This window comes from Humulus lupulus, chromosome 4 (genome assembly GCF_963169125.1).
Source record: "Humulus lupulus chromosome 4, drHumLupu1.1, whole genome shotgun sequence".
NCBI classification, from domain to species: domain Eukaryota; kingdom Viridiplantae; phylum Streptophyta; class Magnoliopsida; order Rosales; family Cannabaceae; genus Humulus; species Humulus lupulus.
In genome coordinates this window covers 2,196,771-2,268,061 of record NC_084796.1, presented here as the reverse complement: position 1 = coordinate 2,268,061, position 71,291 = coordinate 2,196,771, and the positions used below count along the sequence as shown (strand labels likewise).

The 71,291-nt window shown below is 35.9% G+C and overlaps 5 protein-coding genes and 1 long non-coding RNA gene across 10 annotated transcripts in view; 5 read left to right on the top strand and 1 right to left on the bottom strand.

Annotated features, from left to right (window-relative positions):
* Positions 1-2,943, top strand: part of LOC133830337 (carotenoid 9,10(9',10')-cleavage dioxygenase 1-like) — an 8,573-nt gene extending 5,630 nt beyond the window's left edge. The window contains exons 10-14 of the mRNA XM_062260310.1: positions 1-53; positions 161-262; positions 1,793-2,047; positions 2,145-2,256; positions 2,635-2,943. The exon at positions 1-53 is cut by the window's left edge and continues 65 nt beyond it. Coding sequence (XP_062116294.1) covers positions 1-53; positions 161-262; positions 1,793-2,047; positions 2,145-2,256; positions 2,635-2,664 — 552 coding nt within the window. The 3' untranslated portion in view covers positions 2,665-2,943. The remainder of the gene's footprint in view (positions 54-160; positions 263-1,792; positions 2,048-2,144; positions 2,257-2,634) is intronic.
* Positions 2,944-22,797: 19,854 nt separating this feature from the next.
* Positions 22,798-24,410, top strand: LOC133828771 (uncharacterized). The gene is made up of 3 exons (XR_009891314.1): positions 22,798-22,906; positions 23,523-23,559; positions 24,015-24,410. It is a non-coding gene; the product is annotated as an uncharacterized LOC133828771 (long non-coding RNA).
* A 393-nt stretch (positions 24,411-24,803) lies between these two features.
* On the top strand, positions 24,804-37,781 carry LOC133829637 (carotenoid 9,10(9',10')-cleavage dioxygenase 1-like). Its single transcript, XM_062259372.1, has 14 exons — positions 24,804-25,082; positions 29,207-29,277; positions 29,437-29,451; positions 29,535-29,646; positions 30,718-30,817; positions 30,952-31,014; positions 31,414-31,524; positions 31,630-31,814; positions 34,791-34,929; positions 35,040-35,157; positions 35,265-35,366; positions 36,858-37,112; positions 37,210-37,321; positions 37,752-37,781. The coding sequence occupies exons 1-14, from the start codon at positions 24,837-24,839 to the stop codon at positions 37,779-37,781; spliced, it is 1,659 nt and encodes a 552-aa protein (XP_062115356.1). The 5' UTR covers positions 24,804-24,836.
* Positions 37,782-39,492: 1,711 nt separating this feature from the next.
* Positions 39,493-51,101, top strand: LOC133829634 (carotenoid 9,10(9',10')-cleavage dioxygenase 1-like). Of its 3 annotated transcripts, XM_062259365.1 has the most exons (17): positions 39,493-39,768; positions 40,641-40,730; positions 42,615-42,694; positions 42,929-43,221; positions 44,293-44,363; positions 44,494-44,508; positions 44,594-44,705; positions 45,749-45,848; positions 45,978-46,040; positions 46,482-46,592; positions 46,713-46,897; positions 47,777-47,915; positions 48,028-48,145; positions 48,253-48,354; positions 49,899-50,153; positions 50,250-50,361; positions 50,726-51,101. In XM_062259365.1, the coding sequence occupies exons 4-17, from the start codon at positions 42,958-42,960 to the stop codon at positions 50,753-50,755; spliced, it is 1,677 nt and encodes a 558-aa protein (XP_062115349.1). In that variant the 5' UTR covers positions 39,493-39,768; positions 40,641-40,730; positions 42,615-42,694; positions 42,929-42,957; the 3' UTR covers positions 50,756-51,101. The 3 variants fall into 3 exon arrangements, with proteins under 3 accessions (XP_062115349.1, XP_062115351.1, XP_062115350.1); XM_062259367.1 differs by lacking the exons at positions 40,641-40,730; positions 42,615-42,694 and having other exon boundaries at positions 39,493-39,679; positions 43,136-43,221; XM_062259366.1 differs by lacking the exons at positions 40,641-40,730; positions 42,615-42,694; positions 42,929-43,221.
* A 1,329-nt stretch (positions 51,102-52,430) lies between these two features.
* Positions 52,431-59,382, top strand: LOC133829635 (carotenoid 9,10(9',10')-cleavage dioxygenase 1-like). Its single transcript, XM_062259368.1, has 14 exons — positions 52,431-52,713; positions 53,605-53,675; positions 53,858-53,872; positions 54,978-55,089; positions 55,722-55,821; positions 56,000-56,062; positions 56,149-56,259; positions 56,339-56,523; positions 56,986-57,124; positions 57,208-57,325; positions 57,404-57,505; positions 58,626-58,877; positions 58,960-59,071; positions 59,232-59,382. The coding sequence occupies exons 1-14, from the start codon at positions 52,468-52,470 to the stop codon at positions 59,259-59,261; spliced, it is 1,656 nt and encodes a 551-aa protein (XP_062115352.1). The 5' UTR covers positions 52,431-52,467; the 3' UTR covers positions 59,262-59,382.
* A 979-nt stretch (positions 59,383-60,361) lies between these two features.
* LOC133829636 (nuclear transcription factor Y subunit A-1-like) lies at positions 60,362-64,342 on the bottom strand. 3 transcript variants are annotated; one of them, XM_062259371.1, is made up of 7 exons: positions 64,183-64,342; positions 63,332-63,609; positions 62,390-62,484; positions 62,224-62,295; positions 61,756-61,920; positions 60,765-61,201; positions 60,362-60,682 (listed from the first exon to the last, which is right to left on the bottom strand). In XM_062259371.1, exons 2-6 carry the CDS (start codon positions 63,570-63,572, stop codon positions 60,809-60,811), a joined length of 966 nt encoding a protein of 321 aa, XP_062115355.1. In that variant the 5' UTR covers positions 63,573-63,609; positions 64,183-64,342; the 3' UTR covers positions 60,362-60,682; positions 60,765-60,808. The 3 variants fall into 3 exon arrangements, with proteins under 3 accessions (XP_062115355.1, XP_062115353.1, XP_062115354.1); XM_062259369.1 differs by having other exon boundaries at positions 60,362-61,201; XM_062259370.1 differs by having other exon boundaries at positions 60,362-61,201; positions 63,332-63,606; positions 64,183-64,341.
* Positions 64,343-71,291: the final 6,949 nt, after the last annotated feature.

The following is a 71,291-nucleotide window of genomic DNA, read 5'->3' as shown; positions in this document are numbered from 1 at the left end:
TTGGACATGTACAGTGGGGGTATCAAAGAAAAGCTTAACATAAATGCTTCTCTGTAAGAGGATTTTTTTACCCTTTTATTGATATAAAAATACTTCTTCTGTATGAGGTTTGTGTATCTGATAAAATATAGCGATGCTATTGTGTTTTCTAATGCCTTAGATATGAGATGAGATTCAACATGAAAACTGGTCTAGCTTCCCAAAGACAACTTTCAGCATCAGCTGTAGATTTTCCTAGGGTGAATGAGAGCTACATTGGCAGGTACAAATATATAGGTCAATTCATTTATAGGGGCTTCACTTTAAGCCCGACCGGTGGGGCTCTTAGTGTTTCTCGACCTGTGAATAGTTTTCGGCGTGATTTTTTTTATGACCGTGTATATTGTAACTATTTAGAGCATCCTGTAAATTTTCAGAAAATTCCGAATAGTTTACAGTATCGAAAACTAGGTTCAAACATGTTGCTTTCCACGCGCATAAAAAAAATTAGTCACGCGTGCAACAACATGTTTGAACTTAGTTTTTGGTACTGTAAACTATTCAGAATTTTTTGAAAATTTGCAGGATGTTTTAATTATCTACAATATACACGCGGTCATAAAAAAAATCGCGCCAAAAACTGTTCACGGGTCAAGAACACTGAGAGCCTCATCGGTAGGGTTTAAAATAAAGCCCCTATATGAGAAATTCCCCAAATATATAAATATATATAGTATAGATATGCTTGCATTTGACATAGCACTCTTTGTTATAGCATAAATTTATTAGTTTTGTTTAGACAAAATTATATAAATATATTTCATTTTTAGTGTTTAGTTCATTCCTTTATCATTTGTAATCCTAAACCCAATATTTTCATAATACAGGGAAAGAATACAGATAGTGTTTTGTCAATATCGGTGTTGATAAAAGTTGGTTTCGTTATGTGCATAGTTATAAACTCTAATCTTTCATCATGACGGTGTATATTGTAGTCATTTAAAACATCCCACAAATTTTCAATAAATTCCAAATAATTACAATACCGAAAACAATGTTCAAACAATCAAATTTTCCACGCGTATTTGTTTTTGAGTGCATGCGTGCAACAAGCTATTTAAACCTTGTTTTCAGCGCCGTAAATTATTCATAATTTCTTGAAACTCTGTGAGATGTTCTAAATAACTACAATATGCTCTATAATAATGAAAAATCAGAATTTATAATTATCTACATTCCGAAACCAACTTTTATAGTGTTTCCTATGTATATATTTAGGGGAATTCTCCTATAGGGGCTTCACTTTAAGCCCTACCGGTGGCGCTCTCAGTGTTCTCGACCTTTGAACAGTTTTCGGCGCGAATTTCTTTTACGACCGTGTATATTGTAGCTATTTAGAGCATCAGCACGATTTTCAAAAAATTCTGAATAGTTTACAGTACCAAAAACTTGGTTCAAACATGTTGTTGCACGCGTGACTAATTTTTTTTATGCGCGTGCAAAGCAACATGTTTGAACCTAGTTTTCGATACTGTAAACTATTCGGAATTTTCTGAAAATTTGCAAGATGCTCTAAATAGTTACAATATACACGGTCATAAAAAAAAATTGCGCCGAAAACTGTTCACGGGTCGAGAAACACTGAGAGACCTACCGGTAGGGTTTAGAGTGAAGCCCCTATAGAAGAATTGTCCTATATATTTATATTGAATATGGTGGCAAGTTAGTCAAAATGCTTCTCCACTAGCTTGATGGGAAGTACTTATCTCTTACTTAACTTAATTATCTGTCTTGATTGTGTGAGTGAAAACAGGAAACAACGATATGTGTATGGAACCAGATTTGACAACCTTGCAAAAGTGACAGGAATTGTGAAGTTTGATCTACATGCTGAGCCAGAGAGTTCTGGTAAAACATGCTTAGAGGTTGGTGGAAATATTCAAGGCATGTATGATCTTGGACCTGGTAGATTTGGCTCAGAAGCTATATTTGTTCCCAAGGTTCCTGGAGTCAATTCTGAAGAAGATGATGGCTACCTAATATTCTTTGTTCATGATGAGAATTCTGGGTACCTACTATTTCATCTCTTTCACAGTGACACTTAACAATCTTATAATATGTTTGTGAAAATAGAATTCATTATTTTCTTTCTGCAACCTTTGCAGAAAATCAAAGGTTCATGTGATTGATGCAAAGACAATGTCGGAAGATCCCATTGCTGTAATTGATTTGCCTTGTAGAGTTCCCTATGGATTTCATGCCTTCTTTGTCAGTGAGGTCAGTAATATATATACAACTCCTAATTTAGATATTTAGTCGAAAATTTTAGACAATTCGTTGAAAAATTTAGACAGTTGGTCGACCATTTTGCAAAAAATTATCAAAAGTAGACCAGAGTGTAAAATCACTTAAAAAAATCATTTTCACCGATTTCTCGTGTGTGTGTATATATATAAGTTGAGTTTGTTTGCTGTAATAGTCATTTAGATAGCATTAGTTATAATAACAGTTTGTGTTCTCTTGTTTCTTTAATCTACTTTCCAAACCCTCATATATATTAATTATATAGCTAGAAAAGATTAACTTAACATTCCATATGCATAGATATGAATCTATAAAATGAATCTCACTTGAGCTTTTCTTCTTCTTGATCAGGAACAACTACAAGAACAAGCAAAACCCTGAGCTGTAAATCTTCATCTACTCGAAGTTTCGACCAAAGAATCTATTATTTTCACATTAAGCTTGCAAAAATAGTATATAATATTTGTAAGAGTAATTGGTGAAAATAACCTCTTTTTTGAAGTCATTTTGCACTTTGGTCTAGTTTTGATAAATTTTTGCAAAATGGTCTCTGTCTAAAATTTCGACTAGCTGTCTAGAGTGTCAGAGATCATTTTGCAATTTTTGCAAAATAACTTCAAAAAATAGGCAATTTTTCTAGGAGACTCTATTTGAAATGGAATTAATTATCTTCTCCCTTGAGTTACAACTTTATCTTTCATATTTTGATGTTTTTTTAACTATAAGAATACCTATGTATAGAGGATATGTCCCAAACAAATTTAGCTAGTAACAATTTATTCCATTTGGCCCCTTCCTTAAAACCAATACCACCCAGGCTCATAGGCAGGCAGACTTGCTCCCAAGCAGTAAGATGCATTTTACTTCTGTTCCTATTACTGTCATTAGTCCCCCAGAGAAAGATTCTGCATAAGTGATCTATCTCCTTAATAACACTCTTGGGAAGGAGGAATATACTCATCCAAAATGATCTAATACCCAATAGAACAGAATTAATAAGTTGAGCCCGCCCAGCAAAAGAGAGATGACGACTAAACCAAGTGTGTAGCTTCTGCTGATTCTTTTTTATAATAATAGCACAGTCGCCAGCCTTCCATTTTGTAGTCCAAAGAGGAACTCCAAGGTACTTTAGAGGAAAAGACCCTTCAACAAATTGGAGCTTATTCAATAATTGTTTAGTCTCTATTTCAGCCAAACCCCCAAAAAACACTTGAGATTTATCCAAGTTGGCTGAAAGACCAAAAGCCAAACTAAAGGCAGTAAAACAATCTTTAATAATCTGAACCGAGTTGTTTACTCCCTTGCAAAATATCACCAGATCATCAGCAAAGCAGAGGTTAACTAATTTCAGATTCTTACACTTTAGATGAAATCTGAAATTCTTGTTTAGGGAAGCTTGAAGGAGAAGCCGAGTAAAATACTCCATGACTAGTACAAATAACAAAGGAGATATAGGGTCCCCTTGTCTAAGCCCTTTTTTACCTCTAAAGCCCCCTTGAATCCTACCATTCATCAAAATAGAATAAGAGGTACCCTTCAAACAAGTCATCACCCATCTAATAAATCTGTTGGGAAAACAAAAAGCAGTGAGAATATCCTCCAAAAATTGCCAATCTATCGTGTCATAGGCTTTGCTCAGGTCTATCTTCATCACACATCTAGGAGAGATGTTTTTCCTTTTGTAACCTTTGATAATATCTTGAAGAATAAGAATATTATGCGCCAACAATATGTCCTTAACAAAAGCACCTTGATTTTGATTAACTAGAATAGGAAGAACCTTAGTCAATCTACCACATAGCATTTTAGAAATACATTTATAAAGAGTATTACAACACGCTATGGGTCTATAACGCACTGCCTTAGTGGGGGTATCGATCTTAGGAATCAGAGAAATTGTTGCCCTATTAATCTCCTCAGGCAGCAGATTATGAACAAAAAAATCCAATATGGCTTCAGAAATTTCATCTCCCACATCCTTCCACATAGCTTTGAAAAAACCCGATCCATAACCATCAGGACCCGGGCTTTTAATTGGAGTAATACTAAACAAAGCATCTTCCGCTTCCTTCTTGGTAAAAGGTTTTATCAAACACATCTGTTGATCCAAAGACAAGATGTTACCATGACTAAAACACAACCTCTGAATAGGGATCGAAGCTGTGCTCTTACTCCCCATAATGCTACGAAAATGATTCACAAAGTGAGCCACGACATCTTCAAACCTCTCATTTAACTAACCTGCCTCATTAATAAAAGAAGTGATATGATTAGTAGCCCTCCTCTGTTTTAAACAAGCGTGAAAGTAGGCCATATTATCATCACCATATCGAAGCCAATTAACTTTACTTTTCTGCCGAAGAAAGCTATCATAGAATCTAGACTGACTATAGAAATTCTCACACGCTAGCCTTTCCTCTCTTTGAAGATCAACTGAATGAGGATCATGTTGAAGATGATTTTGAGCAGCTTGGTAATTCTCCTTAGCTACTGTACAGTTCTGCACAACATCACCTATAGTCTTCCTGTTAAACTTGCGAAGGGCATGCTTGAGTCTTATCAATTTCCTCATTGTTCTCTCTAAGCCATAACCCTTAATTGGTTTGCCCCAGCTCTGCAACACTACCTCTCTAAAATCTTACAAGTATCACCAATTATTATTTAAATAAATTTATTTTAAAAAAAACAAAAAGTATAGGTTGTGTTTGTTAAAATTTTTGTTTTTGAATTTTTTAAACACAAAAATAGAAATATTATTTTTATTATTGTTTCTTTATTTTTAAAAAATAATAATTTGAAGAAGAGAATAAAAAAAATCTCGAAAACGGTTTAAAAAAATTTTGAAAGTGAAAAATTTTTATTTTCAAAATTTAATGAATTTTAATTAAATTTTTTTAAAATAATAAATAAAAATAAAGTTACTAAATATTATTTTATGTTTAATTTTTAAATTTTAATTAATTAAATAAAAAATTATTTTTTTAAGTGTTACCAAACAACTCCGTAGCTACCCCAAAAGAAATTATTAATAAAATAAACTCAAGTCCAAACAAGATTTTTTTTAAAAGAATTTCCAGGTTATGTCAAATGTTAAATATTTTCTTATTTTACTAAATATTTAACTTTTTTTTTTTTTAAAATACTATAATTTAGAATGAAAAATGCAAGTAAAATAAAGTGTCATAACGATCTTAGAAAAAAAAATGTTATTGTTTATAAAAAATCAAACTTATAACTGTCGAAATTACTAGTTTTGCATGCATTTTACATAGCACTCTTTGTTATAGCATAAAATTACTAGTTTTGTTTAGAAAAAATTATATAAATATATTTCATTTTTAGTGTTTGGTTCATTCGTTTATCATTTGTAATCCTAAACCCTATATTTTCATAATACTGGTAAAGAATACAGATAGTGTTTTGTCAATATCGGTATTGACAAAAGTTGGTTTCGTCATGTGCATAGTTATAAACTCTAATATTTCATCATGGCAGTGTATATTGTAGTCATTTAAAGCATCCCACAAATTTTCAAATAATTCTAAATAATTATGGTACCGAAAACAAAGTTCAAACAATCGAATTTTCCACGCGTATCTGTTTTTGAGTGCATGCGTGCAACAAGTTGTTTAAACCTTGTTTTCAGCACCGTAAATTATTCAGAATTTCTTGAAACTCTGTGGGATGTTCTAAATGACTACAATATTGTTATCCCCATTTCCTGCATGGGCTCTGGGCCTTCGTCTTGGCCCGCTGTCAGAGGGCCAGCTCAGCACGTGGGCCCGGCCCAAGGTCTCTTGGTATGGAGAGTGCCCAAGGGGACGGGTACGGACCGGGGACTCAAGACTGGGCCCATTGGAGGGGTCCAGGACGTCTCTCCGGGTCCGTCCTCAGCGAGGATAGTCCGGGCGATGCCCAGAGCACTCGAACCATCGCGGCCTACGCGTCCTTGTCCCGGACCCTGATACGGTCCGGGCCTGTGGTAAATGGAGTGGGACAACGGTAAACGGACCTGGATCACCCCACCCCCAGTCGAAGGGGCCAAGCATCCAGGACCCTGAAGCCGCCTCATTCCGCGTAGGCGTTGTCCCCACTTTTCGCCTGCAGAAAAGGTCACCTCGGGATTGCACGCTGATGTGTCAGGACTGCGCAGCCAAGTACTCTGGCTGGTCTTGTCTCCTGAATCTGCCTCGTGACTCGAAGTGATCAGACCCAAAGCGCCGTTTTGTCGGGCGAGACATAGTTCTGAGGTCAACCTATTGGGCCTTAGCTGGCTTGAACTTCGTATATTTTGTATCTTTTTGTATTGGGCCTCCACTAGAAGGGCCGCTTGTATCCGTTTCCCCGATGGGCCTGGGTCTGATCCGATCCAGACCCGGTATTCCCATCAGCTTATAAGTATAAGCTACAGAGCACTGTAGACCTCTCTCGGGAATTCAGGAAAAAAGACAGAAACTCTGTTAAGATATTGAGAGAAAACTTTATTGTAAAAGCTTCTTCAAGCTCTAATAATATAGACTCGTGGACTAAGGCTAGTTAACGCCCCAACCACGCAAAAACCCCGTGTCAATCTTCTATTTTCATTATTATTATCAGTAAATATTATTCATTAATAGAGTTGCCGAAAATCTCGGTTAACAAATATGTACTATAATAATGAAAAATCAGAATTTATAATTATTTACATTCCGAAACCAACTTTTATAGTGTTTCCTATATATATATATATTTAGGGGAATTCTCCTATAGAGGCTTCACTTTAAGCCCTACCGGTGGGGCTCTCAGTGTTCTCGACCTTTGAACAGTTTTTGGCGCGAATTTTTTTTATGATCGTGTATATTGTAGCTACTTAGAGTATCGGTGCGATTTAAAAAAAATTTCAAATAGTTTACAGTACCAAAAACTTGGTTCAAACATATTGTTGCACGCATGATTATTTTTTTTTTATGCGCGTGGAAAGCAACATATTTGAACCTAGTTTTCGATACTGTAAACTATTCGGAATTTTCTGAAAATTTGCAGGATGCTCTAAATAGTTACAATATACACGGTCATAAAAAAAATTGCGCCGAAAACTGTTCACGGGTCGAGAAACACTGAGAGACCTACCGGTAGGGTTTAAAGTGAAGCCCCTATAGAAGAATTGTCCTATATATTTATATTGAATATGGTGGCAAGTTAGTCAAAATGCTTCTCCACTAGCTTGATGGGAAGTACTTATCTCTTACTCAACTTAATTATCTCTCTTGATTGTGTGAGTAAAAACAGGAAACAACGATATGTGTATGGGACCAGATTTGACAACCTTGCAAAAGTGACAGGAATTGTGAAGTTTGATCTACATGCTGAGCCAGAGAGTTCTGGTAAAACATGGTTAGAGGTTGGTGGAAATATTCAAGGCCTCTATGATCTTGGACCTGGTAGATTTGGCTCAGAAGCTATATTTGTTCCCAAGGTTCCTAGAGTCAATTCTGAAGAAGATGATGGCTACTTAATATTCTTTATTCATGATGAGAATTCTGGGTACCTACTATTTCATCTCTTTCACAGTAACACTTAACAATCTTATAATATGTATGTGGCAATGGAATTCATTATTTTCTTTCTGCAACCTTTGCAGAAAATCAAAGGTTCATGTGATTGATGCAAAGACAATGTCAGAAGATCCGATTGTTGTAATTGATTTGCCTTGTAGAGTTCCCTATGGATTTCATGCCTTCTTTGTCACTGAGGTCAGTAATATATATAGTGCTTGTAATTTAGACAATTAGTCGAAAGTTTAGATAGATGGTCGAAAAATTCAAATAGCCGGTCGAAAATTTTAGACAAATCGTTGAAAAATTTAGATAATTGGTCGACTATTTTGCAAAAAATGATCAAAGTAGGCCAGAGTGCAAAATTACTTAAAAAAACCATTTTCACCAATAGTTGAATCTGTTTATGTTATTGTCAGTTAGATAGCATTAGTTATATTAACAGTTTGTGTTCTCTTGTTTCTTTAATCTACTTTCCAAACCCTAGAAAGACTAACTTAACATGAAATATACATAGATATGAATCTATAAAATGAATCTCACTTGAGCTTTTCTTCTTCTTGATCAGGAACAACTACAAGAACAAGCAAAACCCTGAACTGTAAATCTTCATCTACTCCAAGTTTCGACCAAAAAATCTATTATTTTCACATTAATCTTGCTAAAATAGTATTGTTGACCCTCGATTTAGCCAACTGACACGGAGTCAAAATATGAATGATATAGACGAATATGTATAGATAATAACGTAATGACAAAAGTAAAAAAACACAGTAATTTGTAGTGGTTCGGCCCCAGAATCTGGTAATGACCTACATCCACTTAGAATGATATTGATATGGGAACAAAAGTGTGATCAGAGAGCTTGGGCTCAATGAGTTTCAACACTCCTCATAAACAATACTAGTTTTCACAGATAATTTCTATATTTCTATGGTTTTTGGGGTGCCCCAAGGTCCCTTCCCATGAGCCATCTCTTGCTTTTTATAGGCTCATGGAGGGTTGCCCAATATTGTTACAGATATTATCCCCTGAATCATGGGATATTCAGAAGATTGCATGAAATAAATTCGGGATACATAAGATCTTTCCATAAATGTTGCTTTGCCAGCGGAACCACCGACCAGTCTGGTCGTGGTAAAAACAGGTCTGTCCTGCTTCTGGTGTGTCTCCTGGTCGATACTCTAGCAGACGCTCCAGGTGTCAGGCACGTGTCAAGAGATTATTCGCCACGTCACAAATGCTAATTTATTGGATAACATTTGCCCCCCAAAGTTTATTTACTACGAACAGTAAATAAACTTTGAGCGAACGACCCTTCGGTAACCCCTCCTGACGTGTCAGAGCCTTTCGTGCGTTCTTGAAAAAAGCGAACCACTCCTGTCTAATCAAGCCTTTTCAGTTTCCCAGAAACAATTTTGACGGCCATTACGCTTCCCCATACTTCGAAAATGGAAAACTAATGATCACGCCTTTTGAATACCAAAGACAAACTTATATAAGGTTACTTGAGCCATTTTCTTCCTTTTTACGCACGTCATCTCTTTGTCGAAAAACCCTAAAAACCAGAGCTTTACTCTCTCCGGCAAACCTTCCTTCGTGCTGTAGGATCAGACGGTGGGCTCATTGACTTCCGAAACTCTCATTTCCATCTTCACGACCACTTTCCTTGGTAAGTTACTCTGAAACTCCATGCTTCTAACCTTTCGTGGTGCATGCTTTTAAATGGTGTACTGTTTGAATCTCTTGGTTTCTGGTTTTTTGAACGCCTGTAGATAAGATGTTTTTTGTAGTCGAAGTATGCTTTTGAGTAGGTTTAAAACCCAGGATTAGCACTTTTTAGGACGTAGGATCGAAGTAGCATTTCGATTTTTTAATCCGGTTGGAAATAATTTCTTCCCGTTGCGAGGGGAGTCGAAAAAGCTTTTCAGGAAAACTTTTCACTTTCACCCTTTTGGTCCGCTTTTTAAACTGTTTGCGCAGAGAGACTTAGTTAGAATACTGTTATATAAAGGCTTAGCTTTTATACTTCGACCAGCGTTACTTTAAGAATCTCCTAGATCCCTCTGACCTCGCCTCCCCATTCTTCTGTTTGCAGATTTTAATGCCAGATTTGTGGGGAGGTGAGAGACCCATCGACGACGACCTCCTTGCCCAACTGCTCGAGGGAGAAGAACAAATATCCGATCGCATCCACCAGATACCCTTCTCACGAGCCTCTTCCAGACCGCACCCTTCTCCTTCTATGGCCCGTTCAAAATCCTCTGGCAAGAAAAGGCCCGAATCTGAAAGTAACCCTTCTCCTTCTGCCCAGCCTGATTCGCAGGCGGGGGCTCCCTCGACCAGTGGTCGAGAAAATCTTACTCCTGACCCCAATATCCAAACTAGGGCTCGTCCTCGTCATCGCAATCCGCCCGATGTCGAGTGGTACACTCCTCCAGCCAGTTCGATGACTCCTCGGATGGTCGCGAACTGCTTCAGAAAATACCCACTAACGGGGGTAACCATTACACGTCCTACTGCGGAGCAGAGGGCTAACCGTCCAGGAGGGGCAAACAGCGCCTGGTCCCGGTATCACATTGAAGCGGGGGCTTATCTCCCTCTTCATCCTTTCTTTGTGGGGGTGGCCAATTATTTCGGCGTCGCTCCCTTTCAAATAACCCCTAATGGATATAGGATGTTGGCTGCACTCTATGTCCTGTACAAACTTAACAAGTGGCCAGAACCTTCACCTCATGAGGTTAATTACCTCTTTGACCTTAAGTCCAATCCTCAACACAACGGGACGGGCTTTTTTCACTTTTGCCATCAGGAAACTGGCCGGACGTTTTTGAGTGGCACCACCCACATATCAAACGTGGGACATTACAACAAGGAGTACTTCTTTACTCCGGATATATCCAGCAACAACTTGGCTTTCGCGAGAGGAGGTACAATTTTGTCTTTGCCTTGGTCGATACTTTATCATAGAGTATTTCTCTTCGTCATTTCTCAAACTCGACTTGCTTTTCAGGCCCCTGGTTGCGCCCGACCCCAACACTAGATATGGTGTCGAGGTCTGACACTCTGGCCAAGATGTCTGCCGCTACCAAATGTGTCAAGACCTTGACACAGGAAAATAATTTGAGGTCGTCTGGCCTTCTGGCTCCTCGCCATGACAATAGAGGGTCCGAAACGGACGAACCCACTGCTGGTGGGGTTCCCGAGCAGCAATTTCCTGTGCCCTCTCCAAGGAGGAGGCCAACAGGAGTTACGATCAGGGAACCCACGGGCAGCCCTTCTGCAGAAAGGCCTTCTGCTCCCCAAGGCAAGGGGAAAGAAAAGGCCAAAGAACCAGTCGTTGACTTGGAAGAGTCTTCTGATGACAATGGTAACGTTATTTCGCTTTTAAATGGTCTGCCAATCCCCTGTCACATGTTTGACGGGGATGGAAACTTTACATATGCTCCAAATCTAGGGCCAAACTTCTTCATGCCAGAAAATGAGTATATGATTAATAGAGTCAATAGTATAGCGACCAGTAGTTGTAGCTCGGGTATTCACTTTATTATCTTCGTTCTGTTGTATTACTTTTTTCCACCTTTTTCTTCCCTTATTAACCTCTTGTGTTTATTTTCATGCAGATATGTCGACTCCCAATATCTTTGACATGTACCAGGCCGAAGAGGAAGAGGAAGTCCCTCAACTTCAACGGAGGTCAAAGAAGCGAACTGGTGAAACCAGTCGAGGCCCTTCAGCCAAGAAGAGTCGACCAGAAGACCCTCCTCAGGGTACTCCAACCGGGCAAAGTCCTGCGCCAACCGGGCGAACTCCTACCCCTTCTCCAGCTCCTTCTGAACAGCAAAACACCCCTGCTCGATCCAATCCTCCACCTGCGCCTGCTAGGGAGCATCTTTCTCGCGAAGAGGCTCATGAGGCCAGGCTCGTGAGCCATACCATTCGATCCGCTAAGGATCGAATTGAACGGATTGGCAGAGGTGAGCGTGTTGGGGCTGCCATGATCCAAGCTGTAGAGCTACCAGTCGATCAGATCCTGAACAGGACTCTGAACGAGATCTCCAGCGTAAGTATTTCTTTGTTTCTCGAGTCTTTGTTTTTTCAGTTCTCGTGATGAGTCTTGACTTCTTTTTCGCTTACAGGCCTTACTTTCTGCCATTACTGCTCGTACCCGAGCCCAGGCCTACTTTGAGCAGATTGAGGCTAAAGTTCTCGAGAAACATCAGGTGAAGGCGGCTGAGGAGCTTTCGGCTGCTGAAGCCAAACATGCTAAGGAGTTGGGGACGGTGGTCCAAGAGCGGGATGCAGCGGTGACCAAACTGTCTGCGGCTGAAGCTGCTAAAGATGCAGCGGTTAAGCTGAGGGAAGAGTACCGGTCGTACAATAAAACTCATCTCCGCGAGATCAAGCATCTGGAGGGGGTAGTCAAGTCTAAGGACGAGACTATTGCCACTCTCGAGGGCAAGCTGCAGCAGTCGGAGCTCGACAACTCCAAGAATCTGGAAAAGTATAAGAGGGCGACACTCCGATGTTTCTATAACTTTTGGAAACATAATCGGGGTGCTGACTTTAGCTACCTTTCAGAGGAGGTCAGAGTTGCGGAGTTGGCTCGGTGCGCTGCTCAACTGGCTGAAGAGGAGGCGAGAGCTGCGACTCCTGCGACCCCAAGCGTCGTTGGTTTGGACGAAGAAACCATCGAGGAAGAGACTGACCAGGTTGTTGCCCAGGATCCTCCTGCCCCCCATGCCTCTTAATTTATTTAGCTGTTCTTCTTTCTTTTTACACACGCGACCCACGGGTCGCAATGTAAAGACAATAATTTCTTTTTAAACTTTGCTGCACGGGCAGTAAGTCTTTTTGTTTGAACAATTACATCCAAGCAACAATGCTTGCGGTGTAAAAGCTAAACTCTTGGTGTTATAATATTTTTACTTATTATAACGTTTGTCCGTATGACCGAACTTAGCATAGTACTTTGGTATCATATATTTTGAAAAAATACTCTAAGTACTTGAAGCATGCTTTCACTCATTTTGTTCATGTGTTTACATACCTTGAGAGTATGCTTTGCTATCGATGTGCCTTATATGCCCCCCAAGTGATCGAGGAGCTCTTAGGTCCTTGGTCACTTGCCTTGACCATGGCCTGTTCGAACATTACTGTTCGAGCGGAAAAATGATACTTGTAATACAGCAAAACAACACACGTAATGAACAAATACTTGTAAATGTAAATTCACAAAGTTTGGCAAGAACGACTGGCTGAGCACAGTCCCTTATAATTTCGTATTAAAAATGGACTAATCATGTCTTTACGAATGATTCTGAAACAGAATCTTACATATACGAGCAGTTAGCCATACACCGTGGCTAACCCTCTTTGCAAAACTTGTAAAAATTAATGGGGAAAATTTGAACAAGCCAGTCCTTTAAGAAGGGCTGTTTATTGATAATACTTGCGCAGGTGTTCTCCATTCCAGTAACGTGGAACGAGATCTCCATTTAAGCGTGCAAGTTTGTAGGTGCCTGGGTGAAGGACTTCTTCAATCTGGTAAGGTCCTTCCCAGTTAGGTCCGAGCACGCCGGCAGTGGGGTCGCGGGTATTCAAGAAGACTCGTCGTAACACCAAGTCTCCGACGTTGAATCTTCTTTCTTTAACTTTGGAGTTAAAGTACCGGGCGACTTTTTGTTGATAAGCAGCAACTCGGAGTTGAGACTTTTCTCGTATCTCATCAATTGAGTCTAAAGACTCCAGTATTAGCTGGCTGTTTTTCTCTTGATCATATGTTAAACGCCGATGTGAGGGGGGATCTATCTCGACGGGTATCATGGCCTCATACCCATAGGCTAAGGAAAATGGGGTACGCCCTGTGGCTGTTCGATGAGATGTTCTATATGACCAGAGGACTTCCGGTAGTTGTTCTGGCCATGCTCCTTTCGCTTCTTCAAGTCTTTTCTTCAGGGTGTCTTTGAGGGTTTTGTTTACAGCTTCGACTTGCCCATTCGCTTGGGGGTGTGCGACTGAAGAAAAGCTCTTGATTACCCCATGCCTTTCGCAGAAATCGGTGAACAGGTCGCTGTCAAATTGGGTTCCGTTGTCTGAAACTATCTTTCTGGGCAAACCATACCGGCACACAATGTTCTTGATGACAAAGTCAAGAACTTTCTTGGTCGTTATGGTTGCGAGTGGTTCAGCTTCGACCCATTTTGTAAAGTAATCAACTGCCACAACTGCGTACTTTACTCCTCCTTTTCCTGTCGGTAGTGATCCAATTAAATCTATTCCCCATATTGCGAAAGGCCACGGGCTTTGCATCTGTTTTAGCTCGTTTGGAGCTGCTCGTGGGATTTTGGAGAACCTTTGACATTTATCACACCTTCGTACGTACTCCATTGAATCCTCGTTCATCGTTGGCCAAAAATAGCCCTGTCGAAGAATTTTTTTCGCCAAACTCTGCCCCCCAGCGTGATCTCCGCAGAAGCCCTCATGCACCTCTTTCATGAGTTCCTTAGCTTTTTCTGTTGTAATGCACCTGAGCAGTGGCATTGAATATCTTCTTCGGTACATAACACCGTCGAGCAGTATGTACCTAGCAGCTTGTCTTTGTAGAGTTCTGGCTTTGTTTCTATCTACTGGCAATGTCCCATTTGTCAGATACTCCAGGTAAGGTGCCATCCATGTATCTTCTACTCGAATTTCCATGCTGGCCTCGGCTGCATCAATGCTTGGTTCACTTAATCTCTCTACTGGGACTATGTTCAAGGTGTCAGCATCTTTGGCACTTGCAAGTTTGGCCAAGGCGTCTGCATTCGAATTTTGGTCTCGCGGAATTTGCTGGAGGGTGTATTTTGTAAACTGTGCTAGCAAATCTTTTGTTTTATTAAGGTAGGCCATCATTTTTAACCCTCGTGCTTGATATTCTCCCAGGACTTGATTCACGACCAGCTGAGAGTCGCTGAAAATATCGAGCGTTTTTATGTTCATCTCCCTGGCCATTTTCAGTCCAGCGAGGAGTGCTTCGTATTCCGCTTCATTGTTTGACGCTGTGAAATCAAACCTGATTGCGCAGTGAAATCGATGCCCTTCGGGCGTTATCAATATCACTCCTGCTCCAGCGTGAGATTCATTAGATGATCCATCTGCGAATAGTTTCCACGAAGGAGTCTTGTCTTGAGGCATGGGCGCCTCAGGTTTCTCGCACAACTCGTTGCTGGGGAGTTCGGTGAACTCCGCAATAAAATCGGCTAAGGCTTGCCCTTTTATTGCTGCTCGCGGTGAAAAAGTCACGTCGAACTGTCCCAATTCGACCGCCCATTTTAACAGTCGTCCAGCCGCCTCAGGTTTTTGGAGGACCTGCCGAAGGGGCTGGTCGGTCAAAACCGTGATAGGATGGGCTTGGAAGTACGGTCGCAACTTTCGGGAAGCTAGAATTAGGCAATACGCTAATCTTTCGATCGGTGGGTATTTTAATTCTGCACCGATCAGCCTTTTGCTGACGTAGTAAACAGCTTTCTGCACGCCTTCTTCTTCCCGTATTAGTACCGCACTAGCAGCAACTTCGGTAATTGCCAGATAAATATACAAAGTCTCTCCTTCCATTGGTTTTGATAGGACAGGAGGTTGCGACATATGAGCCTTTATTGTCTGGAATGCTTGCTCGCAGTTTTCCGTCCATTCAAACTTTTTATTTCCCCTAAGTAGATTGAAGAATGGAACGCATTTGTCAGTTGATTTTGAGATGAATCTACTAAGGGCAGCTATCCTTCCGGTCAGGCTTTGGACATCCTTGATCTTTTCTGGCGACTTCATATCGATCAGGGCTTTTATCTTGTCGGGGTTGGCCTCGATTCCCCTTGAATTCACTATAAATCCCAAAAACTTTCCTGACCCGACTCCGAAGGAACATTTGAGGGGATTCAACTTCATATGGTACTTATTTAACACATCAAAGCACCTTTGCAAATCCTTCACATGTCCTTCAGCCTTCTTGGACTTTACCAGCATGTCATCCACGTATACTTCCATGCTTACTCCGATCAGCTCCTTGAACATGTGGTTGACCAATCGTTGGTAAGTTGCACCTGCGTTCTTCAGTCCAAAGGGCATTACTTTGTAACAATATAAGCCCGTATCGGTCCGAAAGCTGGTATGATCCTCATCAGGGGGATGCATGCTGATCTGATTGTAGCCTGAATACGCATCCATGAACGAAAGGGTCTCATGCCCAGCGGTTGCATCGACTAGCTGGTCGATCCTCGGGAGTGGGAAGCAGTCTTTTGGGCAGCCCTTATTGAGGTCTGTAAAATCCACACAGGTCCGCCATTTGCCGTTAGGCTTGGGGACCAACACCGGATTGGAGACCCATGATGGATAAAACGCCACCCTGATGAACCCATTTTCTTTAAGTCTTTCGACTTCTTCTTTCAAGGCTCTTGATCTGTCTTTATCGAGCAGCCTTCTTTTTTGTTGCACCGGTGGAAAGACTTTGTTTATGTTCAGGACATGGCTGATCACCGCAGGATCTATTCCGACCATGTCTTTATGTGACCAGGCGAAAACTCCCTGGTTCTCTTGCAAGAATTCCACCAGCGCCTGTTTCGCGGTAGGTTCTAAATTCTTCCCAATCTTTACGATTCGAGTCGGGTCTTTTTCATCGAGATGGACCTCCTCCAGGTCCTCGACGGGTCCAACATTTTCTTCAAAATCCCCAAAGCGAGGATCCAAATCTATATCCTCACTTTGGGCAACACCCTATTTGGTGACTTTTCCACCTGATTGGGTTTGTCTGTCTTCCGTCATCTGCAATCGTTCTGGGGTAGCGCTCCTCGATGTTCCACTTTTTGCCTTTGTGATCGAGGCATTATAGCACTCCCTGGCTTCCCTTTGGTTTCCCAAAACGCATCCTACCCCTGCGTCCGTTGGGAATTTCATGGCTAGGTGCCACATGGAGATGATGGCCCTCAGTTCAACCAGTATGGGTCTTCCAATAACGGCGTTATACGCTGAAGGACAATCGACCACTACAAAAGTGGCGAGTAATGTCCTTGAAGCAGGCGCTGTACCCGTTGTCACTGGGAGTTTGATCATTCCGGCTGGAGCGAGTCCTTCTCCAGAGAAGCCGTATATGGTTTGATTGCAGGGCTCCAAGTCCTTCACGGACAGCTTCATGCGTTCCAGCGTTGATTTATACAGGATGTTCACTGAACTTCCTGTATCGACCAGTATTCTTTTTACCATCATATTGGCCATTTGGATATCCACGACCAGCGGATCGGAATGTGGGAACCGGACGTGTTGGGCATCGCCCTCAGAGAAGGTTATCCCGCACTCCTCTGAGCGGGCCTTTTTCGGCGCTCGGTCCTCCACAGTCATCATCTCGATGTCCTGGTCGTGGCGCAGAGTTCGAGCATATCGTTCTCTAGCCTTTCCGCTATTTCCAGCGAGGTGTGGGCCTCCACAGATGGTTAAAAGTGTTCCGGCTATGGGGGCAGGCTGTAATGGTGGCGAGCGTTGGCGTGTGGACGTCTGCTCGTTGCCACCTGGAGCTTCTCGTTGGGAAGTTCCCGAAGCCCGTACGTACCTTCTCAAGTGTCCTTGTCTAATGAGGAACTCGATTTCATCTTTTAGCTGGTTGCATTCATTAGTGTCATGTCCATAGTCGTTATGATAACGACAGAATTTGGTAGTGTCTCTTTTCGAAATGTCTTTTCGAATGGGCCCAGGCTTCTTGTAGGGCACGCTAGAGCTTGTGGCCTGGTATACCTCTCCTCGAGACTCAACGAGGGCAGTGTAGTTAGTGAACCTAGGTTCATAACGATTACTCTTGGCTCGCTTATTGTCGGAGGTGGAAGGCTCATTGTGTTGCCGTTTCCCACCATTCTTGCCATTACCGTTGCCGTTTCCGTTGCCCTTGCCATTGCCATTTGGTTTGGTGCCATTGGCGGCTTTGGCGGGTTCGGCAGCCTTCTTGCCCTTGTTCGAGGATTTTCCATCATCGGCAATGGCTTCTTCGAGTTTGATATACCGATCAGCTCGGTCTAAGAATTCCTGGGTGGTTCTGACCCCATCCTTACGAAGACTTTTCCATAGGGGCGAACGGCGTCTCACTCCCGCGGTTATAGCCATCATCTTTCCTTCGTCCCCGACTGTCTTTGCTCCGGCTGCCGCTCGCATAAAGCGCTGGATGTAATCTTTTAGTGATTCTCCATCTTGCTGGCGGATCTCAACCAGTTGGTTTGCTTCGGTCGGGTGGACACGACCTGCGTAGAACTGTCCGTAGAACTCCCTTACGAACATTTCCCAGGAAACTATGCTTGCAGGTGGGAACTTAAAGAACCATTCCTGCGCGGCTTCAGAAAGTGTTGCAGGAAAGATCCTGCACCGAGCGTCTTCGGATACCTTCTGAATGTCCATCTGGATTTCAAACTTATTAACATGCGAGACGGGATCTCCGTATCCATCAAAGTTCGGGAGCGTGGGCATCTTGAACTTGCTGGGAGTCTCTGCGTTGGCTATTCTTTGGATAAATGGAGTGCCCTTTCTTCTATCGTGGTCAATATAAGAGGTTCTTCCTCCGACCAATTGTTGCACAGCCTGATTTAGTGTGTCTATCTGGGCTTGCAAGGCAGTAGGGATAGCTACGTTCTCTGCTGCTGGGGGGATGTTCTCACCATGCTTCTCTCGACGATCATTGAGTATGTCTCTTAGATCTTCCTCTCTTCTCCGTTGCTCGCTACCTCCGAGCCGGTTGAAGACATTATTTTGCCGGGGTTGCCCCCCAGCATCTTGTCTATTTGCCTGATCATCTTGAGGTATTTGGCTCCTGCTCCTACCTTTATTTCCTTTCCTCCCATCAGCATTGTTCTTGCCTGAGTCAGCCTCGTTGTAGCCGTGGCCATCTTTGAACTTTGACTGGCTATGGTAAGACTGGTTGTTCCCTCTATTCCCGTCTCTGGCAGAAACACCCCGAGCGTTAGGGGGTGGCCTGCGCTGGTCGCGATGTCCCCGTGCATTATCATGCTGCTGGGATCCACGGACCGCAGAGCCTAACTCCGAGTCTCTCCTGTTACCAGGAGGGTAGTGACCCCTGTTCGCTTGGTGTGGCCCATCATTCTCGCGGCGTCTAGGACTACGAGGCTGTCGCTCGGCCCTATTCTGCCTTTGCTGCGGGGGATTACCTCGAGCAGCGTGGGATGGTGGATCTGCCTCGGGGTCCAGTGGGACGTCGTCATGGGGCATCTGGGGCTGTTCAGGCCTTTGCGGACTTGAAGGATGGACTGGTGGGCTAGGATTGGGACCTCCCTGGGGTGGCCCAGTCTCAGGTTGATTAGGCTGCGAGGCAGGCGCGGCCTGATTTCTGGCCAACAGCAAGGCCGCTTCAAGGGCTGCCATGGCCTCAGTCTGGCGGCGATCCACCTCCGCTTGTCTCTCGCTCAACTCCGCCCTCTGAAGATCAAGTTCCTGCTGCTGCCTCGCCATAGCTTCTGCGGCAGTCTCTTGATTGGCTCTCAGACTAGCCAGCTCTTCCTGCAACGTGCCCAAGGTGCTCCTCAAAGTCGCATCGTCCATTTCCTCCTCTTCAAAATCTAGTTGCGGTTCATCTTCCGCCATGCTTGCTGGGGGAGGAGGAGGTGGCGGATTCGACGGTGCAGCGGCGGCGGTCTGAGCAGCTTTCTTCCCTGCTTTCACCATTAGTTTTATCAACAATGATGAGTCGCCCTCTCAATGAAAGCACCAGAATGTTGACCCTCGATTTAGCCAACTGACACGGAGTCAAAATATGAATGATATAGACGAATATGTATAGATAATAACGTAATGACAAAAGTAAAGAAAACACAGTAATTTGTAGTGGTTCGGCCCCAGAATCTGGTAATGACCTACATCCACTTAGAATGATATTGATATGGGAACAAAAGTGTGATCAGAGAGCTTGGGCTCAATGAGTTTCAACACTCCTCATAAACAATACTAGTTTTCACAGATAATTTCTATATTTCTATGGTTTTTGGGGTGCCCCAAGGTCCCTTCCCATGAGCCATCTCTTGCTTTTTATAGGCTCATGGAGGGTTGCCCAATATTGTTACAGATATTATCCCCTGAATCATGGGATATTCAGAAGATTGCATGAAATAAATTCGGGATACATAAGATCTTTCCATAAATGTTGCTTTGCCAGCGGAACCACCGACCAGTCTGGTCGTGGTAAAAACAGGTCTGTCCTGCTTCTGGTGTGTCTCCTGGTCGATACTCTAGCAGACGCTCTAGGTGTCAGGCACGTGTCAAGAGATTATTCGCCGCGTCACAAATGCTAATTTATTGGATAACAAGTATATAATATTTGTAAGAGTAATTGGTGAAAATGACATCTTTTTTGAAGTTATTTTACACTCTAGCCTAGTTTTCATAATTTTTTGCAAAATGACCTCTGTCTAAAATTTCGACCAGCTGTCTAAATTTTTGATCAGCTGTTTGAAAATTTTCGACCAGCTTTCTAGAGTGTCGGAGGTCATTTTGCTAAAAATTATCAAAACTAAGTCAAAGTGCAAAATAACTTCAAAAAATAGGCAATTTTGCCAGGAGACCCTATTTGAAATGTAATTAATTATCTTGTCCCTTGAGTTATAGCTCTGTCTTTCATATTTTGATGTTTTTTTTTACTATGAGAATACCTATGTAGATGATGTGAACAGTATCAACTTCAAATGTTTCATTGCTGATGTACACATATTAATGGTTTCTGAAATGTTGAAACCGTAAAAGATAATCAATTAAGTAAATGGTTATCTTACCCAGATTTGAAAAAACACTAAGAAATTATAGTAATTCAGTCACTAATGACCTACGCCCACTTTTAATCAATGTATTGATTATATGATTCTTACAAACAGTCAATACTCTACAACTTGATTCCAACCATTAATGGTCTCAAATTATAGTATTTATACGGACAAAATGATGATCGAAAGTGATGGGACAACTCATTGCTTATTCTAGCTTAATATTGCGATAGTCAAAAACTTTTTGACATTTGTAGTTGCCCCATCCAGCAATGTCTCGGACACATGCTATATCTACGTTGAAGTCTGCGAAGATTGGCGACCTTCCACTTCGCAATGATTGACCTCGCTATGCGTAAATGGAGATTCAACGTGTCTCAACTTCTTGGGCCCACACAAATAGTCACACTACAACAAAAAATGTCATTTGCGTCAAATCTAACTGCCAAAATTGAGTTTTTGCGTCAGTTTCATATGTGATGCAGAATCTCATGACGCAAATGCTATATAAAAATAATAATAAATAAATGCTATGAACTGCGACCCCGTGTACGTAGCCACCCTATGCGACCCCAGGCCCCCTATACCCAGTCCCCAGCCAGCCACCCCTCAACCCCCACGACCCCAGCCACTCTCCACGACCCCAATGACCCCTGCGAACCCAGTTAGAGAAAAAAATCAAGAGAAGAGTTTTTGGGTTTTAGTTTTTCAAATAATAATCTTCAAAATAAAAAAATCTATACGAAAAATTTACAAAAAAACTATGTATAAGATTCATAAACATATTATATTCATCAATTTAACCTTACAATTAATATAAATGAAAAAAAAAACTCACCAAAATGGGTTGAGAAATTCGGAGGCGTCGCTGGTTGTTGGGAGAAAACTTAAGTTTTCGAATTTGAGAAAATAAGGGGCTCGAGGACGATGGCTGGGATTTATAACTGGGCGCACCGTTTGCGTCAGTTGCCCACTGACGCTAACGGCGTGTTTGCGTCAGTGCCCTACTGACGCAAACACGCCGTTAGCATCAGTGGGCAACTGACGCAAACGGTGCGTTAACGGTGTCAATTGGCCACTGACGCAAACTTTGCCAATTAACAACGTCAGTATTATCACTGACACAAATGCCCTGGCAGTGCTCAATTGCCACAAATGTTGATTCTCGGTCAACGGCGCCAGTCAACTGCACTGACTGACACGTTTGATTGACACAAAAATGATATTTTGGTGTAGTGTCAGCTTGATACATGTCAGTCGCCACGTCACCCTGTCCAAAATTGTGTATAATAAGTTCCATATGGATTCCATGGATTCTTTGTCACTGAGGTGGGTCAGTTAGTATTACTCTTTATAACTTCTTTTTAGACATTGATGTAACTCCCATTTTTCTTTTTACAAATTATAACAATTATGAAAGATAAGAGAAGATATTTTTATTCATTTTTGAGTGCATTACAATGCTAACCGAATGTTAGAGCTATTAAGTAAAGTGGAAGAATAACTAATGAATATGCAACTATAACATTCATGGGCATTTCATTAGTATAATACCCATAGAATGATGCTAAATACAAGCAAACAATCACTAAAGTTATGAAAAATAAAGAGAAATTCATGTTTTGATGATGAATTTTATCTAGAAGGTTAAGAGATGAAGAAGTTGTGCAAATAAATGGTTGAAGGAACAAGTATTTATAGGGCAAAAACTAGCCGTTTATGACCGTTGGTGAATAGTGTTCATGACCGTTGGGGGTGTAGTTGTTTTCTATTATGGGATTTTAACAATTCTAAGTTGTTGAAGTAACCAATAGGTGGGAATAATTAATTTATGGGTGTTAGAGAAACTTTTTCAGAAAAGTTTGTGAGTCAAAAATGCTAGACTAAGTAATATAAGAAGATTGGGAAATTTTCATTTTTTACTATTCACCAGGTACTATTCATAGTGGGTCCCACAGTGGGGTCCGCAAGGGTCCCACAGTAGGGTCCACATGGGTCCCACAGCGGGGTCCACCCCATGGGTTCCACATGTTGATGCAGTAGTGACACATTGATGACTTAAGCAAATTACTATGCTTGATATTTTGAATATGTTATTATTCCACTATGCTTATTATTTTTAATATTTTATTAGAATAGTATCCCAAATTTTTCCTATAAATAGCCCTTCCAAAACTCATCTTGAAATCACAAAAACCTCATTTCCTTTCTCTTACTCTACCCAAAAATATTCTTAACATCCTTCTAAAGTTCTAAACCTCGGAGATCTAGGCGAAGTTCTGTCCGTAACGCTAGCCTACGAAAACCTTTTAGGTAAGCTCTTCCCGAGCCTTTCTTTTCAGTTATTTAGTTATTATATATGTATAGATTATTTTACTATGCCGTTATAATGCCGAAAGTTATATATAGATTAGTTTACTATGCCGTTATAATGCAAAAATTTATATATAGATTAATTTACTATGCCGTTATAATGCCAAAATTTATATATGGATTATGTTACCATGCCATTATAATGCCAAAATTTATATAGATTACTTTACTATGCCATTAAAATGCTAAAATTTATATATGGATTATTTTACCATGTCGTCATATTTTACAAATGCCAAAATTGAAATATGAACTATTTTTTTTATGTATCCTCATAATACTAAACTTATATAGGCTATGGTCATACTTTGGACTATTATTATGGACTCTTATGACCTTATTCCCTATTATTATGGACAAGTATTATGACCTGGACTTTTCAGTATGACCATGACCACGACTTTTAGATCAGGACCTTGTCATGGACAACTATAGTATGACCATACGCCTGGACATAAAATAAGCACTAAAACAGGAAAAATGGGATAATAACAATATTAAGCTAACATTTCATAATGTAGATTTTATGTAATTTAATAGTTTGTGTTTTTATCAGGAAGCTAACAATTTCGATTGTTTTATCAAGACGCAAGGTAAGTAGAATCCTCATCTACAATACAAGTCTTTTATGTGTCTTATGTGCATTTATATGCTTTATATGTTATCCTGCCATGTTCTTATGCATAATTTATTTTCAAGAATGTTATGATTATTATGCATAAGCATGCTTAATGTTCACAGACAAGTTACCGAAAGCGTTAAAGTAGAGGTGCTGCTTGGGAGACCTAAGTCCCAAATAAGTAAGGAGGGAGATGTACGTCCCTATATAATGAATGTTTATGAGGGAGAAATTCCCTATTATCATGTTTATGTTCAGGTGGGAATGTGATTCCCTATGTAATGCCGGCAGCAGCATCCTCTAGGGCCCAAAAGAAAGGAAAGTGAAAGAAAGAAAATACATAGCATGTTGCATGTTTATTTTAATGCATATGAGGTAGTTATTCTACTTACTGAGCCTTAGCTCATCAGATAATGTTTTGTATTGTAGGTAAGAGACCCCAAATATAAATTGTTGATGAGTATACGTGGGGCCAACATGACTGTACATATGGGGCTGACCTGAAGGGAGTGGAGTTCTGCTATGCTATTTTATAAATAAACAAGAAACTTGGTTTTATTATATTTCATTAAAAGTATTTTGTGAACTTTATCATTTACTTAAAGCTTTAAAAAGTATTTCATGAACTTTGTAATTTACATAAAGCTTTTCAATTTATCAGTTGGATACATTTTCATTTCTACGTTAAGGTGTAGTAACGCCACGAAAATGATTTATAAAAGTATTAAGATTTGTATGTAAGATAAAGTTTTTATCTAGTTGTGAGTATTGTGTGGTTAAGGTTATAAACATTATTTATGTATTGTTTAATAAAGTTTTTGTAAATTCAGAATTTCAATATTGTCATATTTATGTTAAAATTTATTTTTACTCTATATATATGTATGTTAAGAAAGGAGGTCGTTACAATTGATCTAGCTTTTTTGATCTCAAAACCAGTAAATATTGATAAGTTATGTTCATAAACATAAATGTCAATATGTTAGTTGATGAATCGGTATACACACCTGTCAGTTGAGTTTGTTTACTGTTATAGTTAGTTAGCTGGCATAACTACTTTCTCACCTACTTTCTAACTTATCATTTTTTACCTTTGTGATATTGAGTAATTTCACATGTGATATAATAACACGTGGAAGAATGCTATCCAAAGAAATTTACTATCAAAGATATATATGTACTGACAACATTCAATTAATGTACTTGTCATGTATTATCCTTTCTTCAATAATAGACCTTGAAAAAAATATCATGAGGGTGGCTGAGGAAATGGAGAAGTCGAGCTACAATGGCGAAACACAGAAAGAAATAACTGCAGTGAATCCAAAACCCAACAAAGGGTTGGCTTCCAAGCTCATTGACTGGTTTGAGAAGCTTGTTGTGAAGCTTATGTATGATTCTTCTTCTCAGCCTCTTCAATTTCTTTCTGGTAACTTTGGCCCTGTTCGCCATGAAACACCTCCAACGAAGGACCTCCATGTGCTTGGTTACCTTCCTGTTAGTAGCTCTTTTACTTTATCTATTGTTCATTTCTATTGGGTCATTGAAAAGACTCGAACTTTTTGAATATGTAGATTCGTGTTGAATTCTATGACCTGTTTCGGACGACGTGTATATCTATAAATTTTTCGATAAATCTTGTGATGTTTTCAACCTTGTGTCATTCTATAAAATATTCACATTCAGACATGTTGTATGTAAGGTTATTCATAATGTCCACACTTTCAGGCTCAATATCCTTACAAAGTAAAGTGTTACTCTACTTACCACCAATTGATTTTAAGATCGAACCTCATTACTAGTTCTTGTGTTTTTTCCCCTTTATATTGTAATACATTGCAAAGACTTCTACTATCAAAGGATAATTTGCTAAAATAACAAAATAAAAGATTAAAATTAGCAAAATAATCTTATGAATTTTTACACTAGTAGAGTCTCTCTCAGTGTAAATCTAGGATCACATAAAACAATCACCAAAATTACACATGGCTCTTACATGATCTATTACTCTGCTTTTGTTACATAATTCATCTTGGGATATCACTGGTACATATCTTTTCCTTGCTTTTGGTTATGACTTTTTCTCTTGAACTATTTCTTTACCTTATAAAGAGAGGGAAAGGTACAAAAACTTGGTATTCTTAACATTACTTCTTCTGTCATAAATGTAGACCAGTTCAACTTGTTTAGATAGTTTTTTTTTTAATTAAATAAATATTGTATATTTTAAGTGCTTTTTATTTCTGGAACTTGTTTTATTAGTATTTATTTAAATTTGTAAAATATATATTTAAATATAAATTATAATTTTAATATTATTTATTTATTTAATTTATGTATTAAAAATATAAAATTATAATGTATTGTGCTACCTACTTCTTCGTGTTTATTAGCTTTAAAATGTTTATTATTCATGGTTTTTTTTTTTGTCTAAATGTATGGTGGCGTGCTTGGTTGTTGAATAATAATAATAATAATAATAATAATAATAATAATAATAATAATAATAGGGTCCACATGGGTCCCACAGCGGGGTCCACCCCATGGGTTCCACATGTTGATGCAGTAGTGATATAGTGATGACTTAAGCAAATTACTATGCTTGATATTTTGAATATTTTATTATTTTACTATGCATGATATTTTTAATATTTTATTATTTTACTATGCAGCATAGTAACCCAATGTTTTCCTATAAATAGAGCCTTTCAGAATTCATTTTTGAATTACGAAAAATCTTTCTCTCACTCTGCCTAAAAATCTTCTTAACACTCTTTTAAAGTTTTAAATCTCTAAAATCTAGGCGAAGTTCTGTTTGTAACGTTAGCCTACGAAGACCTTTTGGGTAAGCTCTTTCCCGAGTCTTTCAGTTCAGTTATTAAGCTATTATTTATAGATTATTTTACCATGCCGTTATAATGCCAAAATTTATAGATTATGCTACTATGTCTAAAAATTTATCTATAGATTATTTTATCATGCCGTTATAATGCCAAAATTTATATATAAAGATTATGCTACTATGTCTAAAAATTTTATATATAGATTATTTTATCATGTCGTTATAATGCCAAAATTTATATATAGATTATTTTACTATGCAGTTATAATGCCAAAATTTATATATAAGATTACTTTACCATGTCGTTATAATTTACAATGCCAAAATTGAAATATAAACTATTTTTTTATGTGTCATTAAAATGTTAAACTTATATAGGCTATGGTCACACTTTGGACTATTATGGACTCTTATGACCTTATTCCCTATTATTATGGACAAGTATTATGACCTGGAAATTTCCGTATGACCATGACTTTTAGACCAAGACCTTGCCATGGACAAATATAGTATGACCATACGCCTAGACATAAAATAAGCAATAAAACAAGAAAAATGGGATAATAACAATTATAAGCTAACATTTCATAATGTAGATTTTATGTAAATTAATAGTTTGTGTTTTTTATCAGGAAGCTAACAATTTCAGTTGTTTTATCAGGACGCAAGGTAAGTAGAATCCTCATCTACAATACAAGACTTTTATGTGTCTTATGTGCATTTATATGCTTTATATGTTATTCTGTCATATTGTTCTTATGCATAAGTTATTTTCAAGAATGTTATATTTATTATGCATAAGCACGCTTAATGTTCACAAACAAGTTATTGAAAGCATTAAAGTAGAGGTGCTGCTTGGGAGACCTAAGTCCCAAATATGTACGGATGGAGATGTACTTCCCTATATAATGAATGTTTATGAGGGAGAAATTCCCTATTATCATGTTTATGTTCAGGTGGGAATGTGATTCCCTATGTAATGCCGGCAGCAGCATCCTCTAGGACCCATAAGAAAGGAAAGTGAAAGAAAGAAAGAAAATACATAGCATGTTGCACGTTTATTTCAATGCATATGAGGTAGTTATTCTACTTACTGAGTCTTAGCTCATCAGATAATGTTTTGTATTGTAGGTAAGATGCCTCAAATATAAATCGTTGATGAGTATATGTGGAGCCAACATGACTGTACATATGGGACTGTACAAGTTAAGGTGTAGTAACGCCACGAAAATTATTTATAAAAGTATTAAGATTTGTATGTAAGATAAAGTTTTTATTTAGTTGTGAGTATTGTATGGTTTGAAGTTATGAACATTAGTTTATGTATTGTTTAATAAAGTTTTTGTAAATTCAGAATTTCAGTATTGTTATATATTCAAGTTAAACTTTGTTTTTACACTATATATATATGTATGTTAAGAAAGGAGGTCGTTACAGATAGTGTGAAGAAGAAGAAGCCAAAAACAATGGCGGATCTAGATGTGAAGAACAACAAACTTAGCTACAACCAAGACCAATGTGGTAGCAATGTTGGAGTCGTCTTTGTAAATCCAAAACCTAACAATGGCCTCTCCTCGAAGCTCCTCGACTGGTTCGAGAGCCTCGTTGTTAAGCTCGTGCACGGCTCTTCTTCCTCTCATCCTACTCACCACTTTCTCTCCGGTAATTATGCTCCGGTTCCCTATGAAACTCCTCCGGTCAACGACCTCCCTCTCACCGGCCACATTCCGGTCTGTACTGTTTCTTCTTTCATGGCTTCTCTCTTTAAATACTCGTAACTTTTCTTGCTTTACAAGGTAGAAAATACGGATATTTGCGGCATAAGTACCAAATGTTTGAGTTTTGTACGCGGTATAGACCCAATGTTTATTTTTAGTGGCAATAGTACCCAAAGTCAGTAAAAGTGTAATTCCGTCAGTCTTCTCCGTTAGGTCTCCATTTCGTGATGACTGGACCAACACGTGTCACTCCGTGATTGGTCCAGTTCAATAATATTTTTAAAATAATTATGATTTGGACCAATAACAACGTGACACGTGTCTGCCTAATCAGCTCATTAACAGACCTAACGGAGGAGACTGACGGAATTACACTTTTACTGACTTTGGGTACTATTGTCACTAAAAATAAACATTGGGTCTATGCCACGTACAAAACTTAAACATTGGGTACTTATGCCGCAATTATCCCTAGAAAATATTAGTTCTTTTTACACTACTACAAAATATACTTTTTATCAGGGTTAGTCAAACATAAGGTCATGAAAAAAAAATATGGAGTTTTTCACTACAGATTGGATCAAAAACAATTCTTGAATGAGATATTAGATGAATCGAAAAAGAAATATTTATTTGTTCTACCTCCTATTTTTTTATGAAGAAAATGAATTTTTTTATCGAATAATCAGAAGAAAAAAAATAGATCCGAACCTCCTGCAGGAATGATTTGGAAGATCCAAAACAAAAAATAATGGTATTTGCTAGCAACAACATAATGGAGGTAATCAATCAATATAGATTGATCCGAAATCTGATCGGTTGAAGAATGACGTAATACCAATTTGGTGTCATAAACATTGTTTTGTGTTTGAAATTCATTTCAAGTTAGAGAATTTTCATTGCCATATTACAATTTTTTGGAAGTGTTAGAGATTGAGGAATTAATTTCTCTACATTATGCTTATTAGAGTAGTAAAGATGATGAGATTACTTAACTAATTAATGTCTTTATTACTACAAAAACAACTTATTATTAATCAATTATATATATATATTTATAGGAGTGCTTAAATGGAGAGTTTGTTCGAGTGGGTCCTAATCCCAAGTTTGCTCCACTAGCTGGATTTCACTGGTACGTACACCTACACATCTTTTTCTTTTGAATTTTAATTAGTTCAACTCATCACATTTTAAGTGAAAGCAAATTTTGATTATTGATTTATTGGAAAAGCTAGAGCTAATTAATTCATTCAGATATTCTGATTTTGTTTATTATTATTATTATGTACAGGTTTGATGGAGATGGGTATGTGGTCTTCTGCTGTTGTTACTACTGTTCCATCGTTGACTTTATTAATTGACTTAATATTTTTGAGTTGAATTTTGTAGAATGATTCATGGTTTGCACATTAAGGATGGAAGAGCAACATATGTGTCTCGTTATGTTAGAACTTCACGTATTACACAAGAACACTTCTTTGGAGGTCCCAAATTCATGAAGGTATATACTATATATAAGTTAAGAGAGTACAAAAAGTGAAAAATAATGTACAAGTAATTTTATTATCTTAATGTATTTAGATGAATATATATAGGACAATTTTATTATAAGGGCTTCACTTTAAATCCTATTTATGGGACTCTCAGTGTTCTTGATCTTTGAACAATTTTCGGCGTGATTTTTTTTATGACCGTGTATATTGTAGCTATTTAGAGCATCAACGTGATTTTTAGAAAATTCTGAATAATTTACAGTACCGAAAACTAGGTTCAAACATGTTTTTGCACGCTTGACTAATTTTTTTTATGCGCGTGGAAAGCAACATGTTTGAACCTAGTTTTCGGTACTGTAAACTATTCAGAATTTTCTGAAAATTTGCAGGATGCTCTAAACAACTATAATAGACATGATTATAAAAAAATCGTGCCGAAAATTGTTCACGAGTCGTGAACAATGAAGAGCTCTACTGGTAGGGCTTAAAATGAAGCCCTTATAAAAAAAATTATCTTATACATATACAGGATAGTTATGTTGTAGGGGCTTCAAAAAGAGTCCCATCGGTGGGGCTTTTGTGCATTCCCGACTTGTGAATAGTTTTTGTTATGATTTTTATTTATGACTGTGCATATTGTAGTTATTTAGGGTATCTTGCAATTTTTCAGAAAATTGCTAATAATTTACAGTGTCGAAATTAGTCGCATGTGTAACAACCTGTTTTGAACCTAGTTTTTGGTAATGTAAACTATTCTGAATTTTCTAAATAACTACAATATATACGGTCATAAAAAAAATCGCACCGAAATTTTTTCATGTGTCGGGAATACACAAGAGCCCCACTGGTAAAGCTCTTTTCGAAGCCATACAACATATTTTCCCTATTTGTATATATATATTGTTTTGTGATTATATATTTTATCTCTTTTATTACAAGGTAATATTTTAGTCACTTTGCTCCCTTTAATGCTTATCAAAGAATGTCAAAGTATTTTTCAAGTTTAGTTAAGTTTAAATTTCAAATGGTTTATTTCAAATTAACTTCATTTTTTGAGTTTTTTGTTATGAAACTTTCAGATTGGAGACCTGAAAGGGTTTTTTGGGTTACTCATGTTGAACATACAAATTCTCAGAGCAAAACTCAAAGTGTTAGATCTTTCATATGGAAATGGAACAGGTATATATAATATTATCTTATCTGGGTATTGAAATATTCATCTTTGTATGTAGTGTATATATGTAATGCTTATATATACTGATCACTAACTATATTTTCCTACCAAAATTAACTGTTTGATTCTCTTTTACCAGCTAATACAGCTCTTACATATCACCATGGGAAACTTCTAGCACTGTCAGAGGTAGACAAACCATGTAAGCATACATACAGCCCGGCCCGGGCTAGGCCTGTGCCTGGGCCCCATATAATGGGCCCAATCTTTTTGAAAAATATCATTTTATATATAAATTTTGTATAGGTCTCCTACCACTCAGGCCCGGCCCTGTAATCATATAGTTTTTCTTCAATTTATTTATTGGATTAATTTGCTGTTCTACTTCTGAAATCACAACAACATTACTGAAGATATACAGAAAAAAAATCCATTCACAATACAAAACTTTTATCACTATATATCACTTTTAGGAATAACATAATTATGATTTTTCATTACAAATTCTTTATTTTTAGTAGCATATTGTTGTTATGACTTTAAGATCTTTTGTAGTACAATTAAGTGGACTGAGATTATTCAAGTTTGACTATATATTCAGATGTCATTAAAGTGTTGGAAGATGGAGATCTGCAAACTCTTGGCCTGTTGAATTATGACAAGAGATTGACTCATTCATTCACAGCACATCCAAAGGTTGATCCATTTACAGGTGAGAAGATCCTCAAAAAATAAAAGTCAATAGGAGAGAGTTGACCTTGGTGAATCATCTTCTCTCTTTGCTTACTACAAAATTGACTCCTAATAATTAATGCAGGAGAGATGTTTACATTTGGGTATGCACATACTCCTCCTTACATCACTTACAGAATTATTTCCAAAGATGGTTTCATGCATGATCCAGTTACCATAACAGTATCAGACCCCATCATGATGCATGACTTTGCCATTACTGAAAATTATGCCATTTTCATGGATCTTCCCATGTTTTTCAGACCAAAGGTATGTTTGTATAGATAGTTGAAGAGACACTCCATTCATTTCAATTTGTTTTTAAATGGAACCTCATCACGATTCTTATCATGTTCGAAATAGACTCATATAAATCTGGTATTCGCGTCGGTGGAGTACTGATGCAAACCTAACACTTGTGTCAGTGGAGCACTGAAGCAAACGAGCCTGGCATTCATTGACGCGAATGCCAGGCTGGTTTGCGTCATGGGATTTTGCATAATTTTTAAAACTAATAATGCAAAAAATCAATTGCAGCAGTTGGTGTTAGAGAAAAATATCCCACATGGAAAATGTGTGAGCACATTCAACAATACATATGACCATGAGTTACTCTACTCATCACCAATTGGTTTTGAGATGGAACTCTATGCTTCTTACCATGTACCTCACTCTACTTCTAGAAAACTCTAACGAGTAAACACAATTCAAATCCAAAACTGGTCCAAAAAAAGAGAGCCAAAAGAGATTCGGGGATAGTGCACCAAAAAAAAAGTCACTTGTGATCGAGCCATTCAAGATTGGTGAGCAAAAATAGCCACCATCTTGAGGGCCGGTCCAAAAAAAGAAAGCCAGAAGAGCCACTTGTGATTCGAGGATAGTGCGCCAAAAAAAAAAGTCACTTGTGATCGAACCATCCAAGATTGGTGAGCAAAAATAGCCACCATCTTTGAGGGCCAGTCCAAAAAAATAGAGTCAAAAGAGCACTTGTGATTCGGGGATAGTGCGCCAAAAAAAAAGTCACTTGTGATCGAGCCATCCAAGATTGGTGAGGAAAAATAGCCACCATCAGCCACCATCTTGAGGGGGATGCTAGAGAAAAATACACATGGAAAGTGTGTGGGCATATTCAACAATACATAAGAACATGGATTACTGTAATGACCCACTAATCTAGACTAATTGGACCATTATCGAAACTATACATAAAACTTACATTTTTACGAAAATACCATAATTTATTGAGTAACTTGAAAATAAGAGTTATTTACAAATAAACAGAATACTAAGAAGGATTTTGGGATCCCATTGTCTTTAAAACAAAACAAGATTTAAAATAAAAGACATTACATAATAATGCGGAAAATACACATAAAAACCATAAAAACATAAAAGGAGACTATATCCTCGAATCGAATAACGCTCGGCCCCTTGACTCCATTCATCATCGATACACATTCTCCAAGCATCATGAATCTTTCCGCCTCTAAACTTATTTTCCTGCACATAAACAGAAAAGAGTGAGCCTAATGCCCAGTAAGGAAAATCTAACACAAAATCATATACATAAATTCATAAGAAAACATAAAGACTTAACATAATACATATAACATACACTTATTATAATGGCCATTATTACTTGGGGTCCCATAGACTAAACAAGCATATGCCCATGGGATTAGTGGGGTCCTACTAGCTAAGTAGGTCATATGCCCATAACCCATTTGGGGTCTTGTTAGTCATATGGGTCATATGCCCAAGCCTACAAACATACATATATCATAACACTTTTAATAACATAAAACATATAGATAACATAATCACATAACATGTTGATTCTAGCCTATTTCCTTACCAAAGTTACCGAGATTATGGACTGAGTTGGGATTGTTGGAACACTCCTAAAACCATAAGAAAGAGTAAGTCTAAAGAAAGGAGATGAAGTGAAAGAGATGGAAAGACTAAACCATAGAAAACATACTTACCAACTTATATGCTTAAAAGCTTGGATTCCCTAACCAAAATAAGAATAAGGTTAGGGGACTGAGTAGAAGGTTTTGAGAAAGGAAATAACATAAAAATACAGAAAAGAACTATAGTTTTGGGTTTACCTCAAAGATTGCAAGACCAATCTAACATCCACCGAAATACTATAGCACTCACTTCCCAAAGTGTTTGATAAGCTTATGATGTTTAAGCTTATAGTTTTTCCCCAAACCAAGTGTTTACACTCTCACACTCACTTAACACTAGCAGCCTCTGAACTTAGAGCAAATGGTGAATAATGGCTGGGTACTAGGTCCTATTTATAGAGTTTGGGAATGAAAATATCTTGATTTTACTTGAATAAAAATAATGGCTTTTTAGGTGAAAATCATTTGAATAATCGTTCAGCAGAGGCTGAAGACTCGTTCAGAAGATGCTGGACTGTTGAAGGAGTTTGAATGGCTGAAGGGAAAAGAATTCAAATGTATTTGAATTCATGCTGGTGGAGGCGATATATCGCCCCCTATAGGCGATATATCGCCTGGACCTTTGTTCCCGAGGCGACCGTGCATCGATTCGTGTTTTCCGTATCTACGTGCTGCGACATATCGCCCCCTATAGCTGCGATATATCGGCATACGCAGAATATTTAAACACGAATTTACACATTTTTAGCTAAGTTTGAATGGATTAAACAGCCTTGACTAAGCCCTCAACGTGCTCAAAGCTGCTGACTGACCCTATACATTCAAACTTTTACCCTTATTTAATTTAATCCTCAAAAATACTTAATCCTTAATTACCATTCAAAACATGTGCTTAAAATCCTATTGGTTGATGTCTAAACCTTATAATATAATAATATAATCCTTAATATCAGACACATTAATCAAACCTTAGGTTATACTTAATATTCTTAAACTATAGGTTAAACTTAGAAAATCTATAAGTACTACTATGAGTGTCCAAATAACTCCCGGTCTGAACCAAAAATCCAAAGTAACAATGATAACACTAAACATACTATAATACTACTAAACAATTAGCTAAGTAAAGTTCTTGGACTCTACAATTACTCTACTCATCACCAATTGTTTTTGAGTTAGAATTCTATGCTTCTTACCATGCACCTCACTCTACTTCTAGACCACTTTCCATATTCCAACAGTTGGGAACTGACGCAAATGACCATTTTTGTAGTAGTGAATGTGTGTTGATGTCATATGGTTTGAGACTCGTACTATTTTGCTTGAATTCCAGGAAATGGTGAAGGAAAACAAGATGATATTCTCATTTGACACCACCAAAAATGCTCGATTTGGTGTGCTTCCACGGTATGCAAAGGATGAGCTTCTGATCAAATGGTTTGAGCTTCCAAATTGCTTCATATTCCATAATGGTGCACTTTTTTCACTTTTCTTTTCTTCCTACTTTTGTTGCCTTGTGATGTTATATTCATTGTTGTTATTTTCCTGAGCTTGCTGTGTTATATATGGTGCCAATTCTTAGCCAATGCTTGGGAGGAGGAAGATGAAGAAGTTGTTATGATTAGTTGTCGTATTGAGAACCCTGATTTGGACATGTACAGTGGGGGTATCAAAGAAAAGTTTAACATAAATGTTTCTTTGTAAGAGGTTTTTTTTACCCTTTTATTGATATAAAAGTGCTTCTTCTGTATGAGGTTTGTGTATCTGATAAAATATAGCGATGCTATTGTGTTTTCAAATGCCTCAGATATGAGATGAGATTCAACATGAAAACTGGTCTAGCTTCCCAAAGACAACTTTCAACATCAGCTGTAGATTTTCCTAGGGTGAATGAGAGCTACATTGGCAGGTACAAATATATAGGTCAATTCTTCTATAAGAGCTTCACTTTAAGCCCTACCGGTGGGGCTCTTAGTGTTTCTCGACCTGTGAATAGTTTTCGGCGCGATATTTTTTATGATCGTGTATATTGTAGCTATTTAGAGCATCCTGCAAATTTTCAGAAAATTTCGAATAGTTTATAGTATCGAAAACTAGATTCAAACAAGTTGTTTTCCACGCGCATAAAAAAAATTAGACACGCGTGCAACAACATGTTTGAACTTAGTTTTCGGTACTGTAAACTATTTGGAATTTTCTGAAAATATGCAAGATGCTTTAAATACCTACAATATACACGGTCATAAAAAAAAGTCGCGCCGAAAACTGTTCACAGGTCAAGAACACTGAGAGTCTCACCGTTAAGACTTAAAATAAAGCCCCTATAGGAGAATTCCCCATACAGGCGAATAGCAATATAGATTTGCTTGCATTTTACATAGCACTCTTTGTTATAGCATAAATTTACTAGTTTTGTTTAGACAAAATTATATAAATATATTTCATTTTTAGTGTTTGGTTCATTCGTTTATCATTTGTAATCCTAAACCCTATATTTTCATAATACTGGTAAAGAATACAAATAGTGTTTTGTCAATATCGGTATTGACAAAAGTTGGTTTCGTCATGTGCATAGTTATAAAGTCTAATCTTTCATCATGATAGTGTATATTGTAGTCATTTAAAACATCTCACAAATTTTCAAATAATTCTAAATAATTATGGTACCGAAAACAAAGTTCAAACAGTCGAATTTTCCATGCGTATCTATTTTTGAGTGCATGCGTGCAATAAGCTATTTAAACCTTGTTTTCAGCACCGTAAATTATTCAGAATTTCTTGAAACTCTGTGGGATATTCTAAATGACTACAATATGCACTATAATAATAAAAAATTAGAATTTATAATTATCTACATTCTGAAACCAGCTTTTATAGTGTTTCTTATATATATATTTAGGGGAATTCTCCTATAGGGGCTTCACTTTAAGCCCTACCGGTGGGGCTCTCAGTGTTCTTGACCTTTGAACAGTTTTCGGGGCGAATTTTTTTTAAGACCGTGTATATTGTAGCTATTTAGAGCATCAGCGCGATTTTCAGAAACTTGGTTCAAACATGTTGTTGCACGCGTGACCTATTTTTTTTATGCGCGTGGAAAGCAACATGTTTGAACTTAGTTTTCGATACTGTAAACTATTATGAATTTTATGAAAATTTGCAGGATGCTGTAAATAGTTACAATATACACGGTTATAAAAAAAAAAGTTGCGCCGAAAACTGTTCACGGATCGAGAAACATTGAGAAACCTGCCGGTAGGGTTTAAAGTGAAACTCCTATAGAAGAATTGTCCTATATATTTATATTGAATATGGTGGCAAGTTAGTCAAAATGCTTCTCCACTAGCTTGATGGGAAGTACTTATCTCTTACTCAACTTAATTATCTCTCTTGATTGTGTGAGTAAACAACGATATGTGTATGGAACCAGATTTGACAGCCTTGCAAAAGTGACAGGAATTGTGAAGTTTGATCTACATGCTGAGCCAGAGAGTTCTGGTAAAACATGCTTAGAGGTTGGTGGAAATATTCAAGGCCTCTATGATCTTGGACCTGGTAGATTTGGCTCAGAAGCTATATTTGTTCCCAAGGTTCCTGGAGTCAATTCTGAAGAAGATGATGGCTACCTAATATTCTTTGTTCATGATGAGAATTCTGGGTACCTACTATTTCATCTCTTTCACAGTGACACTTGACAATCTTATAATATGTTTGTGGCAATAGAATTCATTATTTTCTTTCTGCAACCTTTGCAGAAAATCAAAGGTTCATGTGATTGATGCAAAGACAATGTCAGAAGATCCGGTTGCTGTAATTGATTTGCCTTGTAGAGTTCCCTATGGATTTCATGCCTTCTTTGTCAGTGAGGTCAGTAATATATATACAGATCTTAATTTAAACAGTTAGTCGAAAATTTAGATAGATGATCGAAAAATTCAAACAGCCGGTCGAAAATTTTAGACAATTCGTTAAAAAATTTAGACAGTTGGTCAACCTTTTTGCAAAAAATTATCAAAAGTAGACCAGAGTGTAAAATCACTTAAAAAAATTATTTTCACCAATTTCTCGTGTGTGTGTGTGTGTGTGTATATATATATAAGTTGAGTATGTTTGCTGTAATAGTCATTTAGATAGCATTAGTTATAATAACAGTTTGTGTTCTCTTGTTTCTTTAATCTACTTTCCAAACCCTCATATATATTAATTATATAGCTAGAAAGATTAACTTAACATGAAATATGCATAGATATGAATCTATAAAATGAATCTCACTTGAGCTTTTCTTCTTCTTGATCAGGAACAACTACAAGAACAAGCAAAACCCTGAAGTGTAAATCTTCATCTACTCCAAGTTTCGACCAAAGAATCTATTATTTTCACATTGATCTATCAAAAATAGTTTATAATATTTGTAAGAATAATTGGTGAAAATGACATCTTTTTTTAAGTTATTTTGCACTCTTGTCTAGTTTTGATAATTGTTTGCAAAATGACTTCTATCTAAAATTTCGATCAGCTGTCTAAATTTTTTGACCAGTTGTTTGAAAATTTTCGACCAACTTTCTGGAGTGTCGGAGTCATTTTACAAAAATTTATCAAAAGTAGGTCAAAGTGCAAAATAACTTCAAAAAATAGACAATTTTGCCTAAAGACCCTATTTGAAATGGAATTAATTATCTTGTCCCTTGAGTTACAGCTCTGCCTTTCATATTTTGATGTTTTTCTTTTAACTATGAGAATACTTATGTAGATATGTGAATGGTATCAACTTCAAATCTTTCATTGATGGTGTATATATATTAATGGTTTCTGAATTGCTGAAACCGTGAAGATAATCAATTAAGTAAATTGTTATCTTACGCAAGTTTCAAAAACACTAAGAAATTATAATGGTTCAGCTACTAACAACCTACGTTCACTTTTAATCAATGTATTGATTATATGATTCTTACAAAGAGCAAATGCTCCACAAATGCAATGATTGACCTCGCTATGCATAAATGGCGAATCAATGTATCTCAACTTATTGGGCTCACGCAAATAGTCAGGTTGTGACATGTCAGTCGCCATGTCACCCTGTCCAAAATTGGGTATAATAAGTTCCATGTGGATTCCATGCCTTCTTTGTCACTGAGGTTGTTCAGTTAGTATTACTCTTTATAACTTCTTTTTAGACATTGATCTAGCTCTTTTGATCTCAAAACCAGTATATATTGATAAGTTATGTTCATAAACATAAATGTCAATATGTTAGTTGATGAATCGGTTTACACAACTTTCAGTTGAGTTTGTTTACTGTTATAGTGAGTTAGTTGGCATTAGGGCTGCACATCGAGCAGGTTTTCAAGTTGTCGGGTTCGAGTTTGGTCTGGTTCAGGTGCACAAAAATGGTACCGAACTCGTCTGATACATTTTTGGATTTCGGATTTTCGGGTGGGGTCGGGTCAAGTTTGGGCCTTTAATGGGCTTTGACAACATTTTTTGAGTTTGTTTTTTTTAACTTTTATCATGTATTTTTACCAAAATAAAATAATTTATAGCAAAATATCAACATTCAAAAGCATAATTGTTGAATTGTTTTTTGTTAGACATTACACTCAAAAATTATAAAACAAAAATCTATAAAAACATAATATCAAAACATAATTTCAGGTTTCCTTTCGGGTTTCAGATTTAACTCGAACCCGCACACCATAATAAGTTTAAACCCGAATCTGAATGTGTTCAAATCAGTTCAGGTGCACTCGAAATTTTCAAATTTTGGCTAAAATTGGATTTTGCGGGCTCGGGTCGGTCAGATTTTCGAGTTTTGCGAGTTAAATGTTCAGCCCTAGCTGGCATAACTTCTTTCTCTCCTACTTTCTAACTTATCATTTCTTACCATTGTTAAGCTATTGAGTAATTTCACACAAGGCTATTAAGGACTTGTTACATGTGATATAATAACACGTGGAAGAATTCTATCCAAAGAAATTTACTATCAAAGATATATATACTGACAACATTCAATTAATGTACTTGTCATGTATTATCCTTTCTTCAATAATAGACCTTGAGAAAAAAAACTCATGAGGGTGGCTGAGGAAATGGAGAAGTCGAGCTACAATGGCAAAACACAGAAAGAAATAACTGCAGTGAATCCAAAACCCAACAAAGGGTTGGCTTCCAAGCTCATTGACTGGTTTGAGAAGCTTGTTGTGAAGCTTATGTATGATTCTTCTTCTCAGCCTCTTCAATTTCTTTCTGGTAACTTTGGCCCTGTTCGCCATGAAACACCTCCAACGAAGGACCTCCATGTGCTTGGTTACCTTCCTGTTAGTAGCTCTTTTACTTTATCTATTGTTCATTTCTATTGGGTCATTGAAAAGACTCAAACTTTTTGAATATGTAGATTCGTGTTGGATTCTATGACCTGTTTCAGTCGACGTGTATACCTATAAATTTTTCAATCAATCTTGTGATGTTCTATATTCCCACAAATTTCTTGGGTCGACTCGTGTCATTCTATCAAATATTCACGTTCAGTTCTGTATCTAAGGTCGTTCATAATGTCTACATTTTCAGGTCCAAACGTTAAAAAATATATAACAACAATAACATCCTTACGAAGGAAATTGTTATTCAACTTAACACCAATTAGTTTTTTTAAGATCGAACCTCGTTCCTAGTCCTAGTGGTCTTTCTCCCCTCAAATTATAATACATTATGAGCCGGCCCTAGGCTAAGGTGGGCTAGACCCATGCCTAGGGCCTCCTTAGTCCAAGGACCCATTTTTTTAACATTCTTTTAGAAATACCATAAATTTTTAGAAAGTTTTTACAAAAAGTCCCCTAATCCCCAATTTTTCTTAGGGCCCAAAACTCTTCAGAGTCGGCCCTGAATACATTGCAAAGACTTCTACTATCAAAGGATAATTTGCTAAAATAACAAAATAAAAGATTAAAATTAGTAAAATAATCTTATGAATTTTTACACTAGTAGAGTCTCTCAGTGTAAATCTAGGATCACATAAAACAATCACCAAAATTACACATGACTCTTATATGATCTATTACTCTGCTTTTGTAACATAATTCATCTTGGGGTTTCATATTTATTTTTTATTCAAAACACAATGACTGGCCTTAAGAACTTTCTTATGAATTTTCTTATATAGTGTCTTGCTTGTGTATTTATTATTATGCAGGAATGCTTAAATGGAGAATTTGTTAGGGTGGGTCCCAATCCCAAGTTCAATCCAGTATCCCAAGTTCAATCCAGTCTCTGGATATCACTGGTACATATCTTTTCCTTTCTTTCTTTTGGTTATTACTTTTTCTCTTGAACTATTTCTTTACCTTATAAAGAGAGGGAAAGGTACAAAAACTTGGTATTCCTAACATTACTTCTTCTGTCATAAATGAATGTAGACCAGTTCAACTTGTTTAGATAGTTTTTTATTTTTTTTATTTTGGCTTTTTATTTCCTAATTTTAATTAAATAAATATTGTATATTTTAAGTGCTTTTTATTTCTGGAACTTGTTTTATTAGTATTTATTTAAATTTGTAAAATATATATTTAAATATAAATTATAATTTTAATATTATTTATTTATTTAATTTATGTATTAAAAAATATAAAATTATAATGTATTGTGCTACCTACTTCTTCGTGTTTATTAGCTTTAAAATGTTTATTATTCATGGTTTTTTTTTTGTCTAAATGTATGGTGGCGTGCTTGGTTGTTGAATAATAATAATAATAATAATAATAATAATAATAATAATAATAGGGTCCACATGGGTCCCACAGCGGGGTCCACCCCATGTGTCCCACATGTTGATGCAGTAGTGATATAATGATGACTTAAGCAAATTACTATGCTTGATATTTTGAATATTTTATTATTTTACTATGCATGATATTTTTAATATTTTATTATTTTACTATGCAGCATAGTAACCCAATGTTTTCCTATAAATAGAGTCTTTCAGAATTCATTTTTGAATTACGAAAAATCTTTCTCTCACTTTGCCTAAAAATCTTCTTAACACTCTTTTAAAGTTTTAAATCTCTAAAATCTAGGCGAAGTTCTATTTGTAACGTTAGCTTACGAAGACCTTTTGGGTAAGCTCTTTCACGAGTCTTTCAGTTCAGTTATTTAGCTATTATTTATAGATTATTTTACCATGTCGTTATAATGCCAAAATTTATAGATTATGCTACTATGTCTAAAAATTTATCTATAGATTATTTTATCATGCCGTTATAATGCCAAAATTTATATATATAGATTATGCTACTATGTCTAAAAAATTTATATATAGATTATTTTATCATGTCGTTATAATGCCAAAATTTATATATAGATTATTTTACTATGCAGTTATAATGCCAAAATTTATATATAAGATTACTTTACCATGTCGTTATAATTTACAATGCCAAAATTGAAATATAAACTATTTTTTTATGTGTCATTAAAATGCTAAACTTATATAGGCTATGATCACACTTTGGACTATTATGGACTCTTATCCTTGCCATGGACAAATATAGTATGACCATACGCCTAGACATAAAATAAGCAATAAAACAGGAAAAATGGGATAATAACAATTATAAGCTAACATTTCATAATGTAGATTTTATGTAAATTATAGTTTGTGTTTTTTATCAAGAAGCTAACAATTTCGGTTGTTTTATCAGGACGCAAGGTAAGTAGAATCCTCATCTACAGTACAAGACTTTTATGTGTCTTATGTGCATTTATATGTTTTATATGTTATTATGTCATATTGTTCTTATGCATAAGTTATTTTCAAGAATGTTATATTTATTATGCATAAGCACGCTTAATGTTCACAAACAAGTTATTGAAAGCATTAAAGTAGAGGTGCTGCTTGGGAGACCTAAGTCCCAAATATGTAAGGAGGGAGATGTACTTCCCTGTATAATGAATGTTTATGAGGGAGAAATTCCCTATTATCATGTTTATGTTCAGGTGGGAATGTGATTCCCTATGTAATGTCGGCAGCAGCATCCTCTAGGGCCCATAAGAAAGGAAAGTGAAAGAAAGAAAGAAAATACATAGCATGTTGCACGTTTATTTCAATGCATATGAGGTAGTTATTCTACTTACTGAGCCTTAGCTCATCAGATAATGTTTTGTATTGTAGGTAAGATGCCTTAAATATAAATCGTTGATGAGTATATGTGGAGCCAACATGACTGTACATATGGGACTGTACATGTTAAGGTGTAGTAACGCTACGAAAATTATTTATTAAAGTATTAAGATTTGTATATAAGATAAATTTTTTATTTAGTTGTGAGTATTGTATGGTTTGAAGTTATGAACATTAGTTTATGTATTGTTTAATAAAGTTTTTGTAAATTCAGAATTTCAGTATTGTTATATATTCAGGTTAAACTTTGTTTTTATACTATATATATATATATATATGTATGTTAAGAAAGGAGGTCGTTACAGATAGTGTGAAGAAGAAGAAGCCAAAAACAATGGCGGGTCTAGATGTGAAGAACAACAAGCTTAGCTACAACCAAGACCAATGTGGTAGCAGTGTTGGAGTCGTCTCTGTAAATCCAAAACCTAACAATGGCCTCTCCTCGAAGCTCCTCGACTGGTTCGAGAGCCTCGTTGTTAAGCTCGTGCACGGCTCTTCTTCCTCTCATCCTACTCACCACTTTCTCTCCGGTAATTATGCTCCGGTTCCCTGTGAAACTCCTCCGGTCAACGACCTCCCTCTCACCGGCCACATTCCGGTCTGTACTATTTCTTCTTTCATGGCTTCTCTCTTTAAATACTCGTAACTTTTCTTGCTTTACAAGGTAGAAAATACGGATATTTGCGCATAAGTACCAAATGTTTGAGTTTTGTATGCGGCATAGACCCAATGCTTATTTTTAGTGGCAATAGTACCCAAAGTCAGTAAAAGTGTAATTCTGTCAGTCTTCTCCGTTAGGTCTCCATTTCGTGATGACTGGACCAACACGTGTCACTCCGTGATTGGTCCAGTTCAATAATATTTTTAAAATAATTATGATTTGGACCAATAACAACGTGACACGTGTCTGCCTAATCAGCTCATTAACAGACCTAACGGAGGAGACTGATGGAATTACACTTTTACTGACTTTGGGTACTATTGTCACTAAAAATAAACATTGGGTCTATGCCGCGTACAAAACTCAAATATTGGGTACTTATACCGCAATTATCCCTAGAAAATATTAGTTCTTTTTACACTACTACAAAATATACTTTTTATCAGGGTTAGTCAAACATAAGGTCATGAAAAAAAAAATATGGAGTTTTTCACTACAGATTGGATCAAAAACAATTCTTGAATGAGATATTAAATGAATCGAAAAAGAAATATTTATTTGTTCTACCTCCTATTTTTTTATGAAGAAAATGAATTTTTTTATCGAATAATCAGAAGAAGAAAAATAGATCCGAACCTCCTGCAAGAATGATTTGGAAGATCCAAAATAAAAAATAATGGTATTTGCTAGCAACAACATAATGGAAGCAATCAATCAATATAGATTGATCCGAAATTTGATCGGTTGAAGAATGACGTAATACAAATTTGGTGTCATAAACATTGTTTTGTGTTTGAAATTCCTTTCAAGTTAGATAATTTTCATTGCCATATTACAATTTTTTGGAAGTGTTAGAGATTGAGGAATTTCTCTACATTATGCTTATTAGAGTAGTAAAGATGATGAGACTACTTAAATGTCTTTATGAGAGTTGATTTTCTTGAACTTTTTCTTAGTATATATCTACTTGTGTATAATATATATATATATATATATATGTATGTATAGGAGTGCTTAAATGGAGAGTTTGTTCGAGTGGGTCCAAATCCCAAGTTTGCTCCACTAGCTGGATTTCACTGGTACACTATACACATCTTTTTCTTTTGAATTTTAATTAGTTCAACTCATCACATTTTCTTATTGGAAAAACTAGAGCTAATTAACTCATTGAGATATTCTGATTTTGTTTATGATTATTATTATGTACAGGTTTGATGGAGATGGGTATGTGGTCTTCTGCTGTTGTTACTACTGTTCCATATTGTTGACTTTATTAATTGACTTAATATTTTTGAGTTGAATTTTGTAGAATGATTCATGGTTTGCGCATTAAGGATGGAAGAGCAACATATGTGTCTCGTTATGTTAGAACTTCACGTATTACACAAGAACACTTCTTTGGAGGTCCCAAATTCATGAAGGTATTTAGTATGAGCAGTAGTTTTAAGTTAAGAGAGTACAAAAAGTGAAAAGTGTACAAGTAATTTTATTATGTTAATGTATTTAGATGAATATATATGACAATTCTATTACAGGGGATTCACTTTAAGTCCTATCGGTGGGGCTCTCTCAGTGTTCTCGATCTTTGAACAGTTTTCGGCGTGATTTTTTTTATGACCGTGTATATTGTAGCTATTTAGAGCATCAACGTGATTTTTAGAAAATTTTGAATAGTTTACAGTACCGAAAACTAGGTCTAAACATGTTGTTTCACGCGTGACTAATTTTTTTTATGCGCGTGTAAAACAAAATGTTTGAACCTAGTTTTCGGTACTATAAACTATCAGAATTTACTGAAAATTTGTAAGATGCTCTAAACAACTATAATAGACACGGTCATAAAAAAAATTAGTGCCGAAAATGTTCACGAGTCGAGAATAGTAAAGAGCCCCACCGGTAGGGCTTAAAATGAAGTCTCTATAAGAGAATTGTCTTATACATATATAGGATAGTTATGTTGTAGGGGCTTCAAAAAGAGCCCCATCGGTGGGGCTTTTGTGCATTCTCGACCTGTGAATAGTTTTTGCTGCGATTTTTATTTATGACCGTATATATTGTAGTTATTTAGGTTATCTTGCAATTTTTCAGAAAATTGCTAATAATTTACAGTGCCGAAATTAGTCACGCGTGTAATAACCTATTTTAAACCTAATTTTCGGTAATGTAAATTATTCGAAATTTTTTAAAAATTTGCAGGATGCTCTAAATAACTACAATATACACAGTCATAAAAAAGTCGCACCGAAAACTTTTCATGTGTCGGGAATACACAAGAGCCCCATCAGTAGAGCTCTTTTCAAAGCCCTACAACATATTTTCCCTATTTATATATATTGTTTTGTGATTATATATTTTATCTCTTTTATTACAAGGTAACATTTTTCAAGTTTAGTTAAGTTTAAATTTCAAATGGTTTATTTCAAATTAACTTCATTTTTTGACTTTTTTGTTATGAAACTTTTAGATTGGAGACCTGAAAGGGCTTTTTGGGTTACTCATGTTGAACATACAAATTCTCAGATCAAAACTCAAAGTGTTAGATCTTTCATATGGAAATGGAACAGGTATATATAATATTATCTGGGTATTGAAATATTCATCTTTATATGTAGTGTATATATGTAATGATTATATATACTGATCACTAACTATATTTTCCTACCAAAATTAACTGTTTGATTCTCTTTTACCAGCTAATACAGCTCTTACATATCACCATGGGAAACTCCTAGCACTGTCAGAGGTAGACAAACCATGTAAGTATACAGGCCCGGCCCTGGAGGCCCAATTTTTTTGAAAAATACCATTTTTTTCCATGTATAAAGAACCCAAAATTTGAAAAATATCATTTTATATATATATATTTTTAAAATAACAAATTTTGTATAGGCCTCCTACCACTCAGGCCCAGTCTTGTAAGCATATAGTTTTTCTTCAGTTTATTTATTGGATTAATTTGCTGTTCTACTTCTGAAATCACAACAACATTACTGAAGATATACAGAAAAAAAAATCCATTCACAATACAAAACTTTTATCACTATATATCACTTTTAGTCAAATTTTAGTAAAAACATAATTGTGATTTTTCATGGCAAATTCTTTATTTTTATTAGCATATTGTGTTATGACTTTTAGATCTTTTTGTAGTACAAATTAAGTGGACTGAGATTATTCAAGTTTGACTATATATTCAGATGTCATTAAAGTGTTGGAAGATGGAGATCTGCAAACTCTTGGCCTGTTGAATTATGACAAGAGATTGACTCATTCATTCACAGCACATCCAAAAGTTGATCCATTTACAGGTGAGAAGATCCTCATAAAAAAATTAAAAATAAAAAAAAAGTCAATAGGAGAGAGTTGACCTTGGTGAATCATCTTCTCTCTTTGCTTACTACAAAATTGACTCCTAATAATTAATGCAGGAGAGATGTTTACATTTGGGTATGCACATACTCCTCCATACATCACTTACAGAATTATTTCCAAAGATGGTTTCATGCATGATCCAGTTACTATAACAGTATCAGACCCCATCATGATGCATGACTTTGCCATTACTGAAAATTATGCCATTTTCATGGATCTTCCCATGTTTTTCAGACCAAAGGTATGTTTGTATAGATAGTTGATGAGACACTCCATTCATTTCAATTTGTTTTTAAATAGAACCTCATCACGATTCTTATCATGTTCGAAGTAGACTCGTATAAATCTGGCATTCGCGTCGGTGGAGTACTGATGCAAACCTAACATTTGTGTTAGTGGAGCACTGACGCAAACTAGCCTGGCATTTATGTCAGTGAATGTCAAGCTGGTTTGCGTCATGGGATTTCGCATCACTTTTAAAACTAAGGCAAAGAATCAATTGTGGCAGTTGGTGTTAGAGAAAAATATCCCACATGGAAAATGTGTGAGCACATTCAACAATACATATGAGCATGAGTTACTCCACTCATCACTAATTGGTTTTGAGATGAAACTCTATGCTTCTTATCATGTACCTCACTCGCCACTTGTGATTCGGGGATAGTGCGCCAAAAAAAAAGTCACTTGTGATCGAGCCATTCAAGATTGGTGAGCAAAAATAGCCACCATCTTGAGGGCCGGTCCAAAAAAAGAGAGCCAAAAGAGCCACTTGTGATTCGGGGGTAGTGCGCCAAAAAAAGTCACTTGTGATCTAGCCATCCAAGATTGGTGAGGAAAAATAGCCACCATCAGCCACTATCTTGAGGGAGATGTTAGAGAAAAATACACATGGCAGTGTGTGGGCACATTCAACAATACATTAGAACATGGATTACTCTACTCATCACCAATTATTTTTAGATGGAACCCTATGCTTCTTACCATGCATCCCACTCTACTTCTAGACCACTTTCCATATTCTAACAGTTGACAACTAACGCAAATGACCATATTTTTGTAGTAGTGAATGTGTGTTGATGTCACATTGTTTGAGACTCGTACTATTTTGCTTGAATTCCAGGAAATGGTGAAGGAAAACAAGCTGATATTCTCATTTGACACCACCAAAAATGCTCGATTTGGTGTGCTTCCACGGTACGCAAAGGATGAGCTTCTTATCAAATGGTTCGAGCTTCCAAATTGCTTCATATTCCATAATGGTGCACTTTTTTCAATTTTCTTTTCTTCTTACTTTTGTTGCCTTGTGATGTTATGTTCATTGTTGTTATATTTTCCTGACCTTGCTGTGTTACATATGGTGCAAATTCTTAGCCAATGCTTGGGAGGAAGAAGATGATGAAGTTGTTATGATCAGTTGTCGTATTGAGAACCCTGATTTGGACATGTACAGTGGGGGTATCAAAGAAAAGCTTAACATAAATGCTTCTCTGTAAGAGGCTTTTTTTACCCTTTTATTGATATAAAAATGTTTCTTCTTTATGAGGTTTGTGTATCTGATAAAATATAGTGATGCTATTGTGGTTTCTAATGCCTCAGATATGAGATGAGATTCAACATGAAAGCTGGTCTAGCTTCCCAAAGACAACTTTCAACATCAGTTGTAGATTTTCCTAGGGTGAATGAGAGCTACATTGGCAGGTATAAATATATAGGACAATTCTTATATAGGGGTTTTATTTTAAGCTCTACCGGTGGGGCTCTGAGTGTTTTTCGACCCGTGAATAACTTTTGGTGCAATTTTTTTTTTATGACTGAGTATATTGTAGCTATTTAGAGCATCCTGCAAATTTTCAGAAAATTCCGAATAGTTTATAGTACCGAAAACTAGGTTCAAACATGTTGCTTTCCATGCGCATAAAAAAAATTAGTCACGCGTGCAACAATATGTTTGAACTTAGTTTTTGGTACGATAAACTATTCGGAATTTTTTGAAAATTTGCAAGATGCTTTAAATATCTACAATATACACGCAGTCATAAAAAAAATCGCGCCGAAAACTATTCACGGGTCGAGAACACTAAGAGCCTCACCGGTAGGGTTTAAAGTAAAACCCCTATGAGAAATTCCCCAAATATATAAATATATATAGTAATTAATATAGATATGCTTGCATTTGACATAGCACTCTTTGTTATAGCATGAATTTACTAGTTTTGTTTAGACAAAATTATATAAATATATTTCATTTTTCCTTTATCATTTGTAATCCTAAACCCAATATTTTCATTATCATGTGAAAGAGTACAGATAGTGTTTTGTCAATATTGGTATTGATAAAAGTTGGTTTCGTTATGTGTATAGTTATAAACTCTAATATTTCATCATGACGGTGTATATTGTAGTCATTTAGAACATCTCACAAATTTTCAATAAATTCCAAATAATTACAATACCGAAAACAATGTTCAAACAGTCGAATTTTCCACGCGTATCTGCATCTGAGTGCATGCGTGCAACAAGCTATTTAAACATTGTTTTCAGCACCGTAAATTATTCAGAATTTCTTGAAACTCTGTGGGATGTTCTAAATGACTACAATATGCACTATAATAATGAAAAATCAGAATTTATAATTATCTACATTCTGAAACCAACTTTTATAGTGTTTCATATATATATATATATTTAGGGGAATTCTCCAATAGGGGCTTCACTTTAAGCTCTACCGGTGGGGCTCTCAGTGTTCTCGACCTTTGAATAGTTTTTGACACGAATTTTTTTTATGACAGTGTATATTGTAGCTATTTAAAGCATCAGCACGATTTTCAGAAAATTTCAAATAGTTTACAGTACCAAAAACTAGGTTCAAACATGTTGTTGCACGCGTGACTAATTTTTATTATGCGCGTGGAAAGCAACATGTTTGAACCTAGTTTTCGATACTGTAAACTATTCGGAATTTTCTGAAAATTTGCAGGACGCTCTAAATAGTTACAATATACACGGTTATAAAAAATTCGCGCCGAAAACTGTTCACGGGTTGAGAAACACTGAGAGCCCTACCGGTAGGGTTTAGAGTGAAGCCTCTATAGAAGAATTGTCCTATATATTTATATTGAATATGGTGGCAAGTTAGTCAAAATGCTTCTCCACTAGCTTGATGGGAAGTACTTATCTCTTACTTAATTTAATTATCTCTTACTTAATTTAATTATCTCTCTTGATTGTGTGAGTGAAAACAGGAAACAAAGATATGTGTATGGAACCAGATTTAACAACCTTGCAAAAGTGACAGGAATTGTGAAGTTTGATCTACATGCCGAGCCAGAGAGTTCTGGTAAAACATGCTTAGAGGTTGGTGGAAATATTCAAGGCCTGTATGATCTTGGACCTAGTAGATTTGGCTCAGAAGCTATATTTGTTCCCAAGGTTCCTGGAGTCAATTCTGAAGAAGATGATGGCTACTTAATATTCTTTGTTCATGATGAGAATTCTGGGTACCTACTATTTCATCTCTTTCACAGTAACACTTAACAATCTTATGATATGTTTGAGACAATAGGATTCATCATTAATTTCTGTAACCTTTGCAGAAAATCACAGGTTCATGTGATTGATGCAAAGACAATGTCAGAAGATCCGATTGCTGTAATTGATTTGCCTTGTAGAGTTCCCTATGGATTTCATGCCTTCTTTGTCACCGAGGTCAGTAATATATATATACGAGTCATAATTTAGACAGGTGTTCGAAAAATTCAAACAGTCAGTCGAAAATTTCAGACAACTCAATTGATGAATTTAGACAATTGGTCGAACATTTTGCAAAAATTTATCAAAATTAGATCACATTGCAAAATTAGGTCACATATATATATATATGAGAGTTGAGTTTGTTTACTGTTATAGTCAGTTAGATAGGATTAGTTATATTAACAGTTTGTGTTCTCTTGTTTCTTTAATCTACTTTCCAAACCCTCATATATATTAATTATATAGCTATAACATGAAATATGCATAGATATGAATCTATAAAATGAATCTCACTTGAGCTTTTATTCTTCTTGATCAGGAACAACTACAAGAACAAGCAAAACCCTGAACGGTAAATCTTCATCTACTCCAAGTTTCGACCAAAGAATCTATTATTTTCACATTGATCTAGCAAAAATAGTATATAATATTTGTAAGAATAATCGGTGAAAATAACATCTTTTTATAGTTATTTTGCACTATCGTCTAGTTTTGATAATTGTTTGCAAAATGACTTCTATCTAAAATTTTGATCAGCTATCTAAATTTTCGACCAACTTTCTGGAGTGTCGGAATCATTTTATAAAAAGTTATCAAAAGTAGGTCAAAGTGCAAAATAACTTCAAAAAATAGGCAATTTTGCCATAAGACCCTATTTGAAATGGAATTAATTATCTTGTCCCTTGAGTTACAGCTCTGCCTTTCATATTTTGATGTTTTTCTTTTAACTATGAGAATACTTATGTAGATATGTGAATGGTATCAACTTCAAATCTTTCATTGATGGTGTATATATATTAATGGTTTCTGAATTGCTGAAACCGTGAAGAAAATCAATTAAGTAAATTGTTATCTTACGCAAGTTTCAAAAACACTAAGAAATTATAATGGTTCAGTTACTAACGACCTACGTTCACTTTTAATCAATATATTGATTATATGATTCTTACAAAGAGCAAATGCTCCACAAATGCAATGATTGACCTCGCTATGCGTAAATGGCAAATCAATGTATCTCAACTTATTGGGCTTACACAAATAGTCAGGTTGTGACATGTCAGTCGCCCTGTCACCCTGTCCAAAATTGGGTATAATAAGTTCCATGTAAATTCCATGCCTTCTTTGTCACTGAGGTTGTTCAGTTAGTATTACTCTTTATAACTTCTTTTTAGACATTGAGCTAGCTCTTTTGATCTCAAAACCAGTAAATATTGATAAGTTATGTTCATAAACATAAATGTCAATATGTTAGTTGATGAATCGGTTTACACAACTTTTAGTTGAGTTTGTTTACTGTTATAGTGAGTTAGTTGGCATTAGGGCTGCACATCGAGCAGGTTTTCGAGTTGTCAGGTTCGAGTTTGGTCTGGTTCGGGTGCATAAAAATGGTACCGAACCCGTCTGATACATTTTTGGATTTCGGGTTTTCGGGTGGGGTCGGGTCAAGTTTGGGCCTTTAATGGGCTTTGACAACATTTTTTGAGTTTGTTTTTTAACTTTTATCTTGTATTTTTACCAAAATAAAATAATTTACAGCAAAATATCAACATTCAAAAGCATAATTGTTGAATTGTTTTTTGTTAGACATTTCACTCAAAAATTATAAAACAAAAATCTATAAAAACATAATATCAAAACATAATTTTAGGTTCCTTTTCGGGTTTCGGATTTAACCCGAACCTGCACACCATAAGAAGTTTAAACCCGAACCCGAATGTGTTCGAATTGGTTCGGGTGCACTTGAAATTTTCAAATTTTGGCTAAAATTGGGTTTTGCGGGCTCAGGTCGGTTGGGTTTTCGAGTTTTGTGGGTTAAATTTTCAGCTCTAGCTGGCATAACTTCTTTCTAACTTATCATTTTTTACCATTGTTAAGCTATTGAGTAATTTCACATAAGGCTATTAAGGACTTGTTACATGTGATATAATAACACGTCGAAGAATTCTATCCAAAGAAATTTACTATCAAAGATATATATATATATACTGACAACATTCAATTAATGTACCTTGTCATGTATTATCCTTTCTTCAATAATAGACCTTGAAAAAAAAATATATCATGAGGGTGGCTGAGGAAATGGAGAAGTCGAGCTACAATGGCGAAACACAGAAAGAAATAACTGCAGTGAATCCAAAACCCAACAAAGGGTTGGCTTCCAAGCTCATTGACTGGTTTGAGAAGCTTGTTGTGAAACTTATGTATGACTCTTCTTCTCAGCCTCTTCAGTTTCTCTCTGGTAACTTTGGCCCTGTTCGCCATGAAACACCTCCAACTAAGGACCTCCCTGTGCTTGGATACCTTCCTGTTAGTAGCTCTTTTACTATATCTACTGTTCATTTCTATTGGGTCATTGAAAAGACTCAAACTTTTTGAGTATGTAGATTCATGTTGGGTTCTATGACCTATTTCAGACAATATGTATACATACAAATTTCTTGATTAGTCTTGTGATGTCCTATATTTTTACAAATTTCTTTGGTCGGTCTTGTGGCATTCTATTAAATATTCACGTTCAGTCATATTGTATCTAAAGTTGTTCATAATGTCCATACTTTTAGGTCCAAACATTAAAAAATATATAAAAACAATAACATCCTTATAAAGGAAAGTGTTAATCTACTTAACACCAATTGGTTTTAAAATCGAACCTCATTCCTAGTGCTAGTGGTCTTTCTCCCCTCAAATTATGATACATTCTGGGCTGGTCCTGAGCTAAGGCGTGCTAGACCCATACCTAGGGCCTCCTTAGTCCAATAGCCTATTTTTTTTAACATTTTTTTAAAAATACCATAAATTTTTAGAAGGTTTTTACAAAAAAGCCTCTAATCCCTAATTTTTCTTAGGGCCCAAAACTCTTGAGAACCGGCCCTGAATTCATTGCAAAGACTTCTACTATCAAAGGATAATTTGCTAAAATAACAAAATAAAAGATTAAAATTAGCAAAATAATCTTATGAAATTTTACACTAATAGAGTCTCTCAGTGTAAATCTAGGATCACATAAGACAATCATCAAAATTACAAAATGACTCTAATATGATCTATTACTCTGCTTTTGGTACATAATCCATCTTGGGGTTTCATATTTATTTTTTATTACCTTCTGATAAAGGAGCTAACACAATGACTGGCCTTAAGAACTTTCTTATGAATTTTCTTATATGGTGTCTTGCTTGTGTATTTATTATTATGCAGGAATGCTTAAATGGAGAATTTGTTAGGGTGGGTCCCAATCCCAAGTTCAATCCAGTCTCTGGATATCACTGGTACATATCTTTTCCTTTCTTTCTTTTGATTATTACTTTTTCTCTTGAACTATTTCTTTACCTTATAAAGAGAGGGAAAGGTACAAAAATTTGGCATTCCTAACATTACTTCTTCTTCTGTCATGAATGTAGACCAGTTCAACTAGCATTTTGCTTATGTTCTTTTATTGCTCTTTGTGCAGGTTTGATGGAGATGGGTGTGTGATCTTGTACTCTCTTACTTAACATTTTTCTTCTATTCGATTAGTTACAAATTATTATTACAGAACACATACGATATTGAGCACCACACGCTAATATAAGTGCAGCTTATAATTCCGAGTGCCTTTTAGCATTATTCTTGTGGGATTGTAATTCTCAATTACTGACTTAAAGACCGACTAAAATTTACCTTGCGTCTTTTTAGTAGTTGCATGTATTTTGGAAGATTCGTCTGTTACATATTTTACAACCTAGCGGGGGCATTTCTATTATTGTCAAAACTAAACTCATATTTATACATATATATATAGAGAGAGAAAGAAAGGTTTAGAAAGAGCTTCAGATGAAGACTTTCATTCATTCTGAGTCTTCGCGGTTTTGGAAAACACTTTGAGAGAACTTCTAAGGTTTGTGAGAGAGTTTTGATTCTTGGAGTTGTTTTTCTTCAAGAACTTACATGTAAAAGTTTCTTCTGCTCTAAACACAAGTGTTTTCACTATTGATCATAGGTTGTAATAGAGAACTTGTCATAGTGGAACCTCGTTCATAGAGGAATTAGATTAGGCTTACACATTGTTAGCTGAACTAGTATAAATTCTAATTATTTCTTTCTTTTTAGGGTTTATACATTTTTAGACCTGTGTTTTTCCCTATTACTTGTTTGGACCCTGTGTTTTAACAAATTACTTTTTGGACTCTATGTTTTGTAAAATTATTAAAATAGAACCATAAACTCAATTTTGATGAAGAAAAAATTGAATATAACAACACAGTTTTTAAGCATAATGATTTTATTTTTGTTCTGAACTGTTAGTTTGGTAAATTATTTGTGATTTTAATTGAGAAAACATTGACTAAAATCGGGTTTAGGGTTCTATTTTAACCATTTTACAAAACATAAGGTCCAAAAAATAATTTGTCAAAACACAGGGTCCAAATAGGTAATGGAAAAAAACACCGGGTCCAAAAAATTATAAACCTTTTTTTTTACTTGCTTTTTGTGTATTGTTGTTTGAGTTTGAATATTGTATGTTTTGAGTTCTCGTATTTACAACAATTCTTTATTAGTTATAACTACCAAATCCATTTTGAGATTTGCAGTATGGTTCATGGTGTGAGAATTAAAGATGGAAAAGCAACATATGTTTCCCGTTTTGTAAGAACTTCACGTCTTAAACAAGAAGAATATTTTGGTGGTGCGAAATTTATGAAGGTAAGTCAGGAGAAAGAAATATACAAACAATATATGAACTTGGATAATATCTGAACCTGTTAATCATTACAATAAACTGTTTATGTAACTATGTTAGTATATTAGGATAATTTTTTTTTATAGGAGCTTCACTTTAAGCCCTATCGGTGGGCTCTTCACTGTTCTCGACTCGTGAACAGTTTTCGGCGCAGTTTTTTTTATGATCGTGTATATTGCAGTTGTTTAGAGCATCCTGCAAATTTTTAGAAAATTCCGAATAATTTATATTACCAAAACCTAGGTTCAAGCATGTTGTTTTCTACTCACATAAAAAAAATTAGTCTCACGTGCAATAACATGTTTGAACCTAGTTTTCGATACTGTAAACTATTCGGAATTTTTTAAAAATCGCACCGATGTTCTAAATAGCTACAATATATACGGTCATAAAAAAAATTGCGCCGAAAATTATTCAAAAATCGAGAACACTGAAAGCCCCACTGGTAGGGCTTAGAGTGAAGCCCCTCAAGAAAATTTTCCTATATATATAATATAAACCAGCTCCTGACCATCTTTTCTTAGTCTTGGATCCTAGTTCTTTAGTTTTAGAGTTCATTTTAAGTTGAATTTTTCAAATATGCAAAAAATTTCAGTTTGGAGACCTTAAGGGGATATTTGGACTACTCATGCTCAACCTGTATATGCTGAGAGAAAAATTCAAAGTGTTAGACCTTTCATATGGATCAGGAACAGGTACACTTATCTAATAATACTGCTCATGATCTTAAAGAGTTCTCAACCATATGATCACAGCTGCATTACAATTTATTCATGTTTAGAAAATAAGATTGGATTGTATAACTTCTAATTCAACCACTAAATTAATCCACCCAAATGGGTATATTTATCCACTCACTATTTTCTCTTCCAGCTAATACAGCTCTTGTCTATCACCATGGGAAACTTTTAGCACTTAATGAGGGAGACAAACCTTGTAAGCATACAACTTTTGAATTTTGCTTCACATAGAGTTTGGCCTTCTTGAAAGACTGAGATTATTATCCATGTTTCACTGTGAAGATGTTCTTAAAGTCTTGGAAGATGGGGATCTACAAACACTAGGAATGCTTGACTATGATAAGAGATTGACACATTCATTCACAGCTCATCCAAAGATTGATCCAGATACTGGTAATTAAGCACAGTACTCTTATAGAAGAAGAAGAAGAACTTTGTTTAGCAAACATATTGAGTTTAGGTTTTGATGCAGGTGAGATGTTTACATTTGGTTACTCCCAAACTCTACCTTATATTACTTACAGAGTTATTTCAAAGGATGGTTTCATGCATGATCCAGTACCGATAACTATACCAGACCCTGTCATGATCCATGACTTTGCCATTACTGAGAACTATGCCATTTTCATGGATCTTCCTTTGATTATTAATCCAAAGGTATATGTTGTTTTGATACTTCTGTTATAGAGCAAGAGACATAATGAACATGGCAATTTAAGTTTATTTCATGGGTTTATGCCTTTTTAGACCTTGCATTTTGGCTCATTATCTATTTGGACCCCGTGTTTTAAAAAATTATATTTTGGACCCTGTATTTTCTAAAATAGTTCAAATAGACCCATAAACTTGATTTTGATCAAAGTTTTTTGAACTAAAATCATAAATAATTCATCAAACTAATAACTCAAAACAAAAATACAGTCATTCTACCTAAGAACTGTGTTGTTATATTCAATTTTTTGTTCATCAAAATCAGGTTTAGGGACCTATTTGAACAATTTTACAAAATACAGGGTCCAAAAAATAATTTATCAAAATACAGAGTTCAAAAAGTTAATGAGGCAAAACACATGGTCTAAAAAAGTATAAACCTTTATTTTATTTATGTTTCAATATCAGGAAATGGTGAAGGAGAACAAGCTTATAGTCTCATTTGATGCGACCAAAAAAGCTCGGTTTGGTGTGCTTCCACGGTATGCAAAAGATGAGCTTCTAATCAAATGGTTTGAGCTTCCAAATTGCTTCATATTCCACAATGGTACAAGTCTTGGTACAAAATTAATCAGTTTATGTCATTGGCATGAGTTGTTATCTGATTGTTGTACAACTAAATTTCATTAGCTAATGCCTGGGAGGAGGAAGATGAAGTTGTTCTAATCACATCCCGGATTCAGAATCCAGATTTGGACATGCTTAATGGAACTACTGAAAAAGGGTCTTACAACTTCCCAATTGAGTTGTAAGATGATTTTGATCCTATTTACTGGTATGAAAGCTTCTCTTTAGATGTTTCTGATTTTGTTTGTTATTGCTTTAGGTATGAGATGAGATTCAACTTGAAAACTGGTCTAGCATCACAGAGAAAGCTCTCAGCTTCAGCTGTAGAGTTTCCTAAGGTGAATGAAAGCTACACTGGCAGGTATTGACCTCTTTCATTTTGGAAGCTTTCTAGCTGCATAGGTAGCTCTAGGGCTGTGCAGAAATGATCCGATCCAATAACAAACCGACCGATCCAATGTCAACCGACCGCTAAAAATTGGATATCCAATCATGATTGGATTGGATCGGATGACATTTTTAAAAATCCAATATTGGATCGGTCAGTTCTTGGATGACATGTAAATTCAATGGATCCAACCGACCGATCCAATCCAATAATGATTCAATACCATCCAATTAATATTCAGATAAAAAATATATTATATATATTTTTTTTAAATCAGGTTTAACTCTTCTAAGGATCGGATTGGATGGATCCAATCAATCCAATTAATATTGGATCAAAAATATTGGATGGATCCAATCCGATCTAATAAATATTGGATCAAAAATATTGGATGGATCCGATCAGTTCGGTTGAGCATCCAGTATTGGATTGGATCGGTTGGAAAAATCCAACATCCAATGTATAATTGGATTGGATCTGGATGGATCCAAAATCATTGGATAGCTCAATCAATAAGGCCTTTAGTTTGCTTTTACAAAGTCTAATATATTCAAATTCATCTTTTGAACACTTGTATAACAATTGCTATAGTTTTTTACTCTGTAAATATTGTAAAACTAGGCATAGGCTTGGTTGGAGAAATCCAACATCCATTGTATAATTGGATTGGAACTGGATGGGTCCAAAAACATTGGATAGCTCAATCAATAAGGCCTTTAGTTTGCTTTTACATAGTCTAATATATTCAAATTCATCTTTTTAACACTTGTATAACAATTGCTATAGTTTTTTACTCTGTAAATATTGTAAAACTAGTCATACGCTTATATTGAACTTAGGCATACTAAGCCTACCATGCAAGTTTGAGGATTTCAAATGAGCATTGCTACTTAATCAGAGAACAAATCCAACTCAATTCGGGTGATCTTCCCCAAATGAGTCATCTTTCCAAAATATATGTAATCACTTTTTGAGTAGGTTACCCAGTAAGAAAAAATCATCTAGTTCAAACTTGGCTCATTCCCAGACCAGTAAGTGTGGAGTTCTTGCATTGTGTATGATGTTCTTCCCTTGTGTGTGCATGTGAAATCAGGAAGCAACGTTATGTGTATGGAACCAGACTGGCCGACCATCCAAGAATCACAGGCATAGTCAAATTTGATCTGGAGGCTGAACCAGATGATGGTAAAACAAGCCTTGAAGTTGGTGGAAATGTTCAAGGCCTGTATGACTTGGGACCTGGTCGTTTTGGTTCTGAGGCTGTATTTGTCCCTAAGGTGGCTGGAATTTCATCTGAGGAGGATGATGGCTACCTGATATTCTTTGTACATGATGAGAATTCTGGGTAACTTTCTTACATTATTGACAAAGTTACCAAATAACTTTCTTCGAGTCTCACTGTATGAACAAGTTGAGTGGCTATGCAGAAAATCAGCAGTTCATGTGATTGATGCAAGAACAATGTCAGAAGATCCAGTGGCAGTTGTTGGGTTGCCTAGTAGAGTTCCATATGGATTCCATGCCTTGTTTGTCACAGAGGTCAGTATTCCATGCTTTCTTTTTCTCAAAACCAATACCAAAGAAAGAATTAGCAAGAAGATTAGTGTTCTAACAATTGATATATATATATAAAAAAAAAAAAGTATTGAGTTAATAAATTTGATTATTGGACTGATAAAGGTGTTTGCACATCTTACAGGAACAGCTACAAGAACAAGCAAAACTCTGAACTTTCAATCTTTGTTCATTTACTCCCATGTTTGGGCCAAATAATGTAACCAACCATTCCCATGTGATATGGAAAGATTAGAATGATGCAATAATTTAATAAGAAAATGAATTGTTGACTTGGTGTGAATTAGTAAAGCTCTGAACTTTAAATCCCCACTATCTAAACTAGCTCCGTTAATCTTATTCAATGTTCACCTAATAACTCCCAGGTTTGGACCTAATAATAATGTACTTCCACACAAAAAAGATTCCATCATTGTAATAAACACCTTGTCTAAATAAATGGGTTAATCAGGTTTGACTAAGATTGATACCAAAAATCTCATCTTTTCATTAGTAGAATCAAAACCCACCCATTAATTTTGAAAAACATTCAAAGAAAGTAGAAAACATAAAGAAATTAAAGATCCTCAGTAAAAGCCAGATATCAGCCTGGAAATGGGGGAAGGCAACCATGAGATTGAAAAGAACAGCAATGGTTCCTCGAAACCTCTCCATTTTTTACAGTGGAAGGGAGCACCAAAGGCATTGAATCTCAATTCTAAAAAGAGCTTACCTTTCCCACCTTCCTCTGATTACTAAACTTTTCATCATTGGGACTAAATAAAAAATAAAAAGCAGTTCGCCTCCACCATAGCTAGGGTTCTTCTCTTCTCTTCTCTTCTACAATCCTCTTTACAATCGATAGATGGCCTTTCTTTCATTCTTTACAATTTATAGGAGCTGAGAGGGTTTATATACACCTTAGTTACCGTGTACAATAGTAGGACTAGGCTCTATACAGGCCCAAAAAAACTCCTTTAGGCCCATCAACGGCCCAATGCAAACTCTCACAAGCATTGTAAAGTAACTTTGTTCATGTCAATATCAGTGGTGAATCTTAAGATTTAAGAACATGATCACACACAGAACAAATTCTCCATGAATCATATGGTGATGTCATTACAGTAAAAGTAAGCATTTTTCACATCATGGTCTTCTCTTTAATATAAACAGAGAAAAAAGATTCACATAATTTATAATCAACTCATTCACAACCATTTCCTAATACTAAGATTTTCAAGCCAAAACAAAGGAAAAAAAGGGGGCACAAAGTAATTAGAAACAGCAAACCCTCTGTTCCAAATATTATAATGTCTACTACAAGCTCTTGAAACATTAAAGATACAAATCATTTCTAATCAAATCATTTCACAACCATTTCCTATACTAATTGCTTTCTGCTAAATTTCACAAAAGGGTAAGTAAATGTCACGAGATTAAGGACTTGTTTAGAGTTGAGATTCTTCATTTCACCTACATAGTCATACAAGTTGAAGTAACCAAAGCCAAGAATGAATTGCCTGATATAGACACACACACACAAGAAAGGTTTCCCTTGAGCTGAGTGGGGGGGTCTGTGTCTCCCCTCAGCATCACCTGAACGTCGTAGTGATCTGGTAAGCATCAAAGATAGACGACCGCAACTTCAATATTAAGAAGTGGATTTAGAGTACTATACCAGTTTACTGATGCTGGGGGAGACCACATCCCACTGGGGATTTTTCATTTGATGGGGATGGCCCCATGAGTAGAGCCATTCAACCTCATGCTTTTCCTCTCCCGGCCCAGGCAGTCACCATCCTTGCCATCAGTGAACCGTAAATCGTATGATGATGACAAGCTATGACCGTTGTTGCTTTTGCCGTTTCCCTTGGAGAGAGTCCGCATTTTCCCCATATCTTCAACCATGGATCCTGGCCTGTCCTTCTGGATACTAGAAGAATCCGCATTCCGATCACGGATTGATTGTGTTGATTGGTTTCTATTGGAATTTGTGCCATTTTCCGACGTGGAACTGTCAACATTGTCATCCGCCTTTTTAGTGTTTAGAAAGCGGCCTCCACAGCCCCTTGCCCTTCTCATAGCATGCTGATGCCTAGACTCGTGAAGATATGGCTGCGAAAAATGTGAATACAGCTCAAAAATTATATACTCAAATCATCCTGAAAAGGATCTTCTTTTAATTACAAGATTCTAATGTCATAACAACTTTTTTAGTATAATATATTGAATGCTTTGACAAGGAACCTGCATGCTAATAGAGGCACCTTGTTAAAGTTGACCCAAAATAAATAGCACCATCACAGCCAACAAGACTAGTTGGCACTGAGAAAAATAGTATCTTCTTTTATTTTATGTTTTCATATTTTTTATAAGCCAGACTCCTGAACCGAACAAGACCCTAAGGTAGGCAGAGGGCAGGCTCCGGACTAGGGAGTCATTCGAGCACCCCAGCCCCTATACCCAAAAGACACCGAGATTGCTAAGGGTTGAATATGTAAGCTCACCAGAGGGATCAAACCTGAGACCTGAGGCTTCCATGCTTCAGATCCCAAGCCCTCGGCCAACTAAGCTGCCTATTATTTATTCAAAGTATTCTTCATTCTTCATTACCATGAAGAATTACACAGATATTGAAAAGTTTAATACAATAGATTTGTAACTCTTACCTTTCTACCTTTAATTGCTTTCCTTTCAAGCTCAGCCTTCGCACGTGACTGTCTTCGTCTCAAGATACCATGATACTGTTTTGCATTTACATAAACAGGCTCCTCTTCCATTTCAAGGGGCAGAGGCATTCTACCAGGATACATGCCATATAAGTGAGGAGGTACCTGCCATCATACCAAGAACATCGTTCTAATTCTGGCGGAGAATATAATCAAACAGTTGAAAAAAGTTCATCTAAAAAAATTAAACTATTGGACCTGTGTCACAAGTGTCAGAGTGTTACAAAAATCACAAAACTGGAAAGTGCTAATGTGTGCCCATAGTCATACAAAAATTAAACCACACGCACACAAAATGCCATGGCAATGACATCTATCAATATTCCATTATAATGAACTTATTAGCTATATCAGTAAGACTCAAGATTCACATTAACTATTATAAACACAAAACTATAAATATCTTACCATGGCTTGGGGTCCATACGGAGTCAATACTCCACCATAATTTGGATCTCCAAAAGGATATGGTGTCAGAACCTGCAAAATATGCGCACAAAAAAAACATATGTTCTTGAGTGCAACCAAAAGATAACATATCTATACAAAGAAAGAAGGAGGTGGGGATTCTTACAATTGAGTGACCAACAAGTTCCATTTGGGAATTCGGGTCGAGATGTTTACCCATTGTGAGCACAGTCGAGGATGGAGCAATTTTGGCATGGTGTTCTGATCCATTAACCCCATATACCAGAAAGAAGTAAAAGTACATTAGTTTCCATGACTGCTCATAACTTCCAATAAAAACAAGACAATTGCAAAAATAATATATTATGAGCTTGAACTATCAACAGTTCACATACTTCTCCCCTCACTCCTGCAAACTCTAGCAAGGAGCAGATGAACCTCATAGTACTAATCAGATGAAAACGCTTATAAAAATGCTTAACATCCAGAGCAGGATTTATCACGAGGCTGGCGTAGCAACTTTGGATTAGTTGCTCGCAGTAATTTGGCAGTTTTGAGTTAATTGGTAGCCACTAGCCGTGCTGCTGCTACTGCTTGTCCTCGGGACGAGCAGCAGTGCTCAAACACTTACGAACAGAAAAAGAAATCCTTGCTGTTAAGTTTAAACCATTAACAGATCTCAGGTACCAGGTTTTGCTAATTCTATTCTTTGCTGGTGAGGCAAGGGTCTTTTTTAAAGTATTTTGTTCTCTTATCTCATCAAAACCTAATGCTTACTTACTCAAAGTTGAATTCGATTTAGAACACATGAAAATCTATGATAAGAGATAATAATTCAGAGACAGCTACCGGATGGGCCCCAATAGCTCTATCAACAGAACATACTTCTCCCCTATTCCCTGCAAACTCTAACACAGACCAGATGAACCCCAATAGTTCTAATGCGATGAAAACACTTACTAAAAAAAATCCTTCCTTGTTCATAAAAATTGAAACTTCAATTAAGTTTAAAACCATTAAACAGATATTCTATTCTTGCTGGTAAGTTTAATTAGATTTAGAACACATGACAACCTATGATAAGAGATAATAATTAAGAGATATCTACCAGACTGTGAAGCTGTAGTTGCAGGGACTTCTTTGTTGAAGTTAGTTCCACCTCCACCATCATCAACTCTACCATTTGCACGTTCCACAAAAGATGATTTTGAAGTAGTTTCATCCATGGCTGTTCCTGTATTAGTTGCCATTTCCCGCCACCACGGTTGAGTGTAAACACCTGCCTGAAACACATTAGTTGCACTGTGTTGTGGCCGCCTGTCTTCATGTTCAGCTTTCCCAGGCATCATTTACAACTTTCTACACCTATTCAAAACCTTATCTCTACTTCACATGAGAAAGAAAACCAACAAACCTTAGTTTTCATTATCTATCTAAATATATATATATATATAGCAAAAAGTTAGGATCATCCAACTAATTTACAAAAATCACTTAGCTACCATTAGTACTATACTATAAACCAACATCTTCAAAAAAGTTTTAAACTTAAACCACTTTTTGGTTACAGAAAAAAAATGCATGCAAACGACATAAAACAAAAACCAAAATTCCAAATGAAAAAAAAGGAAAATTTAAGAGCTCAATCAACCAACCAAGTACACATGCAATTCTCAATCTATAAATATATATAATATATATATATGTATAGCTAAAATTTCGAACTAAAATTCTAGTATATCCAACCCAAACTTGTGATCCTTACATGTACAAATACAAAACATATATGTATATAAAGATTTAAGTATGTTAAACAATACAAAACCCAAAATTCAATCTTTCTTCGTTATTCTCCCTCAACACCAAAGAAAACCAAAGCCCAGAAATTCAGAATCAAAATTCTCCATGAAAACAGAAAGCAAAGACTTCAAAAAAGACTAAACAGAAGTGGAAAGTTACCGGAGAAAACTTGGAGGAAAGACCTTGCTATGGAGTCACGAGCAGTGAACAGAAACCCTAACCAGGTTTGGCTTTCAGAGAGCCCAAGAGAGTCCCATTCTCTCTCTCTCTCTCTCTCTCTCTCTCTGCAACCTTAAAGAGAGACAGTGGAAGATGACGGATAGAAAGCATTTAAAATATAATTATTAAAAATAATAAATCATTAAAATAAAATAAGCAAATTTCATTTTGTTTCTTTTGTTTTGTTTTTTTGTGTTTTTTTTAATTTTTTTAATTTATTTATTTATTTATTATTTGGTGATTAATCCACACAAAGCAAAGGTCACTTTCTTGGTGACATATTAATTACCTATTATTGTGATTTTACCAAACTACCCTTCTTGAATTTTTTTTATTTTATTTTTCCTTTTTTATAATATTCTTACAAATACAATGAACAAATTTGACTATTTTTAACTAATCACTACTAATTCCCATTAACTTTGGAATTATACTATTTTACTATTTATGAAATTTCTTACAATATCTTGTTATACTTTTTATGTTTTGGATAATATTAAAATAATTTTTGATTGTTTAAATTAATTTTCACTAAAATTGAAATAATAAATGATATAGAAATTTTTTTTAAAAAATCATTATAGAGAAATTAATAGGTGATATGTATTTTGATAAATTAAATTATATGTGTTATATAGTTGGTTTATTGCATGTTTATTTTATATATTATCTAAACTCAAATTATTTAAGCTATTTTCTTTTCTTTTCTTTTTTGTAATCATTGATATATAATCTTCCATTTTGAAAAGAAAAAAAATCTTAACTAATTTTTATTATTATCAATTATTATAGTGAGATGGGAAGGATACAATAGATATTTTTGTTAATTAACACTAAACCCATTTTTAAAAAATTATTAGAAAAATAAAGTAAGAAGATAAGACTGTTTATATAAAAATTAAACTTGTTTAGGAGAAGATAAGAATAAACCAAAAATAAATAGTATTTAATTAAAATCAACTTCTATCTTATCTTCAATTATTCCTCTTTATCTACAAGCTTAGATAATATTATATAAAAAAAAAAGTAGTAAAAGTTGTCAAATTTAACATTTTTGGGTTAAGAGTTTTTTCAACTTAGCTTATGACTAAAGTTGTTATATAATAATGTCATTTTTTATTTTTTTATTTTTTTAAAAAAACAAAACACATGTTAAGTTTTCATGACTTTTTGTTGAGAGTTGAAATTTAATGTAAAAATTGTACAATATTTCAAAAAAGTAACATGTAATAGTAAAAAAAAAAAAAAAAGGAATATACTCATTTGGTACCTTATATTTTTGCAATATATCATTTTGGTACCCTCTGTTTTCAATAATGCTTATATGGTACCCTGTATTTTAAAATCGTACATATTTGGTACCCTAAACTCAGATTTGATAGATAAAATTTTGTTAATTTAATCAAATTGCTGTCAATTATGTAAGTTACAAATTTAAATTTAATTACATAATTACATATATAACTGATAACAGTTTGATCATATTGACAAAATTTTATCTACCAAATCTGAGTTTAGGGTACCAAATATGTACGATTTTAAAATACAAGGTACCATATGAGCATTATTGAAAACAGAGGGTACCAAAATGATATTTTGCAAAAACACAGGGTACCAAATGAGTATATTCCAAAAAAAAAAACCAAAATTAGAAAGAAAAAAAATGTGTTTTTAAAGTAGTTGTGGAGTCTCTTTTGGACAATCTTTAAGGAAAATTGAGTCATTTGGTTTTTTCTTTTTTTCTACCACTAAAAATGGTAAAATAAAACATGATTAGTAGTTTTCTTCCTTTTAGGGAACATGGTTAAGAAGTTATTATCAAGTTTTTTTTTTTTTTTGATAAGAAAAAACAGAAGTAATAAATAATAGCTAATGACATTGCATAAAAATATAAAATTAAAAATTAAAAAAAAAAAGTTTGTATCTTTTATGTTTGTCATGATCTTTAACCCTAAATTTAATATTTTGACTTCAAAAACCACAATATACATAATAATTAAAAGAGTAATGAATAGAGATAATAATTTGGTTTTTTCTAAAAGTAATAATAATTGGGATTGATACAATTGTAACATGTGAAACTCAATCACCAAAAAAATACCTTTAAAATAATAATAATAATAAGTATGTTGCTTAAATTTTAATTTATTTGGGTTGTTGTTGTTTGAAGGTGATTATCTTTTAAAAGAAAAAAAATCATAATTGAAAAAAGATAAAGAAAAATATAGAAAAAAACGTGAGAGTGGAAAAAGACAAAAATAGGGGCAATTTGGGGATTTTCTGTAAATTAATCCTGAGCCAAAGAAGTATATATTCAAAACTTTTTTTTGGTTTTTTTAAAGATATTTTTAAGCATATTTGCAGTTATCGAACGTAATATTTAAATATTCAAATTTTTTTTTAGAAAAAGTACTCAAAATTATTAAAATGTAATATTTAAATATACAAATTTTTTTGTTGGTAGCAAAAATATCAAAGTTACTAAAATATTGTATTTTTAATACCAAATAGTTAAAAAAAGATTAATATAAATGTATTTTAAGTTATTAAAATTATATAAAAATATACAACAATAACTTAAATTAATTCTAAAATTAAAAAAATTATTTAATGAAAAATAATATTTTTGATTAAAAATAGTTAAAAGAAAAATCAATGACTAAAAAACTATTGAAAGAGAAATTATTTTATTAAAAAACGTTAATTTAATAAAAATAATATTTATTTATTATTTTCATTAAATAAAACTATTCTTTAATTTTATAATTAATTTAGGCTATTTTTTTATATTTTTATATAATTTTAATCTGTATTAATTTTGTTTAACTATTTGTGTATTAAAGGTTCAATATTTCAACAACTTTTAGTATTTTTGTTGAAAAAAAAAATTAAATATTTAAATGTTACATTTTAGTAATTTTAAATATTTTTTTCATCATAAAAAAAATTAAGTGTTTAAATATTACATTCAATAAATAATGGCTACTTTTTAACGCAAATAACTTTATTTTTAATAAATAATTAAAAGATTAAATTGACAGGCTGACACTTGTATGTTTGGCACAACGTGTCAGATCAATAATGAGTCCCATTTTTGGGGCCCACTTCCACGTTTATCCCTTCTTTTTTATTTTCTTTTTATTTATTTAATTTTTTTAAATAAATTTATTTATTTTTTATGTTTTCCATCAACATGGCTGTCTAGCTGTATCAAAAATAATATAATATTTAAGCAACGGCCTTCCTAGACTTGTTGATATTTCTCTCACAATTTTTTATAGTAAAAATCATTGCAAATTTCTTTGGTTTTCAGCGCGATTTTTTTTTATAACCGTGTATATTGTAGTTATTTAGAGCATCAAAATGACCCTTTTGTATTTCTCAACCTTTGAACAATTTTCGGCGCGATTTTTTTTTTATGACCGTGTATATTGTAGTTATTTAGAGCATCTTGCAAATTTTCAGAAAATTCTGAATAATTTACAGTGTCGAAAACTAAGTTCAAACATGTTATTTTCCACGCGCATAAAAAAATTAGTCACACGTCCAATAATCTGTTTTCGGCACTGTAAATTATTCAGAATTTTCTGAAAATTTGCAAGATGCTTTAAATAAGTACAATATACATGGTCATAAAAAAAAATCGCGCCGAAAACTATTCACGAGTTGAGAACAAAAAAGAGCCCTACGGTAGGGCTCTTTTTGAAGGCCCTACCATAGAATTATCCAAAATCATTTTTATTAATTAATAATAATAATAATAATAGAAATTATGAAAGTTAGTGCTTGTTTAGATCCAAACAAAAAATGGAAGAGATAATTCTTCATATGTGGAAAGGAATTAATGTGTGTATAATTCTAAAAATATTGAATAAATATGAATTGATTTTTATTAACTATTGATATTAAAAATATATATTTATATTTCTTTTAATAGAATATTACTCGCTAACTATTAGTATTTCCTTATATGCTTTTACACTTAATTAGAGGAGAAAACACTAAAAATATGGATTTATTTTCCTCATCTCTCATTTTTAATACTACTTTAAGTTTTTAGTTGGATTAAACTTGTAAGATTGATAATTTTACGTACTTTTAACATAAATGAATGATGTTGTTTAGTTTTTAAGTAATTTTTTATATGTTTTTACTTTAATATTAAAAATCAAGTTATAACTCGATTTCGAAAAAAAAATTGAATTCCAACTCGAAATCTAATTAAAAAACAAAATCTAATTGGATTGGATTTTGATGCTTAACAAGATTAAATTGGATGATTTTCAGAATTCAACTTTTAATTGGATTGAATTAGTATAAAAAATGTGAAAATTACACCTAGTACCCAATTTAAGTTAACCTCTTTAATATTTACCCACATTTTAAAAATCTTTGATTAATACCCAAACTATTAATGACTCTACCCATTATACAGTGGTCTAGTGGAACTGACAGTGGAATATTATTTAAAGAAGGAAGTAAATGACACAACAGAGGCAAAGATTGAGATTTTTACATTGGACTTTGTTGACGCGGTTCTTCGGCAACAAATAATTAAGGGAAGAAGAGAAAGAGATTAATACTAAAAGTAGAATCGTCATAGATATGAAATCTTTGGGGGCAGAACTAGGTGACTCAAGACACGTTTTTAAGTGGTTCGAAGGTTAAAATCCCTCTACTCCACTAGTCAATATTATTGATATTCTCTGGGTATTTAGTTTACAAAGTATATAGTCCTTTAAAGACTATTTTTTCCAACCCCTATCAACTCCCAGGGTCTCCTTATTTATAGGAGAGGGCACCTGGAAGTTGGTAGGGAGGTCATCCCGTGACCTTACCATTTGTCATATCAAAGCTGTGACATTCATGATTAATTCCTAAACCTGACACACAAGTGTGGTCTAATCAGTATGGAAGGAGATAATGGGCCGCACGGCCCAACCCGTCCGTGGGTGTCTGAATACGCACGTTCCTGTTGCGTGTCCAAGAAGTCAGGGGGATATCGGACACGTGATGGCAGGAATATGCACGTTTATCTTGCATGTTGACTTCCCATAGGGTCGGAGCTTCCTGAGAAGCTCGCTACCGGAGCAGTTCATAACCCGAGCTTCTCCCGACCGTGGCCTTCGGATGTCATTCTCAGCTCCTGGGGCAACAAATATGAGCTGGAAACAGGACCCCCTCGAGCTATCAAGGGCCCGTCAGGGGAATAGAGCCTCCGGCCTGCGAGAGCCTCGGACTAAACCAGGTTTAGTCCGGGGCTCGCCCTGCTAAACAGCCCGTGGGAAAACCAGGGCATACATCTGCCCCCCAAGCTCCTGCTCGTGGTTTATGACGTCAGATATAGGAGACCACAGTAGGGGCTTCTAGACTTCCCCCACAACCCTTCGCATTCCATTCTTTTCGCAGGCGTCTGATACGTGGAACGCCGTGGGTGGCGACGGTACACTCTACGAGAACCGCATTAAATGGCCTAGCCTACTGTCCAGCCGTCGTTTCACATTTCGAGTGGAGGGTCTCCCAAGAGCCTTTTACACGTGATCCTTCCCTTGTATAAAAAGGGGGTGGTCATCCCACGCACGGGCCACCTTATCATTCAAAAAAGATTTCCAAATTTCCTTCTTCTTTCTCTGACCTTCCAAAGAACGAAACCCTCATCTCCGCTGTTTTCATCTTCTCTGTTCACGAAGCTTAAGCGTACGAGTTCCTTCAAAGCCTTGGAGGCCACTGTACCAACGAAGCTCCTATCAGCGCAGCAACCTCGCTCACCATCCAACCATATACTGTAAGTTCTTCTGACCCTGTTCACTTCGAAAGCATGCCACTGTAGCTTAGGTAAAAAATATTACTGTAGCCACATGCAGGGGTTTTCTGAACTGCGTGAATACAGAGGGTGACAGCCCTTCTTAGGTTAGGGCATGCTTGCCATGGGACATCGTTTTAGAGTGTGGGTTTCATGGTGTTTCTTCAGGAACAATTTCTGGGTAGGATCTTTAGGAATTTTGGATGTAAAAACTGGGTAGCTTAGGGAATACGCCTCAAAAGCGGTTTTGCCCCGCATTGCCTGTTGAAACTTTCCCCCCAAGGCAATTTTTTACTCTGAGCCCTCTGACGCACGAATTCCGAGTAATCTGGGATCTGTTGAGGGCATAGGCGCGTGTTCCTTGGAACGCGTGGCACCACTCTCCACGGGCTGGGCTTACCCCAGCTCGTGTACTTAATATTTGCTTCACTCTCCTGCTTGGGCCGCCTTTGCTAAAGTGTTTTCTTTTGTTCGATAGGCGACCGGATGGCTCCAAAGAGAAATCTGCCACAGAAGAACGTGGGAAGTTCGTCTTCCCAGCAGGATAAAGGAAAAGCGGTGGTGTCCAGCTCGCCAATTCCTCACTTTGGGCCGGAAGTGGAGAAGCAAGCCGAGGTGGCCCCTGACGCGTTTTTCGAGGCGGAGAGAATCGTCTCGAAGATAACCGACCAGGCAAAGATCACCAAAATCTTCCTCAACCACAACATTCCCCTGGGGATGGCCTCCGTGATCGCCCGACCTGCTGCGGATGGGGAGCGGAGCTGCACGCCGCTCGACGAGTCGTTCGCGGCCTGGAGCGGTGAACACTTCAAGGCAGGGGCCTTCCTCCCCCTGGACTAGTATTTTGCTGACTTTTTGAACTTTGTGGGGTTGGCCCCATTTCAGCTCCCCCCCAACTCATACCGTCTGCTGGCGGGATTGAGGTATTTGTTCCAAAAGCATGAGTGGGAGGTCCACACTCCTGCTGATATTCTATATTTCTTTTGCCTCAAAGCCAGCCCGGACCAGCGGGGGCGAGGCGACGGGTTCTATTATTTAACCCGCTTCCCTAACACCGCAGCAGTCATCGAGCTGCCGAGCCATCCAAACGACTTCAAGGACCAGTTTTTCATGTCAACTGGGTTCCGCAATTGCGAACATCACTACTTCAACCGTCCTCGTAAGTGATCCTTGATTTAGTTCGCCTTTTAAAGGTTATCTTATTTTAGCTCCTCCCTTATTCCACTTCTGACTTCAACCAACCTTG

Coding starts and splice junctions, on each gene's coding strand:
- LOC133829637 (XM_062259372.1), top strand. CDS start 24,837: ATGAGGGTGGCTGAGGAAATGGAGAAGTCGAGCTACAATGGCGAAACA. Junction 31,015..31,413: donor GTCAGAGGTAGACAAACCAT/GTAAGCATACAT, acceptor CTATATATTCAG/ATGTCATTAAAGTGTTGGAA. Junction 31,525..31,629: donor AAAGGTTGATCCATTTACAG/GTGAGAAGATCC, acceptor TAATTAATGCAG/GAGAGATGTTTACATTTGGG.
- LOC133829634 (XM_062259365.1), top strand. CDS start 42,958: ATGGCGGGTCTAGATGTGAAGAACAACAAGCTTAGCTACAACCAAGAC. Junction 46,898..47,776: donor CCATGTTTTTCAGACCAAAG/GTATGTTTGTAT, acceptor CTTGAATTCCAG/GAAATGGTGAAGGAAAACAA. Junction 50,154..50,249: donor GTTCATGATGAGAATTCTGG/GTACCTACTATT, acceptor TAACCTTTGCAG/AAAATCACAGGTTCATGTGA.
- LOC133829635 (XM_062259368.1), top strand. CDS start 52,468: ATGAGGGTGGCTGAGGAAATGGAGAAGTCGAGCTACAATGGCGAAACA. Junction 57,326..57,403: donor TACAACTTCCCAATTGAGTT/GTAAGATGATTT, acceptor TTATTGCTTTAG/GTATGAGATGAGATTCAACT. Junction 58,878..58,959: donor GTACATGATGAGAATTCTGG/GTAACTTTCTTA, acceptor GTGGCTATGCAG/AAAATCAGCAGTTCATGTGA.
- LOC133829636 (XM_062259369.1), bottom strand. CDS start 63,572: ATGATGCCTGGGAAAGCTGAACATGAAGACAGGCGGCCACAACACAGT. Junction 62,296..62,389: donor AACTTGTTGGTCACTCAATT/GTAAGAATCCCC, acceptor CATATTTTGCAG/GTTCTGACACCATATCCTTT. Junction 61,921..62,223: donor CGTATGGACCCCAAGCCATG/GTAAGATATTTA, acceptor GTATGATGGCAG/GTACCTCCTCACTTATATGG.